Here is a 60,948-nt window from a genome sequence, read left to right as displayed (position 1 = left end):
CCTAGTATAACAAGGAATAAAACGTATTCAGTATGTGGCGGATCATTGCAATGTGTTGTTTCTGACCTCTTTTACAACTCCTTGCCCGCTGATTGATGGGTGTGGGCTCGAGGTAGGGAACTCTTTGTATTCTCCTTGTCCTGTTTGAAGGCACTTTGTCTTTGTCAGACCTCGTGCAGTGTCTCCTGGTGCCATTTGTGTGACATCGTTTAGCCGCCGATCGAGGGCTCGGGGCTCTCAGTGTTAAATCCCATCATTTTTCCCTTCTCCTGGCAGGAGGAGGGAGCAGAAGGCTGGCAGCTCTTTGGGAGGAAATACAGAAGGAGGAAGAAATTAGGGAGGACATCACGCTGGGGTGATGCTACCACTCTGATGCCATCTCCGTGTCTCTTCCCCCTCCCTCCACGGACCCGGCTTTGCGGCTGGCTCGGGCTCGCTGCCATCAGCGGTGGCCCCGCAGCGTTTTTCCGCGGGGTTTCACCACCGAAGTGCCCCCGTCCCCGCTCGCCTCGCAGCGCCCTGAGCTTTGGCTGCTCTTGTCGTTGTGCTTTCCACAGCGAGGAGGGTAGGAAAGGAAAAAAAAAAAAAAACAGCTGCAAATGCCGGGGGCTCGTTTTCTCAGATGTGAAAGCCTCTTTTCATTAGCGTTTCTATTTCTTTCGTGCGTGTGCTCTGGAAAAAAAAATCTGTGAAAGGGGGGCGATTTTTCCACCGGCTCTCGCATTTGTGAAACCTGCTGCTCAGATCTCTGAGCGCGACGGAGGTTTGCTGCCTGAAAATACTCTATTGGTGATCAGAGGCATCACCGGATTATTTTTTTTTTCATAGTTTCCATTGATAAAGTGCGCGAAGCTGCTTTTCGAAAGGAGGTGCAACCTCGGCTGCTGCTGTCCCCTCTGTCCTCATTGCACGCAGCTGAGGTGCAGCTTAGGGTGTTGTTTTTTTTTAATTTTATTTATTTATTTATTTATTTATTTTTTTTACCAGCTGTAAGGGAGCAGCAAAACCAAACTGGGGCACTCAGAAATTAAGCGAATTCCTCACTGCCTGTTACCGTTACTCACCCGTGGGCAGGGAGCCGAGAGGCGAACACCGATCCAAAACATTTATATTTGCCGGAATCAACCTTTGCACACGGACAGCTTCAAAGGGGTTTCCTTATAGTTATTGCCTAAGGATTGCATGTTGTAAAAAATCACCTGCCCAGCACACCAAGCACGCAGCCAGTGCCACGCATGTGCCCGGCGCATCAGCGGCACGGACGCTGCTGTACCCCAGCCACCGCAGCCACTGTGCCCCACGGATGTGGCACTGCCACTGCGGGCTGATTTTTCTCCTGGAAATGAAGATAAAAAGGGCTTTTCCTAAGCAGTGAGCTGCGGCGAGCATGGCAGAGCCATGTGCTCAGCACCCCCGGGTGCCCCAGGGGCTCAGCGTCCCCGCAGCCAGGGCAGGATCGTCCCTGGCCGTGCCGTTGGGCTCCTCCGCTTGTTATCAGCGGCTGTTTTGCCAGGTGCTCGGCCTTGGGACGTGGCTGTGTCTGCCTTCCTCTCCCCCTGCTGCCTGTTTGCAGGCTCCCGTGGGAGCCGAGCCCCCCCCCGGCCCTGCTCCCCCGGGGGCTCGGTGCGTGCTTTAACCCTTGCTCGCTCCCAGGCGCAGCCGGCGACTCCTTGCCGTGCCCACAGCCCCTTGCTGACCCCATCCTGCCCAAAGCGGGGCCAGGAGACGGCAGCCTGTGCAGCTGAGCAGTGCTTTTACCACTTCTACCAGCCGCTAACACCTTTACGAGGTGCGCAGTAACCTTCCCCCGCCGGCTGCTCCTGACGTTTTCCTCACCAAAGTCATCGACCAGCACTAGCAGGAGGAAGCCCAAAGCACAGAGGTGCTGTCCCGTGGGGGAGCACAGAGAGCCCAGGCGCTCCCAGAGCATCTTTCGAGCCTGGCTGCGTCCCTTTGGTGCCCCAGCCCTGGTGCAGGGGCTCGCCCCGCTCCTCTAAGGCTCCTTGAGACAGGCTCAGCACGTTGCAGGATCTGGCCCAGTCTAATTATCAGCTGCTGCGTCAGGGAAAAAGCTTAAAATCGCGGTCCGTCGCAGGACGGAAACGTACAGGTCCCACCACAAGTCCTCTCTTCAACATCCCTGCCAGGTCACATCCAGGCAGGGCTCAGCACCGGGCGGGGGCTGCTCCGTACCTTTTCCCAGCAGGATTTACTGCCTGTGGATGCGACGCCACAGCCTCCGCCGCAGCCCTGAGGAGAGACGAGGCCGGTCAGGGTCAGCGTGGGGTGCCCCCGACCCCCCATTTTTCTCCCCAAATTCCCTCTCCCGGGATGACCCCGGTGCTTACGGTAGAAGCGGCGGGCGGTGGGCACCACGCTCAGCAGGAGGATCAGGGCGCCGGCGGCCAGCGGGACCCAGACCAGGGGGCTGCAGGCACCTGGAAATAGGGGGGGGGGACGCGGTGTGGTGCTGCCCCTCCGGCTCAGCACGTGGGCACCGTCCTGCCCAGGTGATGGAGCGTGGGGTGGGCAGGGAGAAAAGCAGCTCAGGACCTCGGGGGGGGGGGTGGAGGACAGGATGGGGTGTCCCTTGGGGATGCGTTAAGCCGAAGGCATCGGGGGGAACATAGCCACGGAAACCTTTTTTGTGGCATCCTCGCTGGGGCAGGAATCCACCTGGTGCTGCACCCGGGGGGGGCTGCACACACAGAGGGCACCAGAGATAAATGGGAATCCGTCCTGGCCCTAAACCCCCCTGTAACCCAGGGCATCGCTCCCGAGGACAGCTCAGCCCAGAACCCTCCCCGAGGCGGCCGGAGACGACGCGTTTCTGTACCTCTGCTGCCCGCGGCTTTGCTTTTGGGTTTGCACCGTGAGGGTCTCCTGGTGAGCGGGGCCGGCGTGGACGTGGAAGGCAGAGGCAAAACATCAACTGGGAAAGAGGGAGAAGGGCGTCACTGTCGCACCGAGCACAGCAGCAGGTGGGGCTGGGAACTGTGGCTTTTGAAGCTAAATCCTTTGTGGAGTCACAGAACGGTTTGGGTTGGAAGGGACCCTAAAGCCCACCCGGCTCCAGCCCCCTGCCATGGGCAGGGACACCTCCCACCAGCCCGGGCTGCCCCCAGCCCCATCCAGCCTGGCCTTGGGCACCTCCAAGGCAGAGAAGAGGGAAATTTCCCCGGGCTTCACTTACTGCCAGGCCCAGCCCCACCAGCACGGCCCCGCAGCCAGAAATAAGCACCCATTATTTATTTTAAAGTTCTGCGTTGCTGCCCGTCGGGGGCTAACCCCGTGCTCTTTACCCGTGAGCACAGGGAATGGGATCTCAGCAGCATGGGACGTTTTAAAGGGTCCCTGAATCCTTACCATATTCACGTTGTTGCTCAGAACTGTGTTTATTTCCTAATAAAATTTGGACTTAAAGGGGCTTAAGGGTGATTTATTTTATTGTGGGTACTGAAGGGAAAAAAGAACGAGTCCAGCGGGGTCGGAGTCCTCCCCAGCCACCTGCTGGGGTTTAGTTTTACATCGGAGCGGCCTTGAGCATGCCGAATTTCAGGCATGTTTTTCATGCCTTGCTTTTGGGACATAGATAAGTGCATAGCTGATTAAAAAACAGCTCTCTGTTATCTGAAAGCAGCTTTCCTTCTAGCCAGCAAGGATCCAAAAGGGATTTCTGAGGCAGCTCAGTGAATGAGAGGTGCAGGGCATATGTGTAAAAAGGAGGAAAGGGAAGTTTTAGAGCCAGCAACCTCAGCTGCAGCTTGGTTAAATAAGTTATTTCTGTCCCTAAAAGCCCCCAAGGAAAGGGCTGGAGCCTGCTTTGAACACACGAGTGTTCCTGTGCCACCCCTGCTCCGTGCTGGGGGAAAACTGGGCTGAGGGGAGCTGCTGTGGGACCTGGGCTTTGCCTCAGGCGACCTGCAGACAGATGCTGGGTGGAACAAATCCCAAATAAATCCCTTGTGTGAAGGACAGGCTCGAAACCTGCCACCGGACCCAACCCCAGGGGCGATGTCCCCTGGCTTTGAGCTGCCCTTGTCACCTGCAGAAGGGTACGGAGAGCCAGAGCGTGGACGGACCTGGGAGATGAGCAGGGCACAAACCCAAGCTCTCACCTAAAGTACTGTGGGGGGGGTAGCAAGAAGCAGGGCATGCCAGCACTGGGGGCTGAATGGCTCCCCAGGGAAACCCTAAAACGCTCGGGCCAAGGCAGAGCTCACGGCACGACCACAGCAGTGGTGGCAGAAGGACTGCCCATGCCGCTGCCCTGCAGTGCAGCTGTTTGCTGTCATTTCTGCTTATCCCATTACACATCTCTTCATGAAAACCCCCACAGCCTGAACCTTGTATCCCAAACCTGTAAAAAACCATCTACCACCACACATCCCCTCGTCGCAGCCCACCGCCGGCACCTTTTGGCGCCCCGGGGGCGATGCTCACCCACGCCGAGCCTGGTGCCGCTGCCCAGGATGAGCTCGGAGGACTGGGAGATGGAGCAGTAGTACATGCCCGCGTCCGAGGCGTGCAGCCGGCCGATGTGCAGGCTGTAGGACTGGGAGCTCGTCCCGCGGACGCTGAACTTCTCCTGGCTGACATTGACGCCGTAGGTGCTTTTGCCCAGCGAGTTGGAGAACAGCAGGAACTCGAATTGCTGCCGCCCCTGGTTCCAGCGGTACCAGTACACCCCGGTGTGCTCCTTCTTCGTCTGGCAGAGGATGTCCGTGCTGTTGTTAGTTTGGGCTAAAATACGGTCTGGAGTCTGGGACAAACGTAGATTGGCACAGAAACCTACAGAAAGAGCCAGGAATAGATAGCTGTGTATTTTGTTTTTGTTAGAACTGTAGACTCACCTCGGTTGGAAAAGACCTCCAGGATCACCGAGTCCAACCATCAGCCCGACCTGCCGGGTCCCAGCACCAAACCACGTCCCTCGATGCCACATCCACACTTAAATATCTTGTAAATACCTCCCTCACTTCCCTTCCATGCTAAGAACTCCCTTTGGGGCTCAGTAACACCCGACCAGAGCACATTTGGCAGAAACACCAGTCCGTGCTCCTTCAGAAGCCTTTTTGGGTCCCCAGTTATTTTTTGGCAAAACCAAGATATTTTGGCAAAACCATATACGACTGCATTTTGCCCCATATCCGCTCCTCTAGAGACAGAGCTCAGCGGCAAAGGGAGGGATGGAGGGATGCTTTTAAGGGTGTGCTAGGGCCTGTATTGGTTGGCATTCTCTCATTTTTTGGAATCTACAGATCCTTTTGAGCTCCTTAACATATGTTAAGAAGGTGGTGGAGGTGTGGGATATGTCTCGGCCTCCTCCTAAAAAAAATGCATCTCTAGGAGTGGCAGGAAAACCTCTGGAAGGGATGGGAAAATTAATGTAAAGGTAAAGGCATTTCAAAGTGAGCCCATTTCATTTTCTATTTATTTTCATGAAGACGGCCTCTTGCTCACAGGAGTTTTGTGATCTGGGGAAGGAGAACGGCTCAAGGGTAGCGGAGGGCTTCAAAAGCTTCCATCTGGCATTGCACCGCCTTGTTTGGGCTGAGCAAGTTTTGGGGAACAACTATCTCGGCCGAGCTTTGCCCGGGCAGACGCGAGCGGTGTTTGTGTGTGAGAGAGGAGCGAGGCGGTGCGGCCTTGGGGAGCGACAAAGAAGCGGCGTGCAGCCCTTCGTGTTCAGCAAACATCCCACACAGCTGCAGAGACCGAGCGAAAAACACCCTCGGGAGATAAGGCTGCGCTCTCTTCCCCCGCCAGTTTCCCAGGCGTGCTTTACAGCCATGCAGAAAGAGCCCCCCTTTTCCCCCTTTTTGCCTTAAAATGTCCCCATTCCTTCAAAACCCCGTGGAGACACCTGCACGGAAATCGCTTTGCACCTGCAGCCCCATCCCGGTGCCGGCTCTGGCTGGGAGCAGGGGATGGGGCTGGGTTTGTTCCCCATGCGGGCACAGCTCAGAAACGGCCAAGTTTCCCTTTGCAGGTTGCCCATGCGGGGCACATTCTGATTTTTTGGGGGTTTTCTCTGCAGGGGAGACAGCCAACCTGGTCCGTAATGTGATGCTTTTCTCCCCCAAGTCACTATCTCGTTTTCTTGGTAGTTATTTAATCTTCACCACCCAGCTTCTTGCTGTGACCAACAGGCTCAGGAGGGTATGGGGGGACCCCACCACCGTATGGGGTCAACTGCGTATTCACTATATGTCTGGTACATGTATATATGCTATGCATACACACCGACTATAGCATATGCACATCAACTATAGCACATATACATCAATTATAGCACACACACATCAGCTACATTTTCGCTCCAGCCCCCTGCAATCCACCGGCAAGCACGTTTTTATGCCACCCGAGTTCTTGCGGAGGCCCCTTGGAAACACTCGGGAGGACATCTGCCTGGATGTTCATCACCCTGACACTACCCTGGGGGCTGCTTTACCCAGTTACAGGACATCCATTAGCAAAGTGGGACACCGGGGGGGTCGGCGCCTTCCCACTGAATGCCTGCACTGAGGGGGTGCAGTAAAACCAAGCCCTGCGGTGTCTACACCACTAAACATGGCATTATAAATCATTGAGTGGGGAGGCGATAACCTTCTGTAGCTCCATCCTAAGCCTGGATATTTAAGTTCCCCTAACCCAGAGGCATCTCTCTTACCTGGGAGCTGCAGGCAGAGCCAAAGCCAGAGCCACAGCCACACCATGGTGGCGATGCCCAACGGCCCCAGCGGCTGGGGGATCCTGGGGGACCCCACGCTCCGGGAGGGACCCTCTGGATCCCGCTCTCCTGGTGGGATGGAGGTGACGGTGGCGGCGTGGCTGGCTGTCCCCCGGCTGCGCGCAGATGCCACCGGTGACGTCTGGCGAGGAGCGGAGGCTTCTTCCGTGCCCAGCCCCAAAATCAGGTGTGCGTCAGGCCCCCTGCACCGCACGGGGCTGCCTTGCAGCGTCCTCGGGGAGAGAAAACCCCGAAGCCACTCCGGGCTGGCTTTTTCATTATTTCTTCGTATTTCCCCACGTGGCTTTTCCTTCTCTTTCCAAACCTAGCCCCTAGCAATTAAAGCGTAGCAAGCTAATTTGGAGGGCTTGGCATTAAAAACAAAAGAAGGAAGCAATGAGCTCGGGCTGGTTTCTCCTCTCTTAAAACCAAATAGCTTTCAAAAGGAGAAGACGCAATTTGAGGCGTGCGGCCCTTTTCTTCAGCAGAAGGCAGCAAAATCGGCGGCAGCCGCGGGCGCTGACAAGCAGCGGGTGAGAAGCCATCCTTCTGCAGGAGGCGTTTTGTCCCGGCCCTGGAAAATGCCGAGAGCACCCCTAGCTCTCCATGAAGCACACGCAAGAGGCATCGCAGAAAGCTTTGAAGCCGACAGCATGAAACCTCAAACAAAGGCTGTTTGTTGGCGGCTGACAAACCGCAAAAGTAAGGAAATTCTGCTCGGGCTCCCCACCTGGCCCCGAGCTTCGACACCGAGCGTCTCATACGCAGAAATATTTAAGTCATAAGTGAAATACCAGCGTTGCTTCGAAAGGCCCTGGGTACTGCGAGGTTTGAAGCACGCGGGGTTTGGGATCTGGACGGTGAAACACGTGGTGTGAAATTGCAGGGGAGAAGGGGTGGGTGGGTGGCACAAGCCTTCGATATTTCCATGTTCGGGAAAAAAACAACACGTGTCGTTTGGTGTAATTTTCTTCACTCTCTTCGCCGGGGTTCCCTTTCGGTTTCTGCCCCCTCGCACCCCCACTCGTGCTGCTTGCAGAGCCCCTGGGGTAGCTCCGGGGGTTCCCCTGCTCCCGGGGGTCTCACATAGGGGCACGGGGACCCCCCCAAGCGCTTTGAGCTGGCCGACGAACAGGAAAAAATGATTTTGCTCAGTGCAGTTTTGTCTTTGAATTTTTCACCAGATTTTTCTTCGCTGCTCTGACACTCTCCCCCCACCCCCTCCACCCCACCGCCGCTGTTCGATACGATTTCCTGCTCGGAGCGGGCTGCTCTAACCACCCCAAGGCTTGCGGCGAAGGGCTCAGCTGGTAAAATGTAGGGTTGGCTGAATCATCCCCTAACTCCTTCCCGGCAGGAGCAATCCGGAGGTCATTTCGGTGCTTTCAGGCTCGCTTCTGCGCTTTTAAGTGGTCGTTTTCGGTGCTGAGCCCTTGGCGCAGGGTGCTGCTGCCAGCAGGGCAGAGCTGTGCTTGCTGCAGCCCCTGCTCCAGCCACGGCTTCTGCTTGAAGGCATCGACCGGTGCCTTCACCTGGGTGGAGGTGGTGGGACAGCAAGGGGGGGCACCCGGAGGTTGGGGGAGGTTTTGGGGTGGCGGTAGCGGGTTTGGGGTGGCCCCGAGCTGAAGTGACCCCAGCTCAAAGCTGCAAATGAAGGGAAGGGAGAGCAAGGGGCTGGCGGGGAGAGGAGAGGGAGCTGCAGTGCGATAATTTAGATGAGGCAGAGAGATTTTTATTACATTTCCAGGGGGTGATGACGTGCAATATTCTCATTAAAGCTGCAGTGAAACCAAAGGGGTAGCCTCAGATGGGGCCGACTCCCCTCATCACTGCCTGCTCTGTTTTCCCCTTATTTCATATCACTCCCATAACTGGCTGTGGGGACTTCTTTTTACCAAGGGGCTTCCTTTAAGAAATGCCCCTGCGGGTGACATTTTCCCTCTAGCCCCACGGTAAAGCTGGTGAGCTGCTGTTTGGGGCTGCTGCAATAGCTACGTCCCCCCCATCTCACCATTCTCACTGCTGAAACCCGGACCAAAGTGCTCTCAGAGGTGGCTTTTGTCACCCGTACAGCCTTGGGCATGTGGCACGTCTCGCTGAGCAGCAAACGCTGCCACGAGGCTGGTGGCCCGGGCTTGCCTAAGCAGCTACTTGGTTTGGGAGGGTTCCCCAGGACATTAGGGCAGCTTTACAGACCCTTCCCCCTGCAGCGCTTTAACCTAGATGTCTCCAATGGAAAGAGAAAGGAATATTTGCAATGTGAAAGCTTAACGAATGTGTTGGAATAATATCTTTTTTTTTTTTTTTCCCCCAAAAAAATGCCGTTTAGCTATTTACAGACAGCCGAGCAGTTCTCAGGTCCGGGTGCTGCTCCTACACACAGGTGCTGGCAGTGGGATGCCCGTGTCTCCCAGTCCATCGCTAACAAACGCCCAAGCACTGTGGGAGCGCGCTGGTGGCCAGCTGCTGTTTGTCCCATCCCCACATTGTTTGGGGCTGCCGTCCTGGGAAGAAAATAGAGGAGGGAGAAAGTTTGTGATTTGAACTGGTCCGGTACCACAACAAGATGTGTCGGTGACCTTGCCAGGGTACAGCGGCTCCCGTGGGACCGCAGTCACGAGCGGTTGGCTCATGGCTGGGGCAAGATGGGGGGGGGGATTTTGAATTTTTGTGCATTTGTGTAATTTGGCTGTACAGTTCCTAGCGGGATTTAATTCTTAAGTTTCTGAAATGAAAGACATTCATCCCAGTCCTCTGCCCAGCCACCTCCCTGCCCTGTCTCGGCGCTCTCCCTTCAGACCTGCTCCTTGCCCATCCCCTCTGCTTCTTCTCAGAGCGCAGCCTCTGCACCTCACGCTGCCAGCACTAATTCCCTGCTCCTTTGCCAGCTGCGTTACATTTTTTTACTATTTCCCCCTACGATTTTTTTTTTCTTTCCAGCAAATCGTTTGCTTTTGAGGGGTAGGAGCAAAGCATCAAGAAAGAAGAAAGGGGTCTGCAGATGAGAAGCAGGACCCAGCAGGATTTCCAGCGCTGTTAAAACCCCATTTTGCAGCAGAGGCATGGGCCAGGCTGGGCTGTAAGGGATGAGAGGATCCAGCGCATGCTGCCTGCTGGGCTCAGTCTGCGGGGAGGGTTGGATCCAGGGGGCTGAGCTGTCCTGGAGCTCCTTAGTAGCCACAAATGCAAACCTTTGCCATACGGTAAAGAAAAAGACATACTCTCCCTTTATTCCAGCCTACAAAGGGTGGCTTTTGGGACTGGGGAGGGTTGCTCAGTCTTGGGCCTGGTCAAACACGGCTCTGAAAGTGAGAATGGAGTTACTGGAAATACAGGCTAGCAGGCTGGTGGGGCCCCCCGTGGAAACTCCCCAGGGCTCAGGTAGCAGCAGGTGAGCATTTTTTTTTTAATGAGTTTATTCCAGTGAAAGGTGCAGCTTCTGGAGTATGTCAGGAGGGGGATAAGCAGCGGTGACAATGACAGCGCCTTCGCTCCGGAGGACGAGCAATACCCTTCTCTGTGCAACGGCAGAAAATAAAACGAAGCGGGTCGAGTTTGCTGCACGGCTCCGAGCTGCGGTGTGGTTTGCGAGGCAGGGCTGGGGGTTTGCTCGCCTCTGCAGGTGCAGCCCTACAGCTGCCGCTCAGCCGCCGCGATGGCAGGGTTCAGCCTCCTGTCACGGTGTGGGGCACGGGCTGCGCCCCCCAGGTGCGTGCCGGTGTGCAGGAGGCCGGCTGGTGCTGTGGCAATGCTGCCTTTCGAGTCCAGAAGCCAAAACGGATGTGAAATGTGAGTCGGGTGAATTCTCCTACCGTCTCGCCTCCCTGTGCAAGCAGATTTGGGCTCGAGGAGGCTGTGGGGTCACTTTGTGTTACAGGTTCAGGTGTGAGCAGCGGGGAGGGGGGGGGCCCAGGTGTGAACCCCCGGCAGGTTCTGCCAGAAGCATGCAGAAAGCAAGCAGGCCCTGAGGGGAATTTTGGGGGTGCTGGTGCTCAGGCAGCAGTGAGCGCCTCTAGATCTCCCTCTTGAGGTCACTCGGTGCGAGCAGAAATTACCGTGAGCGTGCGGTGACTGATCCTGCCCCCCTCAAAAAAACAACGAGCAGAGCACGTGCTGCCCTGTGATTTCAGCCACCCTTATCGCTGCAGGGGAGGATAAGGGAAGGCAAAGAAAGCGTCCTTGGGAAGATAGCGCAGAGATGCAGCACCTGAGGGAGGGAGAGCCACCGAGGAAGTAAACAGAGGCGTTTTCAGCCCCAAACAACGACCTGCCATGCCTATAAAAAGCCACCGGGTCCGAGACCCCACAAACACCTTGACCTTAAAGGTGCTGAATCCACCGGAGCTCTGCGGCATCCGTCGTCTCCAGGTCCCCGGGACTCGCAGCGCGTCCAGCCGAGGATTGGTGAGATCTTATTATCGGGGTCCTACGCCTCTGCTCCGCTTCACCCGTCCCCCGGGAGCGGGTGGGTCGCGGCGGCCGCCCGCGAGGCCGCGGCTACCTGTCCCCGCTGTCCCCTTCCCTTGGCGTCCCCGGGCGAGCGGCGAGGGGCTTTTCGGAGGGGCGGCTCGCGGGGTCGGGTGGGACGCGGGTGCTGGTGTTATGGTAGCTTGGCTGTGAGACGGAGCCGTTTCTCAGCTCGCCCCCCCTTTCCCTTCTCGCTATGATGACCGATATCGTTAGCAACTGGAAGCTGGAGCAGTTTGTGCTCCAGAAGTGTCTCCCCCCAGTGTGGTCCCCGGGGGCCTTCCAGGGCCCGGAGGCGTACCAGCAGTTGTGTCAGCAGTGGGAGAGCTGGTCCGAGGAGACCAAAAAGCCCAAACCCACCAACAAGTGCAAGAAAAGAGCGGCCTTGCAGGGTTTGCTGATGGTGGGCAGGGAGTTGTCTAAGCTGCTTAAAGAGGCTCTTGAGAGCGTGCAGACGCTGGAGCAGGCCAAGGGCGAGCTCAAGATGCAGGTGGACAACCTGCGGGCGGAGGTGCAGGGCTTGTGCGGGGACTCGCTGAGGAGCGCGGTGGAGATAACCCGGCTGGAGAACAAGCTGGGCTACGAGAAGCTGAAGACGGAGGAGCTGGAGAAGGAGGTGGGCAAGTGGATCGGGGAGACGCACGACGCTCAAAGCGCGGTGCGGGCCGTCCTGCAGGACGTGCAGCGGGACCGGGGCACCGGCCCCGATCACAAGGTGTGCCACGCCAAGATCCAGGAGCTGCAGGCCGAGCTGGGGGTGTCGCGGGGCATTGTGGCCGCCATTCAGGGCAAGAGGAGCCGGTTCGGGAACGGGGAGGGGGACGACTCCCTGGACCCGCACCCCCCCCACTACGACTATGAGGATGACGTGTGGGGGGCTAACGGCCCCACCAGGCCATCCCCATACGCTCCCCTGCGGGAGGAGATGTGCCAGCTGCAGGGCTCTGAGGCTGAGGCTGCTAAAATTAAAAAGAGCCCCCCCGAGGAGCCGGCCAGCCATGGCCCGCTGCAGGCCATCGACACCAACAGGGCCGTGCTCTGGTTCACCCCCGAGCAGCTCAAGACGGTGGGGAAGATGTTGGGGCCGCTGACAAAGGAGACGGCTGTCAACTGGCTGTCGCGGGCCCAGAGGCTGCCCAGGTGCCAGAGCGGCAACGCCGTCAGTGACCTGATAGACGTGGTGAGAAAATGCATGAAACCCGACGATTTCGCGGCCCTGCCAGGGGACGTGCAGATGGGCAACGTCCAGGACATCGGGGATGTCCAGTCAGCCGTGCTGAAGGTGTTTTTCCCCGAGGTCAACCCCTTGGTGCTGTTCCACCAGGAGAAGCAGAACCCCGAGGAGCGGCCCGACGCCTACGTCAACCGTAAGAAGATGCTCTACCAGATGGCCGGCCTGCCCGGCTCGAAGGACTCCCCCCTCGATTTTGACAGGCCCGAATTCAAGGAGCCGCTGGTGGTGGGGCTGACCCCACCCCTGCGGGTGATCGCGGGTGGGGACGCGGCGAGGAAGCCGCTGTCGGAGCTAGAGCAGATCCTGACCCAGAATTTCGAGCTGCAAAAGCAGGCGTTCCCGGGGTACATGCTGGGGGGGAAGAAGGGAAAAACCTCAGCCATGTCCTTCCAAAACGCGGGGGTGAGGAAAATGCAAGGGGACAACAGGAAAGATCCTGATGGCAAGAATGGCTTGGGGAAGGAAAACCAGCAAGGGCCGAGGTTTCAGAAGTCCAACCCTTGGCGGGCTGAGCTGAGGAAGCGCTTGATCAAATACGAGAAGCAGGAGGACATTGACGGCTTGCCAGACGCCGAGCTTTTCCGAAAGCTGGCGCTGCACGAGGCCAAGAAGCACAGCAGCTCCAACCCCATCGACCCGGGGTCTAAGGCTCAGCAATAGGGCTGCCAGGCACCTGCATCGCCCCTTTTTTTGGCACCGATTAAGACCGATTTGTGGGGGCGCCTGATAGTTGATATAACTATTGGGGGAGGGGTGCTTGGACAAGTGATGTTAATTGATACTGGTGCCTCTTATTCAATTCTGAATATGACCCCTGGCGAAAGCGGGCTCTTCCAAACATGTGAAATTATTGAAATAACTGGGCCAAATGGCCAAAAATCCTCAGTGCCCTTCACAGGGCCAGTACCCTTTGAAATTGGAACTGCCAAGGGGTCTGAAAAATTTGGGAAAATGGAAATGAATGGAAAGCCAGGAATTTTGGCCATCTCCACACTTACAAAGATGGGGGTGGTGGTGGACCTGGCAAACCAAAAACTATTACACTGCCCCCAAAGCGATGCACCGGTCATCCCGGCGAGCCACAGGGTCATGTCGGTCAAAGCTCCCGAGCTCCTGATCCACCCCGAATGGGAGCCCCGAGTGAAACGGGTGACGGAGCAGTTCCCACAGGTCTGGGCAAAGAACAAGCTGGACTGTGGGCAGATCGACACCATAGTGGTGATAAAAGGGCCAGACCCCCCTCCTCAGCAGCAGCCCCAGTACCCGGCTGAGGCTGAGGAGGGCCTGTGGGACACGGTCAAAACCCTGCTAGAGCAGGGGGTGCTGGTGGAGCAGCAGAGCACCAGCAATGCCCCGGTGTGGCCCCTGAGGAAGGCTGACGGGAAAACCTGGAGGCTGACGGTCAACTACAGTGCCCTCAACCAGGTTACCCCTCTGAGGACGTCCGTGGTGGCCAAATACCCCGATGTCATGGCAGCCATCTCGCGGGGATCCGAGTGGTTCTCAGTGCTCAGCCTGACCAGTGCGTCCTTCGCTATCCCCTTGCACCCCGAGTCCTGGCACAAGTTTGCCTTCACCCTCCGGGGACGGCAGTTCACCTTTGCAAGAGTCCCCCCGGGGTTTCACAACACCCCCACCATTTGCCACATGCAAGTGACGAGGATGTGGGAGAAGCTCAGCCACAAGGAGAGCGTGCTGTCCTGTGCTGGCGACATCCTCATCCACACCCGGACCAAGGAGGAGAACCTGGAGGTCCTGGCAGAGGTGCTGGAGGCCATCCAGAAGACAGGGTTCAGGGTCAGCCCAACAAAGGCCCAGCTGTGCTGGAAGGAGGTGTCATATTTAGGGGTGACTCTGGGAGAGGAAGGGCGCTCGCTGGAGAAGCAGCGGGTTGAGTTGATACAGAAAGTGTCGGCACCGGCCGACATCGCCACCCTACGGTCCTTTTTGGCTCTTGTGAGGTTCTCCCGGGAGTTCGTTGAGGGCTATGCAGAGAAAGCTGCTCCGCTCTGCAAGCTCCTCAAGAAGGACACCCCGTGGGAGTGGGGTCCAGAGCAGGATGAGGCAGTTAAAATCTTAAAGGAGAGTGTGGCGCGAGCCCCCATGCTGGCACGGCCCCGTGGGGACAGACCCTACGTGCTGCAGCTGGCCAGCGTGGGGATGGGGCTGCGGGCCACCCTTGGCCAACACCATGGTGCCCACCTCCAGCCCATCGCCCATGCCTCGCGGCTCTTGACACCAGCTGAGCAGCAATTCACCGCATACGAGAGGGAGGTTTTGGCCTTGATCTGGGCCCTACAGCACTGGGAGTATCTGGTGGGGTCGGCCCCGGTGCTGCTGAGGACCTCTGGTGCCCCAGTGAGGTACCTCTTGTCAGGGAAGGAGGGGAACGGTCCCACGCGCTGCCCCAGGATGGCCAACTGGGTGCTGGCATTGCCCAACAAAGACACCCCCGGGGAGGCCCATGAGCCCTCAGCTGGCTCCTACGGGGTGGTCATCAGTGGTGACAAGGATGGGGAGGAGGTGGAGGAGCCGAAGCCACAGAGGGCACCCCTATTTGAGAGCAGCATCAGCCTGGCAGAGGCCAAGGACAGAGGCTATGCGGTGTGGTTCGTAGACGGGTCCAACTACCACGAGGAAGGGGTGCCCTACACCGGCTACGCCGCCGTCAACCGGGGCACCGGGGAGGTGGTCAAGGGGAAGTGCCTGCCGCACTCCATCCAGGCCGCCGAGCTGGTGGCCGTGACGGTCGCCCTCGAAAACACGCCGGCAGACCAGCCGCTGGCCATATTTTCTGACTCGGGCTGGGTGGTGAGGGCGGCCCTGGAGTGGTTGCCGCTCTGGAGGGAGAGGGACATGCAGTCTGCCGATGGCAAGCCCGTCACCTATGCCAAAAAGCTGCTGTACCTCGCCAAGCTGGCGGAGCAGAGAGCACACCCGGCCCAGATAATTAAGGTCAAGGCCCACAAGAAGGGGACGGAGGAGGCCAAGTGGAACAAGGAGGCGGATGCCAAAGCCAAACAAGGGGCTAAGGAAGGGCAGATGTGGAAGGCCAGCAAGATCTTGGAGAATGGCCCCTTGTTGGTGGCTGCAGGCAGGAACAGGGAGAGCGTGGACCTGCTGGGCTTGCAGGCGCAAGACCCGAGCGTCCGGGAGCTAGCACAGGGCAGGGAGTACAAAGGGTGCAAGGTCTGGAAGGACGTCTCAGGGCTGGTCCTGGCTCGGAGAGAGGGGGCAGACTTCCCGGTATGGGTGGTGCCTGAGCTTGTCCGGACAGAGCTGGTGGCCCTGGCTCATGAGCAGGGGCATTTGGGGACAGATAAGACCTTGGCGAGGCTGCAGGGTGCAGGGTGGTGGCCTGACATGAGAGAGGATGTGGAGAGGTACGTCAGCAACTGCCTCACCTGTGCGGCCAACAATCCCGATGCGAAAACAGCAAAAGCCCTGCTGGGCCACCAGAGGATTTCTGGGCCGTGGAGCAAGTTGCAGATGGAGTTTATCGGCCCTTTGCCCCAAACGGCCCAAGGGAACAAGTATTGCCTGGTGATCAGCGATAACTTCACCAAGTGGGTGGAAGCGTTTCCGGCTCGAAACAACACAGCCAGCGCGACTGCCAAGATCCTGGTAGAGCACGTCTTCTCACGATGGGGCGTCCCAAAGGAGATCGACTCAGACCACGGCCAACGCTTCGTCGGGGAAGTCTCGAAAGGGGTGTGCCAGGCCTTGGGCATTAAGCAAAAGCTTCACATCACGGGGCATTTCCAGAAGCCCGGCTCGATGGAGGGGCCCAACCAAACACTGAAGACTGCGCTGCGGAAGCTTGTAAACCAGCAAAGGAAGGACTGGGATCAGAAACTCCCCTTGGTCCTGATGGCGTTGCGGGGGCTGTGGCATCTCATGCGCCTTCTCCCCCAAAACTGCCTCTTGCAAGAGACCCGAAGCTGCTGGAGCACTGGTGGCAAAGAGGGGAGCCTCCAGACGAGCTGCAGCCCCGCGTGCTGACAGACAGGTGGGTTCAGGACATGCTGAGGACGGTGTCGGCTACGTACCACCAGCTCGCCTTGGTGCAGGAGGCCAACATCCACAAGATGGATAAGCAGCTGGGAGCGCTGCTGCGCCCCATGGAGTGGAACACTGGGGACCTGGTAACGTATCGGGGGGTTAGAGAGAAGAACCAGGTGCTGGGACCCCAGTGGATGGGGCCGGTTAGGGTTGTGAACAAGGCCAGCCCCTCCATGTACCAGGTAGAAATCAGAAAGGGGGCGAAAAGGCAGGAAAAATGGTTCCACTCTTCACAATTAAAAGCATGGAAGGGAAATTAACGGGGCTGGAGAGCCCGCTTTGCTTATGTTTTGCAGATGAAGGAAAATGGAAGGCGATTGTGACCAGCGGGAAGGGCGAACTTCGCGGCATCACCAGCCCTGTTTGTGCTGCGGGGAAAATGCTTTCAAATTTGTGGTTGCAGGATTTGCTTTGATTTCTGGTATGTTTATAGCGCTGAGCATGCAACACGCCCAACCAACACACCAGCACCTCCAAGAACAAGTCAGTCATTCCCACTTAGCAAGACACCCCGACAAATGGGCCGCAGTCCAGCACAGGGTTAGACGATACACAAAAATTGGCACGGATTGGCCCTGGTCTCAAGCTCACGTAAAATATACGGGAAGCATGGGATTAAATTCTAACAAAGGCTTAAATTTGTCAACAGTAGTTATGCACGGGGCTGAGGTGTATTTGGAAAATGAATGGAGCTGGGATAGCACAAGCAGGCTTCCGCAGCTGCTGGGGAAGGTGGGCCAAGAAATAAAAGTAGGGTGCAGGGTAGTTAATGGTTCCACTCATCAGCGGGTAACTCAAATCTCCGTAACTGAAGTAAAAACCAAGAAGAGTCAGAAAAAAAACTGTGCCATGGAAAAATTGGATTGTTGGTGCAACTTTACTCTAGTTCAGCCAGTATTTGTGGTCTGTCTCTGGGCCCAAAACAGCGTGGGACTGTCATTTAAATTTAAGATTAGCACTACGATGCATTCATTTGCTGCCCTTAAGGTCCTGAGGTGCCATTTTTTGGCCTGGCGTGCAGCCCAATACGCTGAAGTGGGGAACCAAGTAAAATTGGAAATTAGATATTCTCAAGCAAGTATAACTGACCCGAGGAAAATTAATGGCACCACTGTGACTATCTCTGCCCCTAATGGCCGTAAGTGGGCCGTGTTATTAAATTGCCCCCGTGAGAGCAAAATACTCAATAGATCTGAATTAAAGGCAGAGGCCTCGTGGTATAGCCAGGATTATGGATACTGCCCACACCCGCTCATAAACCTCCAGGTGTGGTGTCAAGGAAACCTGAGCGTAGAAATGTCTCCCGAGCTTGGAGGAAAGTGGTTGATAGGAGGCCCTGAAGGATTTCAGAAAGAGTTCCCCATCTTTGCTGTCCAGCGTCCCTTTGTTTCAAAAATAGGCCCGTACGTAGTCAAGCAAAATCACATCCAAGAGCTATTGACCAGCCCCGTCCGGTCATTGAAGAAGGTGGTGCTGTCCCTGTCTACGGTTAATATTTCTTCCGTCAGACCGCACTGCACCCCCTTCCTGTCCACCCTCTACACTGGCTGGCTCGCGTGGCTTCACAGCCGCTCCATCCAGGGGGCCCGGGCCAGGAGAGACCTTCTGGCCACGGCGCTGGGAGGAGGAGGCGCCGGGCTAGGAGTGCTCAACAGCATGAACGTTGAGGTCCTGGCCAACAAGCTGGAGGCCGTCACGTCAGGCGTGCAGGGCCTCCTCAGACCCCTGAACTCATCCCTGGCCAGCCTGGGGATGGGGCAGTGGCTTGTGTCGGAGGTGTTGCCCACTTGGGAAAAAATAAGTGAGAAAGACCACCAGGTGCTGTTGCAGGCGCTGGGAATCGAACAAAATAACGTCTCCCTTGCTCTGAGTTGCATCCAGGCCCAGACGTGGGTGCAGAGTGTCGTTGCAGGTATCCTGAGGGACGGCGACAACGGCGTCCTCCCCACCGAGGTCCGAAAGATCGTGTGGGACGCGGCCACGGACAAGGAGCGGCAGCTCCAAGCCTGGTGGAGGCTGGTGAACTTCACCCACGACCAAGTCCTCAATGCAGTCATCGCCTACGTCCTGACCGTGGCGGAGGCCCGCATCGAAAAGGTCTACCCCATCGTGGCCCTGGGGATTAACACTAACGGGTCCGTGGTCTACCCACTGGACCACCGCATGTGGGCGAGAGTGTCAGACAAAAAGTGGCAGTCAGTAGATTTGGAAGCCTGCATTTTGGAGCGGGGGCTGGGATTCATTTGCGAAGATGACGCCCTTAAGGCAAGCGATGTTTGCTTTGATACCAGCGAGGGGGTGTGCCACTTTGAGATCAACCCGCAGAGCAATAATAAAACCGTGTTAGTTTATGTAGGGAAAGGGTGCGTGTGTTTTAGAACGATGTGTAAATACGTGCAAATTAATGACATTTACAATCAGACCGTATTCAATGATTCAAATATGTGTGCTTGCAATGTAGCTATCATTAGAGGCTGTGATTTTGTGTATAAGCCGCCCGTGTTCACTAGCCAATTGCTAATCAGAAACTATACCCTGTATCGTAGTATAACCCCAACCCCGATCGGTATGGATTTGTCGCTAGTTAGAGAAATGTTAGAGCATGCAAATTTACAGCAGCTTTTAGAAAATGCTAAGGCAGAAGCTAAAAAAATCCTAATAACTGTACACCACGATGGCAATGTCATAAAGCAGGTAATAGAGCGGATTAAGAGGGTGGGAGAGCACCACTGGTGGGAAATATTCTTTGGCTGGTCCCCCACCGCCACCGGCATCTTCAACACGCTCCTGCATCCCGTTGTGATCATCCTGCTCATGCAAGCCTGCGTGTGCCTTGCCATGGTGGCCACTTGTTACTGGATAAGGCAGGTGAGGCTCTGCATTGACAGCCAGCTGAACCAACTGGGGCTGGCCAAGCGCCTCCTACCATAGTCAAGGGCAAGACTGGGTTGGCCTCTGTGTTTGCCACCAAGAAGAACCCTTAGCTCCGCTGTTGGCTGCAACCCAGTAGGCGTTGAGCGGTGGGGACACACGCCATACCAGACCTTGATGTGAGGGGTGGCCTCCTCTGTTATAAGAGGGCCTCCCAGGAGCGGCGGGCAGGCCAAGCTGCCTGCGGCTGGCTTGAATCACAGAATGGTTGAGGTTGGAAGGGACCTCTTGAGATGATCTGGTCCAACCCCCCTGCTCAAGCGGGGTCACCCAGAGCAGATCGCCTAGGACTGTGTCCAGTTGGGTTTTGACTATTTCTGTAGATGGAGCCTCCGCAACCTCTCTGGGCAACCTGTTCCAGTGCTTGATTACCCTCCCAGTAAAAAAGTAAGAGTTAGCTTAAGAAACTTATCTTTGAATGTCCCAGCTCCAAACGCTAATGAGAAGAAGCTGCTCTTGTGTGGTTTAAGACTCCTTAAGCAGAGAAGAAGAGGTTAGGGAAAGCCAAGGACAGTGTCTTTGGAAGGAAATGGAAGGAAATGTAATGCCTGAGTGCAGAAAAGCAGCCACGGAAGATGGCAGAAGTGTTACCAGCCTCAGAGACTTGGAAAAGTGATAAAAGCCGAGCAGAACAAAAGACCCTTGGACTCAAAGGAGCTGAATCCACACGGACCTTTGCAGCGACCAGCTCTGGATTCCCAAGACTCCCAGGACGTCTGGCCAACGGATTGGTGAGATTTTGTGTTTGGAGCCTGGACATCACCGCTTTGCTTTGCTTAGCTTAGTTTTGCTTTGCTTAGTAGTGCACGTACCCAATAAAATTGTTTGTTAGAGGACCAACTGTCTGTCCAGTCTCTGCTTGTTCACTACCCAGGTTTATAACTTTAGCTGCACCGGTAAAGAGAAATTCTGGTAAAAACAAAAGATGTGCTTTATTTTTCCACATTACCAGGCCAAAATGACTCCTTTGCTTTTTGTCTGCAGCATATTCACTGAAACACAAGAATTTTTTCCTTGAAGGGCACTGAGCTAGCATTACAGCTCACATCCACACAAGCACAGTGCCCCCTTCGTTCTGCCTCTCCTGGCCTGCAACCCCTGCCTCTGAATTAGAAAAAAGCCTTCAAATATATAGGGGGGAGGGGGCTCAGGTTACTTTAAAACACTGGGAATTCAAAAAACAAAAATACATCACCCACCTCATTTCCAGCCCGTGTGTCCAATGTCACCTCGGAGGTGCTGCTTTCCCTGAGGATGGGGTGCACTGTGCAGACAAAAAGCCCTTTGCAATCCAGACTGAAAGCAAAAGATTAAAAAACTGCCCTTTAAGCCAACAGGCAACTGCTGGGCTGGGCATGGTCACATACATCCCCTGCTGGTTTTGTCCCTGTGCTCTGGAGCAGAGGGGGATATATGTAGATCACACAGGTTCTGAAGGTCAGCAGAGACTTTCCAGCCTGCGTGCCTGCCCCGTGAAAACCAACCAAACAAAAACAACAACAAAAAACATTCAATAGATCTTGGAATTATTATTATTTTCCCTTCTGAAGCCCTGAGGACTGTCAGGGCTGATGAGGTTCATTTAGTAGCTCCTCGAGCAGGGCCAGGCAGAAGCTGGCAGATTTCTGTCCGTCTGCCAGAGCTGCTTTCCCAAGCCCACCAGCAGCATTTGGACCAGTGTCGCTCTCCTGCGCCAACTTTGCCTCTCAGACTCGTGGCTCAGCCACGGCTCTCCTTTTCCCACCCTTTCCTTTCTCTCACCCATCTTTTCCACCTGTACATTTTATCCTCTTCCTTCACCGTGTGCTTTCTACCTTCCCTAATGCCAGCCAGACACTAGCCCCCAATATTTTACAACCTATAAAGTTACTGCAGAGGTGACCCAGGGTAACAGAGCAGTAAGAAGGGAGGAGAAAGCCCCAGGGACAGAGCGACACAACCAGACAGCGATGTACCGCAGCGTGCTGCACCCTGGCTGGACACCATTTATCGGGTACTGGCAGTATTGCCTTCTTCTGTGGGCTTGATGGAAGAAATCAATTTTAGGAGGTGGAATAGTGGGAATCAGGATTCAGAGACTCAGTGAGGAGAGATGGTATGAGAGCCAAAACACTGGAACGTGGGGCAGGTTCTGGGTTGTGCTGATTTTTTTTTCTGCTTTGCAGCGTCCCAGAGAAATTCGGTGACGTGCCAGCACTCAGCGTGAAGGAAGATGCTCGATTTATTCCTCACAGCAGCCCCAAGAAGTGAGGCTATAAATCAGCCTGCCCAAGAAGGGACCATAAATAACCCCGTAGGGAGTTAGTTTACTCTTAGGAGTGGTGAAATGACTGAAGTTATACCCTGCAGAGGGAAATGCAGGAAATTCATGGGGGTTTGCACTTGAAAAATAAAACACGACGGAAACAATTTCCAGTTTTGAGAGAGATCTATCATTGGCATGACTTGAGTATGGCAAAATTAACACAAGGCTGTGCAATTAAGATGTAGGCCTTCTACAGCATGGGGCAATCAAGATGTCCTTGTCCCCCAGCCACTCTCAGCAGCTCAAGCAGTGGACGAGCACCACAGGTACCTGGAAAGAGAACAGAAACGCATGAGGTTACTTGGAACAGGGCAGCCTAGAAGAAAGAGGAAAAAAACCCAACCCTTAAACTTACAAATGTATTTCCTTTTCTTTCTAGCATCTCTAGAAGCTAAGGAAAGCTTTTTTCAACCGCAAAGCATGGGACTGTTGGAGAACACAGGGACTGTCCCCTGCATGTGTGTAGATGTTGCAGTGCTCTGTGCATGGTCTCCACCGCTGGAAGGATACAGGTCATAGCTGCAGCTCCGTGTCATGTGTGTGTCCCCCCTTCCATACCCCAAACAGGTAAAGCATCACCCAGCATGATTACAAGGGACCTGGCTGATGCCAGTACAGTGAGAAAGGAAGGAAAAAGAGGAATAAAAATTTCCTATCACTGGCCATACGCAGTCAGGACTTTAACATTTTTTGTTTAGCTTCCTCACGCAATTCCAGCAAATCATTCTAGTGTCATCCTTCCAAATGCATTCCAAGGATACGTACAGATTATTCTCTGTACTGAGTAGAGTATTTTCTGTAGGACAAAGATGTTTTGGCTCTGCATACAGGAGTGAAGCAACTATTTTCATAAACCCAGGTATGGTCGGGCATTACTGGGGACAGAGGAAAGCAGCAAAGGGCAGACACCTCCCCGTGTCACGCAGGAGGGTGAGGGACAAATCCCCATGGCGAGCACTCCCCAGGGGGAGGTGGGCACCGACCCTTGCAGATTCCCTGAGGACATAAACAAAGAGAACATGCCATCAGGTAGTTTAATGACTGCTGTGTTTCCACAGCCACCCTTAAAGTGATTAAAGGCCAGGAGTTTCAAACCTGGATGCCTAACGCAAGGCACCCAAAGCTCCTTTTAGACAACTCATTTGACTGTCTTTGATTTTCAGTGCCTGTAGTCAGAGGTGCCTAATACGGATACAGGTGTTTATTTATTAGCATTTTCAAGGCTGTTTGGATGGCACTGGCCTAGGCTTATATTTGCTGATCCCCCCTGAAGGCTCTTTTATTTGCCTTATCCACGTTGTTTCTGAAGCATAAATGCAACAAATCCATCACGCTGGGGGGCTCCCGTTGCTTTATCCTCGCCCTGCTAGCAAATATTGTGGTAATGCTACAAAGATGCCTGCTTGCTTATGTTTGCCTATCCAAACAGCACCAGAGTACCCTACAAACATTATCAAAACAGAAAAATAAATGGAAAAAAATAAACAAACAAGGACTTGTTTGCCTCCACAGCATACTCACTAATGAACAAGAAAAGATGGCCGCGACAGCGTTGCTGTGTCTGTCCTCGCTTCCTTCATGCTTAACACAGACCTGACTAATAATCTCAACCCAGCCGGTTTCTAGGGATAACGCACAGCCCTGAGTGGCCAAGTCACATTGAAAGGGGACACAGACACGAGGTGAGCACTGGAGGTGCGTGAGCCTGCACTGTGGAGGCTGGGGTGGACACCGGCTCTTGGGTACGGTCTCACCTTTCTCTTCTCCACTAACCAGTGCTTCTTTCTGTGTTGAGCGTGGAGTGGGAAGATGAAAGGCTGTGCCCTGGCGAGCCCCCTGCTCGCAGATGTGCTGCAGGCAGCCAGCGATGCTCAGCTCCGCCGCAGGCATGGGTGGCACGCTCCTAGACGAGCGTGGTCTGAGGTCTCCTTTTGCCAAGCTAGAAAAAAGAAGAAGAAAAAGCTGTGAACAAAGCAGAAGGCAGGCAGCTAAGCACCTGGCATGACCTCCTGTGTCAGGTTTGAGAGGTGTTTTTCTTAGAACAAAGCCCTTTCCACACAATCCTGTCATTGTGCGGGAGACTCTAAGTAAGCTTGCTCTGGGCTACGAGGGCAGACAGACTCACAGAGAGACACAAAAGGGCAGGGAAGGGACACTCATCCCGAGAGTCACAGATCGCAAGCACTGACATGAGTTATTTGGCCCAGGAACTTCAGGGTGCATGCAGGTGTTGCAGCCGAGGTGTTGTCTGAGGCAAAACCCACGTGCACTGAGGGCATACTGCGTGGTCCCTTGATCTGGACTTGCACGAAGCCGCAGCAACAACACCTCTGTTGATTTCTACAAGCCAGGTAAAAGAGCCAGATCTTCCATGGTGCTGAGAAGTCTGACATCTCAGCGGTCACCCAACACCTCGCCCAGGCGGCTCCGGCCTCCTGCACTGCAGCAACGTGGGGCAGCACAAAGCAAGAGGCTCGAGGCTGGGACCTCCAGGCCCCTGGACAGACCTACAGACAAACGCTGCAGTTCAGCATCACTTGGGAGCAGGGAAAGCACGCCGCGTTCGTGTCCTCTTTCCCTGCCCTCCTTCGCAACAACGCAGGGAAAAGCTGCGCTGTTTGTACTAGCTACTTGCTTATCCACAGACAACTTTATGAGAATGAATCAAATGTTATAATTTAGTTTGCACCTGAAGTCAAACAAACGTAAGGATGCAGACTTCACAGAATGGATTAACACTCTGAGGAAAGCACGTATACATACCAGGGTACTTCGGTGTGTTATTCACTGCTGACGTTACTAACACAAGGGAGTGCACACAAATAGAAGTCGTGATTTCTACTGACTTGTACGCTAAGGGAAGCTTTTGTCACTGCAGCTCAGAAAGAGCATCAAGAGACTGGTATAATGCAACTAGAGAAGAAACATTTCAAGGGAAAAAGTTTAGCTCTAAACAAGTATCATATTTAATATACTATTTCTCATATAGCACCCTACTAACAATAAATGTGCTTCCACTTGTAGAGCTAGAGTTTATAACGCGGACGGTTTGCAAGTGCCTAGCACTAAGTTTTGAGGAAAACAACTTTATTTAAACTATTTGTTACGCGCCAGAAGCGCAGCAGCACCCAGAACCCTGCTTTAACCGGTATCATTCTGAATTCTAAGAAATCCAACTTCCTTTTAAAGGTCTCCCTTGAATCACCCTTCCTGCCCACACATGGACTTTCAGTCTTCCCCACAGATCTTGGAGGGAAAAAAAACACAACGTACCACTTCTTTCCCCCTTTCTGCCCTTGATATTTTGGTTTTATTTCAAGCTTTCATGTCTTAAGTAGAGAAAGAGCTGGGACTTGAGCCTGTGGGTGCAAGAAAGAAAGGTCTGTAGCCTGAGGGTCTGTATTTCTGCCTGGTGGTGCTGTGTATCGACCCTACAGCAAAGCTGGGCTGTGATGCAAGTGGTACTCAGCACCCTGTGTGAAGTAGGCTCCTGCAGGGGTTCAGGACTTGGGAACCCACACTGTCAGTCACTTGTGGAAATTGAGACTTACGCCCGAACAGCAGGGATTGCCAACAAGCACCTAGTAGCTATCCTGGGCAGGCATTTTTCTGTAGCTCTAAGAAAACCGTTCGATAGGAGTTAATGCCTAAATCTTCATGAGAAATAACTGGTGGAATAGCACTTCATTGCTTTCAGCTGGAAATTGATCTCCCTGAAATAAAATACAGAATAGTGTTGCTCTTTTTTTTCCCCTCCCATAGCTTTCCTGCTGAAAGATTTATGGCACTGAACCTATTTTTTTTTTTGTGCCTCATTTTTGTGCTACCTGCATTCTGCGCCAGTTCAGCTGTACAGTCAGACCTGCTACAGCCGGTCTGGGTTAAAAAGGATCCTGTGCCCAGCTGCTTAGCACCTCACTCTCAAAATACCAGCAGGATAGGAAATGGGGACAGCTGGAAGGACATGAGCACATCTGGCAGGGCTGAACACCGCTCCCTCAGGTTGTTCCTGCTGGTGGATGAGAAGAGCAGCCAGCAGCTGTAAGATGCTAAGGCTAAAAAAGCTGCAGCGGGACGAGCTCATCTGGCACCAGCGGCTCAGCGAGTCGTTAAGCACACGAGAAGCTTGTAGAAAGGCTGGGAAGAGAAAACCCAAATCCCTCAGTCCCCAGCCCAGTGCTTTAACCTCGGTGCTCTGGCCGGTGAGCAGAGCCATTAGGCACACTGTCAGCTTCTGTAGCGGAGGATGGCAGTGCTGGCCAACAGCTCTGCTCTGAAAAAGCACACTTTAATTTAGTTAAACTGCTAATAGTCCTCCAGCTAGCTCAAACACCGGTTGCACGCCGCAATCTGATTCCGCAGAAACATGGTAAATTGGAGATGTGGCTAAAGGCACTGCACTCAAGTGATTTACCTGGTTTTCAACTGAAACGCTCTCAGTCTTTAGAAAAATACCCTTGGACAAGTTCGCAGCTGGGGGATGATGAGGGGATGCCTCAGAAGCCAAGGGTAGGGTTAACTTGGCAGGTGGCAGCGCTCTCTGTGCCTCGCTGAAACCACAGCCGGAGTTCAGGGCATGCAGGGCGAGTGCAGCGGTTCTCCCTTTTATTTATCTCAAGACTTGAAACAAGATCCTTCCCCGGTGAAACCAACTTCTTGCTCGCTTTACGGGACGCAGAAAGAGATGTCCTATTTCAGTTGTGGTCTTTTTCAAACGTACCTAGCACTAGGATCTCACTATGAACGTTTTCACATGTTGCTGCCAGTCACAGAAAAAACAAACTGTAAAAAAAAAAGTCATAAAAGGGAAACCAAACAATTAAAAAGTGACAGTATCTTGCAGAAAAGCATGTTCATACCGCTCATCATAGGACACTGAAGCTGACAGCTGCTTTCAGAGGTGAGCATTGAGGCTCCACGTGTTTCATTGAACAAGCGACTCGAACGGCTTCAGGCATTTCTTGTTAACTCTGCTCCAGCAGAAGGCTGCCTTGCCTCCCTCTGATGCTCACTGCCCTTGTCAGGGTTTAAGCTAAAGTTTGCTGTGAGTGAGAACAGCTGAGGGACAGCGAGGATCCCCAGGGATGGTGACCTTCAGGGGACAGGAGGGGAAATGAGCAGCAGCAGTCTGCTTTGGGAGCAGCGACATACAACAGGACAGAATAGCTCAGCTGGAGGGGACCCACAAAAATCATCGAGTCCAAGTGCCTGAGCACTTCAGGGCTAACCAAAAGTTAAAGCACATTACTGAGGGCATCGTACAAATGCCTCTTGAGCAGTGCCAGGCAGGGGCATCAGCCACCTCTCCAGGAACCTGTCCCAGTGTCTGAGCCCTCCTGCATAAAACAGCCCTGACTCCGAGGGGTCTCCAGACAGACCTGCAGGTCTGCCTGCTCAGACGTGACAGAAAGATCTGTGACTCCATTTGTTTCTCAAATCAGAACTGGGATGCTTTGGTAGCGTTAATGAGAAGAACAGATGAACAGAATTAGCTTTCTCTATTGACAGTGGGTATTCCTTTGCTACCAAGAAGTGGAAAAAAAAAAAAAAAGACATTTACAATAAAGGGTAAATAAAGCCATCAATTTCTTTGCTTAGTATTTTTAAATGCCTAGCATGTAGATAGATATCGGCACAAATGTGATAGGCTAGGAACAAAGCAATCAAGAAACACATGAACAATAATCATTATTTATGACTTCAGAAGATTGGATAACTTACCTAATATAGAGCTGTATGTCACTTGTGCTAGATGAGACAATCAGCTATCTCATTTGCAGCGTTTGCATCATAGATTAATCTTTGTTTCATCAAAATACGGCAAGAGCACTTCTTTCAGGATCTTATCTCATGTTTGATGCCAAGAAGCTTTGTTTAGAGCTATTCTACACAGCTTGTGCAACTACTTTCCAGTGGGTGGGGCAGGAAGGTATGGAGCTCAAATACAGATTTGGGAACGATCACCGAAAGAACAGAAGAAATTCCCAAATCATGCTTTTCCTGTATTTTCAGAGCTGTTGACCTCTAGCTCCTGACTTCCAAGACTGCAACTCTTATTTGAAAAGCAAGTAAACTGGCACTTATTTCTCTTCAACAAATCTGTTCCTTGTGTACATGCCGTGATGTGGTCATCATGGCCTTACCACCTGCTGGAGGTCTAATTGCTTCCTTAGACTGACTTCCTAACAAAAGAGTGCAGGACCATACAGTAAAAGGGTTTCCTACTAAGACACAGGCCATATTTGTACAGTCCCATCTGTCAGAGTAGCAGAAATATCAAAGATCTTGCAGTGCCCCAAAGCTGAAATGGGTGTCCTGGGAGAACAAGTCATTATTTGTCTTACATGGGAAGCAAGCTGCAGCACTGCTCAGGTTACTCCCAGAGCCATGTTATTCTCAGAGCCTATAAAGAGAGAGTGCTCAAAAACGTCCTCAGTTGCACTGCAGGCCAATGCAAGCAGCCTGCAGTTTGCAGTTTTCAACAGCTCACAGCTATTACCAACAGTTAACATAACTTACGATTGAACCTGCTCTCTTCCCAAATAAATAATGAGGAAAGCAGTTATTATCGTGTGACCTTCCTCATCAGAAGAGCAGGGGTTAAGGAAAGCCAAGAAAGAGTCCTTTGAAAGATACAGAAAGGCACACAATTACTGAGTGAAGAAAAAAATAGCCACCGAGCAAAGTAAAGGCATTATCAGCCTCAAAGCAGGTTAGAAATGCGGACCAGAGCAAGGACACTATACACATCTTAAAGCTGAAACCTCCTGGACCTCTGACACCAGGTTCCTGAGACTCCTAGGACAAACTTCTGACCAGTGAATTGTTATTGGCACCTTTGTGTTCCTGCTCAACTTTGTATGGTTGTGCATGAAGCTAGTTAAGCTTGACTGCTAGAAGATGGACCAAGTTACCTGACAGCTCAGACGCCAACTGCTCAGATTTATTACGTTAGCAAACAGCGATCCTAAATCCAGGACTGCAACCTGCAACTAAACAAATACTTCAGAAAAACACAGTACGTTATGCACAAGGCTTTTCAACCTACTTCTTCCTTCAAAACCAAAACAAACCAGCCAGAATTCAAGGCCTGAGGGCCCTGGTCTCTATGCCACCCCACACCACAACCACCCACAACAAGAAGATTCAGTTGGGCAAATACACTGAAAGCAGCAGCTCAGCACAGGTGCCCCTACAAACAGGGTACCCAGAGGTGCCACTTGACAACGTGGGACTTTCAGATCCCACTTCAAGGCTAAGAAAAAGCTTTCTTGCAACCTGAAGGCACTGAGAGAAACTAAATGGTGTCTTGTGACATTGCTTTTAAATACATAGCACAAACGCAGGACATCAGTTCACATGCCACAATAAGGCAAATCCGTATTACAAACGAAGGTCTGATGACACTATTTAAAACAAATAAAAAGCTGTTACTGATTCTTCAGAGTATTATTTGGGTCATAAATCTGGCTTCATTCTAACACTCCTCCTGTAAACTACTTTGAGCAAGTGAAGCGCAGAAGAGCCTCACGTTAGCTATTACTTTTCTGTATTGCACGTTTTCTGCCTCTTCTAAATTAAACTAAGAATCAGGATTACAATGAGAAAAACATATTAGACGTAAATCTGACAACCAGTTGCATGTTTAATAAACTTTTTTCACTCTCAGAAACGTGTGGAAAAAAAATAACAGTAGCAAGTAAGAACTGGAATCAAAAGCCTTTCACGTTCTTCTTTAAGAGTTGTCAGTGAAATGTTTCGGATGTAGCTGGGAACTCCGTAATGCCCTTACTTATCGTGCCGACCTTATGTACTTTCCTGGAAAAATAAATCTCTATTAGTATTAGGATAAAAAAGCTATACATTCTGGTGAATTTCCAAGAATATTCTGTAAGCTACTGACCCTTATCTAAGGAATATTCCAGAAGAGATTACAGACTTTCAAGCTCACATCACTGCAATGGCTGGTGTACATGTAACAATGAACAATTGATGCATACCTACTACCCAAAAGCCTGTCATAAAACTGGCTTTTCCTCTCTTCCAGATTGGAACAAAACCTTTGTTTTTAAACAGATAACAACAGCAAAACAGCCACAGCACAGCACAAAGTGCTTTAGAGAAACTATAACCAGAATCAGCTTCTTAAAGCTAAACAAAACCTTTATCAGTATCCAAAGACAGATTCATCCCAAAGCAGCTCTTCTTCTGTTTTGACATTTGTCTGCGGTTTCTGTTTATCCTTTCTGTGCTTTCTGCCCTCTTTCTCAGCAGGGTTTTCTTTAAGACTTTTGCCTTTATAAAGCTTTGATTTCTTCTCATTTACCAAGTCTACGCCAAATTTAATTCGCTTTTGCCTCTCATTTTCTTTTCCAAAATCTGCATCTTCACTATTTTCCTTCCTTTTTGGTGTTGTGGCTTCTTTCTTACACTTCAGCTCTTCACTAATGTATTTTTCCTCCTCATTATGTTTTATCTGAAGTTTCTGTTCTCTGTAGCAGCTAGTAAAAGTTTCATCAACCTCAAGTTTGCAGTAGTCTTTAGATTCTGCAACTGACAGTCTAAAGCTTTTATCTCTGATGGTGGCCACCTCAGATGCTTGCTCTTCTACACAGTGTCCCACGTTACAGTTACAATTAGGTGTCTTTTCCAGGGCATGCTCACAAGCTGATGGCCAACTGGGCGATCTCTTTTCCCCAGTATTTGTAGGTGACTGGGTTTCTGAGAAAACGTTGGTGTGCCAGCTTTGTTCACACTTAAAGGTTGAAGATACAACCTCACCAAGGTCAATTCTTCCTTCAGCATCTGTATTTTGAAACTCTTCCTCTTCTGCTGTTCTCAAATATGTTCTTTGCTCTGGACCTCTAGCTTCCGAAACTTGAATGCAATCTGTTAATTCATCTGGAAAGGAGTCATAAGTTTTCTCTGAATTCTCCACAAGATTGACAACCTTTGTTGCTCTGCATAAATTGGATAGAAAAATCAGTTATTAATATCGATCAATTTGCTTAGGATTTGTTGAGTTAAAAAAGAGTCAGGAGGACAGAAAGACATACACGATAAAACTATATTTCCAGTGTTACAAAAAGAACATATTCCAAGTGTATTGCTCCCTGTACCTACATGAAACCTCTTATACATGATCATATTTCCGCATCAGCTGAAATTACAGGGAACAGATTCAGTCTCACTATTATGGTTATATTATCATTGCACCTTCAATTAAAATGTCTTATCAGTATGTGTACATGAAAATAATTTTGATATTTGGCCTACTTGCACAGCAATCTCAAAAAAGGTACATCTTAAATCACCACAGTATCCATTCTGCAATTAACACAGACTACGGTGCCTTTTCTGGGTTAAAGGGAAAGTAAGAACTATCATCTATCCCATAAATCATCTTATGCCAAGTGTAAGATGTGTGCTGATGAACCTTTAAGGCCACACAGTCAATGGAGACCTGTCGCTTTTCAGGATTAAGGTCTATCTGCTCTGTCAACAGGAATCTTAAAATTCAGACCATTTCCTTCTAGGCTGACTAAGCACTGAGGGTGCTGTGCCAAAATCGGTGCTGCTGTCCCCAGATAAGCAAATATTTGGGGATAGTAAAATAAGTGGGAAAACCACAAGGTTCAGGACCTTTTTTGTGGGCTGCCATCGAAGATGCAGCTGTAGGAGCCCCAAGAGTGAACATCAGTCATAAGCATGATGTTTAATACAGACAGTGACCCTTAAAGACAATAAACCGAAACCCAATTAAAACAAAAACAATAACAAAACAAAAACAAAAAGCCCACAAGAACAACGAAACCAAAAAACCACAATAACTGGTCAAAGTCCCTTAACAGCAGACAGCTGGGCTACTGAAGAAAGCAAAGTCTTTAGTAGAAACTTGAAAGTAGAAGCTACAGAGGAAGAGTAACAAAAGACTTGCTGACTTACCTAATCCGGTGTTTCTTCCCTTGCACGTGGGACTGGTACGCTTCTATAGATGAAAGCATGATATTACAAACACGGCACGTGTAAGGACCACGCCAAACCACAGAGGATAAGGAATCTGTAGGTTAGAAAGACTTCAAATGAAAGGCAGAACTCATCACAATCCCCTCCATGCAAGAGTCCTAACATAATGTTCCCATAATCAGCTCCTACAGACAAAGTCTCTGCTGCAACATACCTCAATTTTACACTCTTACATTCTCTTCTCTTTCAAGCTGTGTTACTCATAAGTATATAAAAATAATAAAATAATTATAAGAACACCAAGTAACTGTTTTCCTCACGCAAACCCAAGAGCAAAATGCAGTGTTAATTCCAATGGGCTGTTGCTTTGCATCAAAATGCACAATTTTCTTTAAATTTTAGCATAACTTATTGAATGACAATAACAACAACTTGAAACAACGACTTCTGAGTATCAAGTAGGATTTTGAATTCTTTACTAAAGGAAAGATCAACAGTTCTGTTACACAAGACCCATTAAAATAAATGCAAGTTGCACTGGTACAACACCAGGGCCTTGGACACAGTGCTAGAGCTGGAGACTATCCTGATGGGAGGCTGGAGAATAATGACCATTTAGGAAACAAATTTCCTTATGTGGGAAGACTGAAGGAATTACAGCAATCAGTTTGGTGAACAGAAGATTAAGGGAAGACATTATAAGAATTAAAGTTGTCCGAGACAAAGAACTCCAGCGTTTCATTGACTAAACAGAAAGAAAGAAATTAATTTGTTCTGCAGCACAGGAGAAGACTATCATTTCCTTGCATGAATCAGAGCAGCCCCTTGCACAAATCAGAGCTAACTACTCAAGCTGTCCCCATTTGCTCACTTTCTGCTTACCATTTGTTCTGGATTCTGCAAGGAGCGCTTCGTCTCCCAGCTCCTCCATTATTTTTTTCCGTGCTATGTTTCTTCTGTGTTTCTTACCAACATAATGCTGCTGGGCCGAGAGCAGATTATCGAAGGGAGCACAGCAGAGCTGGCAGTACTTTGTATCATTTAACTCCAAACTTGTGTCAGAGGTTGATGCAAACTCTTCAGCTTTTGAAGGCAGCAAGGGCTTCTCAGCTGATGGCTTCTGTAAAGCTGGAGAGATGGAAGCAGAGGATAAACCTGCTGATGGCACAGCAAAGGAAGGGCTAAACCAATTCCATTGAGCAAAACAGGTAACTGCAGAACGATGGAGCTGGAAGGGAGAACAGCGTGCTGGGGGCTGAACTGCTTGCCAGAGCCTATAAAGTACCTTACAAAGCCCTTACAAAGATACAAGAGCATGGTGTGATAAGGAACACATGGAATATTCGGAAACCCCACCATAAGATACCAGTATTAATCAACTCTGTTTGACAGCTGCTCACTCTAAGGTCCTTAAACAGTCCAAGAAGAGACTTACCATGCAGAGGGTGAGTTCAGCAACTTGTACAGGACTAACACCAGTTCAGTGTTGCTTGAGGACTACTTTTTTTTTTTTAATTAAACATTAATTTATCAGAGTAACATCTTGTTTGGACTGCAGTGAATATTTTGAGCAACTGTAAGCATCTTAAAATGCTTAAAATCGATAAAAAAAATCAGAAATATTTGCCTTCAGCTAGAAAGAAAGAGTTTGAAAGAAAAGTTCCCCAGATTCAGAGTTGTGTCTTTGTTTATCCACCTAAGGAGTTACCACACCACAGCTCCATGACTTCGGCAGAACAGAAGGCACAGAGACATGCAGGTGTAGGAAGACACCTCTGTATTTGCTTCAGGGAGTAACAGGAAAGCACATGCAATGCAAATTATTTATTTCTTACCAGAAACAGGCTGCGTGCTCTGTGCTGCCATCAGGACTTTGTCTCTTGATACTTGCTTCAGGTTTTTAGCGTGGATCTTTCCCAAGTAGTGAGACAATGCAGTAATTGGGGAGGAAAAAATCATGTTGCAGAGACTGCAGTATGTGTTTTTATCTGCTTCACCACTCCCATCCACCTGAAAACAGGCAAGGGCAAGCTCAGTCATAAGCACTTACCGAAGGACAAGAAAACAGTTTAGTTAGCCACAAAGAGGAATAGTCACCTGAAAATTAATATAGTTTGTTTTCTTCTTTTCACCATTCTCCTGCCTCTCATCCTTCTCAGCGTGCGTTTGGGTGTAAAGACAAACTTCCCGAGCATGCTTTTTGCTCTGAGAAGAGATTGGAATTATTCCTGTTTCATTAACAAGGGGCCAAGCAGTGGTGTATCCAGCGACTGGGATTTCATTCATCCAAAATTGCCTTCAACACTTGCCAAACTGCATTTGCATAAAGCAGAGCCACAACCAGACAAAGGCCAGCTCATGTAGCAACACCGTTCTTTAATCAGTAATACAGTATTTAGCATTACTCGTAACATTTTGCCTCAGGCAGCCCTCAGAGTCACCTAGTCTCAGCTCACTGGGGGAACCAAAAATCCTTACACACCCTCCTACAAACATGGACACTAAAACAGGTATGGAAGGGAACGTGTCCATGCCACAGAGCAGGTCTGCTGTGCTCCTTTAAGACTAAACCTGGTGGGTTTGACATCAAGGCCACCATGAGTGGCGGCACAGAGGACTGACAGGCGGCATGACCTAATTTACCTTCTTAAAGAAGCCTGGTCTCCCTGTACAGTCTGTGGAGAGAAACAGGTTTCCCTGGAGAAGGTGACATAATCTCCAGCTTTGAGCAAGTCTGTGGAGATTTCGACTGTGGATTTATTAGTCCAGTAATCTAAAATCCCATATTATGTATATTTCCCTTGTCTGTGATTATTTTTTAATTCTTAGATGCTTTCTCAGTGCATGACCTTTGGACTCCGGCACTTATAACATACTTACCCACATGCCACGCTACACACTGGTTACACACAAAGTCAAACAAGTGGCTTGTCTTTTCTAATCCGATGCCTTCCAAGTGGCTGTTAAGGATTCTGAGGAGCTACACAGGATATCATATCAATATTATCACAGACAAAGAGGTCCTATCACACCTGGCTAGACAACACAAAGAGAACTGAGGAGAAAGAGTCAGTTACTTCCATCTCGATTCATTTTGCAATGGTGAAGTCAGGTAACTTTGCAATTGCATCTTTTATCCTCAATTGGATTTGACTCCGAGAAAGAGAAACTCAAACTGAGAGTCTGGACTCTGACAGTACAAGTGCTGCTTAACATAAATCAAAGCAAGGAAATACTACATCTTGCAAGACCTGAATCTTAATTAATAACACGAATAACAAGAAAGACCCCTGAGAGCAACTGACACTGTGAACTGACTCTGGCAAAAAGATAGAAGTGTCTGTGCCTGCAAACTGTCAATATCAAGTTTCAAAATAAAGCTCAGTTTCCTGCGTTAACAGGAATATCCCAAGGCACACACTTGTTGCAGGAAACTCCTTCAGCACGATTCATACAACCTGCCTCACGCAGACACCTGCGGACAGAGCAGCACGTGTGTCCCTCTGCGTGAAGGGTAATGAACTCCTCTCTAGTTAGCGTTGCCTCATGCTGTACGTATGTTCAGGGCTCATGCGGTGTAGATCTGCTTCGATCCCATACACAGCATTGCCCAAACCTGCTCAATTCCTTCTGTAGTTGTCCTGCAATACGCAGGTGACTGCCCTTCAGTAACACAACATTTAAACCTGGCTAATGGCTAAGCCTAGCATAAACTTTAAGAAAGACTATAAAAAGCCTTAAGTATCTTTTTATAACACCGTACAGAAACCCCGAAGAAACCAAAACCCCACTGCTTGCTGGGAGAAGTCCTCCCTTCCAGCCTACCTCACAGTGGGACATCGTTTGGGACTCAGACTGCAGCACCGCCCTGCAAACCTTACAGAAAGTGTCGGTGAACAGGTCCTTCCTCGTTGCCTCATCTAAAACGTCTTCTAAACAGAGAGCAAAAATCAAAAAACAACTGTCAGACAGGACAAGATACATTTGTACATCTTTGCTTACTCAAAATATCGACCACTTGAATATTCACGTGCAGCAGAAGACAAGGGAACCAGCGTTCATCCGCTCAATCACACCGTGCCTTGTTGTGGCTTCAGAGCAATGCTGCGGAGCCACCCAAACCTTCCTGCTTACCGAGGTATTGCTCTCACAGACTTAAATGTTACTGTAAGTGTACCTGGACTTTAGAAAGAAGGAAGACAGAGCCTCTTGATCGGGTTTTCAGTTCACTTCAGATAGGGCATAATGTCAGAAATAACTAGACTAATGGCCTAAGGTGATGTTTTTAGCTGGACTAGGTCACACAGTTACTTAAATATGGGAATGCTGTTTAAAGAAGAGATGTAAAGAAAATCTGGGAGCAGCTCAGTACATGAGAAAGGCCAGGAGGTATCAGAAGCTTCCGAAGGCTGTACCTGTGCAACATAAACCATTTATTTTCTTAAGTTATATGGGACAAAACTGCTCCAATTGTTTGTTTTGATTTTCTTGCCCTGTTCCCCCTTAACTCATGGCATGTACACACTTCAATTCCTACTAAGATTGGCCCAGACTTAACGGTAATCCTGAATAATTTTATGTGAAGCCACATTTGATCTGGGGGGACGCCCTCATCAGCACTTAAAAGCAGTGATCACGCCAATCAAGAGCATTAAAACACTCTTTAAACGAGCATAGCTGTGTAGGCAAAACCCTCGTGAAGATAAAGCTACAGCACCACCCCGTCCTTTCTCCTCTTGATGAAGTTTTAATTCATCAGGGGCACCGGCTTAACTCATATTGCTTCCAACAGTTCCCTGGCAGGGGCAGGCTGTGCTCTCAGGGAGTGAGCTTACCCTTGCTGCTATACGGCCAAATCTTTCTCAGTGCTGCCAGCCTCCAAGGCTACCTGTTCCTTTCTCATCCCCAGCGGGTTGCACTTTAAATATAATGATGCTGGAATTTCACTTGTTGGCGTGTCCTGCCCTTAAAAATAAGCCAAAATTAAACCACTTTAAAGCAAATGTAAAGGAAGCCGCACAACTAGACCATGCTCTTTAAGTGAAATAGAGGTTATGGGACCATGGCGGGTTGGCCTTGGCTCCTTCCCATGGGGTAAGCTCTTCAAGAACTGCTCCCACACGGCTCCGTACCATGGGGTCCATCCCCCAGGAGCAAACTGCTCCAGCACGGGGCCCCCACGGGCGGCAGCTCCCCCCAGACCCCCTGCTCCTGCGTGGGCTCCTCTCCACGGGCTGCAGCTCCGGCCCGGGGCCTGCTCCTGCGGGGGCTCTCCATGGGCCGCAGCCTCCTCCAGGCCACATCCACCTGCTCCACCGGGGGCTCCTCCACGGGCTGCAGCGTGGAGATCTGCTCCGTGTGGGACCCGTGGGCTGCAGGGGGACAGCCTGCTCCACCAGGGGCCTCTCCACGGGCCGCAGGGGAACTGCTGCTGCGTGCCTGGAGCCCCTCCTGCCCTCCTGCTGCACTGACCCTGGGGGCTGCAGGGCTGCTCCTTTCACATTTTCTCCCCCAGCTGCTTGCCTTTTAAAATCCTTTCTTAAATGTGTTATTGCAGAGGTACCACTGATGGGCTTGGCTCTGGCCAGCAGCAGGTCCCTTTTGGAGCTGCTGGAGCCAGCTCTGCTCTGACATGGGGCAGCTGCTGCACTCTGCTCACAGACACCCCTACACCCCCAAACCCTTGCCAATACAGAGGGAAAACATTGTGGAAAGTACCACGATGTCCTAACTGAGCTTTACCTCTCCAAGTTTGTCCAGCGGACGATACCGTCTTCATCCTGCAAACCACACGTGGAGCACTTTGCTTTCTGTGCTTTGCACAAAGCCTGGACAGACTGGGGGACAGGAAAGCAATGCTCCCTGTAGTCTCAAGGCTCAGAGCTGAAAGGCATCTAGGAACCCATAAAGACGTTCAGACTTCACCATTATTTTTAAATATCGTTCTTTTGGCCACTTGCTATGGTCCAAGGGAATACGGAAAAGCAGTGTGTCCTGTAGCTAGCTAGCGACGGCAAGCTGTGGGATGATCTGTTCGCAGAGCATCCTGATCCACCAGGAGGAGACAGCAGCTGCTCGCAAGGCCAGCTTCAAGCACAGCTACCTGGCACCTCTGATCCACTTTTAAAAACCACGACCTGGTGATTTCGGACTCAAACCACATGAAAACCGTACGAACGTACCCCTTTCCTTATTATTTTCCGTAGAGTTAGCTGACTTTTGGGTAAATATATTCGCCCTGCATCATGTATTTCTTCGCAGTCTTATAATGAATGGCACGGAGGCAAAGTCAGGAATAAATCAGCGTGCCTCCCGCTGAAACCCCAACCAGGTTGCAAGACGAAAATGGTCTGCAGCCTCACCTGGGCAACCGCAGTCCCCTCCCCAAGGGGGACCTCGCACATCAGCGGCCCTCTTGGCTAAACGAGGCTCCTCTGCTCCCTTCCAGGGAAGGGTCAGGAACAAACCTGCCCTTTCTGCTTCTCACGGTGCCTCAGGACCATTTGTGACACTCAAAAATGACAAAGCACGGGGAGATTTGTGCTACCGCTGCCTGCGAGCAACTGGATCTAGGAACAGTAAGTTGGACTCGTGAGAAACCACGTTGTGTTTTTGCAGCAGAGAACTAATTTTCTGTATTCCAAGGTAGCTGTGCAGCCATAACAAGGAGAAATGCTCAGTAGATAAGTGGAGAGTAGAAGGCCTCACTGTTCCAAAATAAGGCAGAAGCTTGAGAAAAACAGGATGAGCAGTGTGGGAACAGTAAAACAAAGATCACAGGTTCTCGAAACATAAGAAAAGGGGGAAAAAAAAGGGAAAAGGGAGAAATTAAAGGGTTGAAAAAAAAGAAAGATTGTACATATATGGTACAGAGGAGCATCGAGCAGCTTGTGAACCTGTAGTACTCAGCCATGAGGAAACGGGAGGTGATCAACCTAGATGACTCTGTGATCAGGTGTCGGGTAATAGAGAATAAAAGGTTATGATTTGTTTCCTATAGTGTGCTCCTAATTGGCAGGACGCCCGCCATTGCAGTCGCAAATAAAACAGCTTCACAGAAGATCCTGACTGAAGGAAATTATTTGAGATTTTTCTCACAAACTCGAGGTCTTCAGCCTTCAGATTCACAAGACGTCTTTCCTGGCAATGAAGAGATACTTAAAAACCAGCTCACCTTACAGTTCGCAACCACGCTATCGGAAACTTTTCAGAGATTTAATCAAAAGCAGCAGCCTTGCAGGGCTGCTGTTTGACCTCTTCATTTCGGTGCCCCCAAAACGTTTAAATAAAGCTACTGGCATCGCAAATTCAGAGTAATTGTTTGAACAAGCTTTTGGCCATTAAAAAAAGACGGTTCTGCTGCAAAGCAGACCAACTGCTGTTTGTCACAAAGGGACTGCTCCTTAATAAAAGGATATGGAAAAATGTTTTAGAAATATATGACTTTTTAAAAATGCAAGATATAAACCATCATGCCACATGATAAAGACAACCAGCAGTAATAATGTAGCTTCTAGGGTATTTTTTTTTCCTCTTATTTGCATTTTAATGGCATTATCGGTTCATGTCATTCTTTGTAGGTCTCACGACCTGTCCTTGCCCCAGTTTTCTCAGCTCTGGCATGAGATCTATGGGACACACTCCTGCCACAGACGTGCCGTGAGACTTCCAGCTTTGTGAAGTTCACTGGCATCTCAGAAAAGACGTGCTACAACAACAGCAAACGTGAACAGCAGCTGGTGTAGCTGAAAGGATGCACAACACGAAGTTTCACGTACAGGAGTTTCTGGCAGTCAAAGGATAAATCTGATCCCACTGAAATACCCAGAAGAGCTTTGCAAGGGGCTCTAACACAACCAAATAACCTCATATGCTTGCCAGCTCCCAGTAATGCGAGCACAAAGATCCCCCCAAACCCTCACAGATGTAACGCCGTGCTCCTGCAAAGCGTGGAGCACTCCACAGGGCTGAAAACCAGAGTGCAGTTCTCGATTTGCAGGCATCTAGGAAGGATTAGACCCCATTTTAGTCCATATTGCCACAGAATATAGGGACCCCAAGCATGCAATAACACAAGTACAATTTAATACGGGTCAGACAGAAGCTTTGTTAACTATGACCAGAGCAAGAAAACATTCAGATGGGGATTTCTCCCACCTGATCACATGGATCTGACTTATATCCTGTTTCAGAGCAAAGAAAAAAAAGTGAGAAATAACAAAGGCAGATATCCATGTCTGGGGATGGACTCCTTCAGCAGCCTGTTAGCTGCCACAGCTGAGGATACAGAGAGATGGCTCGGGGAGGAGCGGCACACCCAGTGTTACTTTAGCTCAGAAGTGGGGGTAGAAGTGGGAGCTGGAAAAAAAATCACGGCCTGCCAGCTTTAAGTCGAAAGGAATGTTCTTTTAGTTAGCATAACCTTCTTAGCCAGACCTCTCAAATCTTAAACGTTAATAATTTTAGCACCACAGCAGGAATCCCAGCCTGTTTCAGGTCTAGGTTCTTTTCCAGGCACCCTGCAGGTTACCTTAGGTATGTGGTACCTCCACAAAATATCCAAACCATTCCCCTCCTGGGCTCCCAAATGCCTGCAGTGCTACGTGCTCCTGATCCCAGAGGAGCACAAGAAAGCTGCCTTCTTCGATAACCCATAAAACAAGTATATGATCACTGGATTTGCAATGTCGTGCAGCTCTGACCTAAACACCACCACGTACCAAATGAATACTAAGGCTGCTTCTTATCCCACTGCTATCTCCCCATGCACCCAAATCGCTCTGTTAACAGCATGGATTTAAAAACGCATACAGGTATTGACACTTCTGGATGACTGTCTGAAACCACGCTGCACGACTGCAGCGCACACAGTTCATTTGAGACCTAAGGATGAGATCAAGAAAGTGAACATCAGATCTGGTTATCTGCAGAAAGGAGGACTCAGCTGTTAATTGGCATTCGGAGATCTCCAGAGATCTATTTCACGCTGGTTTTTAAATGCAGAGAATAAACCCAGCCTGTATCTGTAGGGAACGAAGAACGCATTCCTAAAACACGCTCAACAGGACTGTTTTAGCATTCAAATACTGAAACACTGGCACTGAGAAGGCAATGGGAGGGCAGGTGCTCAATATCGATTCAAATAAATAAATAGAGGTGGCTTTTGGAAGTCTGGCACCAAACAAGCTGCCTAATAATAAGAAATCAGACTGAACCCCTGCCTGAACTGAAAGCCAGATACTCGCTTACCACTTCTCAATTCCCATTTACCACCTGAGAAGCACATCCAGCATATATTTTTTTTTTAAGTTTTATTTTTTAATCTTGTTGAATTGTTGTGCCACTGAAGAAACGTATTCAATCCCTGATGTGAGAAGGCTTGGGGGCATTTTTAACATGATTGCACTTGTCTATTTTTACTACTTGTAAGAAGTTCCAGGATGTTTGTCTTTTTCTAACTTTAAACCTTTGCTATCTGTTTTCTTACTCTTGTTAGGTAAATTTTAGAGGAGTTTTTGTGGTGTACCATGTAGGAAAGGCAGGGGAAATAATGTCATCCCTCTGGGCAATATAAAGTTGGTAATACTAAAACTAATTAAAATGTCAGAAGCCAGGCAATTTAACAGATAGCCTGTTCAACCTAAGATTTTCCACTTGATTAAAAAGGAAACACACCCAGCCTCCGTGTAACATTAATTTTTCTTTCTCAGTTCTTGAGGGTAGAGAATACAGAAGGAAAAATAATGTAGTAAGGAAAAAGTACAAGCTAGACAAATCCCTAAAGGCAAAAGGCACCAAGTTTCAATTTCAAGGTTTTCAACGTGGAAAATGACATAGCCAAGTTCTGCCCCCAAATGCCAACAGCAAAGATAGCATCTTAATGAGAAATAAATAGATATACACGAATCAAGTTCAACAGTAGCAAGTCCTCAAGAGAGAAATATTGACTGGCGTTGTTTTCTCATTTTACGAGCCCTTTCACAGGGCTGTCTCCAAGGCATGCTCTGCGCTGGCACAAGCAATGGGGCGAGCTCATCTTACCAAGCTGCCACCCATCAGCATCAGCAGAGTAACTGACTGGGCATGCCGGATCCTTCCCGGCTGCAAAGTAAACCTGGCTGGTTTAAATCACACACACTGCACTGCCTTGCTTTGCTCCACAAGCAGGAGCAGCAGGAGCCTGTGTGCAGCCTGTTACGGCATCGCAGCTGACCAGCAGCACCTTCATACGATGTGCAAACTCTGCTGCTTGTTTTTAGGTGATCGTATTCCTCCTAAGTAACAGGATAAAAGATGAACAAAACCTTGACTACTGGGAGCAGCAGCTGTCCAGGACTGCAGGCAGACAGCATCGCTGACATCCAGCCGCTTTTGGTCATGGTGCAGCAGGCGGACGTAGCCGCTACACGGTGGGAATCAGAAAGCAATCTTAGAAATTACCCGGAACAGATATCCATAGACACCCAGCTCGGAAAGGGCAGGCAAAGATAACGGACTTTAAAACCGTTAACAAATACACTCAGGCGTGGCATTACAGAACTGGATTCCTGGATGAGAAGGGGAGGGTGAACCAAACTGATTTCTGTTTCTGCAGCTAGGTAAAGGCATTTCTCCGAGGAAGCAATGCTGTAGTACTACATGTTAATTTTCTCAAGTGAGTTTAGTCCCTGAATATCTTTCTGTACGATTTTTTCCCCTTTCAAAGCTCAGGTGATTGTAAAACAAAGAAATACCAGACTGGATTCTGCTGTTTGAAAATGAATGCTGTAGAACTGAACTTCCACCACATTTCATAAACTAGATTCATCACCCAAACTGCAAGACTGACTTTTTATTTCCACAGAATACCATAACAAGACAACCTCCAAACATTTACACACGTCTTCAAAGGTCTTATTGCAGATTTCTATATTTCATATCTACATGCTATCACAGATTTGCCTAAGACTGCACACAAGCACAGGCCTTTGGAGCATACACCACCACCAAAACAGAGGTTAGAGTTAGCATTGCCCAAACTTTCTGAAACTAAATCAGAACAGTGCTAAAAGCCTTTTATGGCCAGATGGATCCACGATCTGCCCTGACACACAACAGAAGGAGCTTACAATTGATGGGAAACACAGTGCTCACCCTTTTGCCCAGGGTAAATGGTAACAAGACGCTTTGTCAGCTCTCGAAAGCAGTGCTCTGAAGGAAACAGAACATGTTTTACAGCATTAAGATGGAAATACAATATATCAATCGCTACTAATAAAGTGGAGGTGTCCACTTCTTGCAACATAGCTCCTTGCTTCTCTTCATTTTTCTCCCTCTTGGCCCACTTCCATCCACTACCCTGTCTCTGACCTCTGCTCCCCGCCTCCTATCACACCCAGGGGAGGCAGATCAGCATCTCACAGCTGAAGCATGTTGAAATCAGCTATTCTGCTTTTAACACAAAAAAAAGTTGCCCCCTTTTTTTAAAAGTTGCCCCCCCCCCCCTTTTTTTTTTTTTTAAGTATCAACTGACTTGTACTACAATAAGTTGCTCAGGATTTCAGAAAGTATATCTTTGATTTATTTTATTTTTAAGTCTCTATGGACATATTTAAATCCAGCTGTACTTTTTGAGAGACGGTCAAAACATTAATAGGGTTCAACAGAAAGCTCATTAAAGTCTATGGGGGGAGGCTGGTTCCTTTTAAAAGCAGACTTAATGCATTAGACTTCTTAAATACTGCAGGATAAGATGCTAGTTTCCTTGCCAGTCATTGACTTATTTCCTTATAATAACAGAACCATTTCCCTATCCACTCCTTGGGTCTTAAGGACACATAAAAAAAATACAGCCCTGACTCCCCACTTTGTAAATGCTCTGAGGCAGGTTTAGACAAGTTACCTACCCTTCAGCCAGGTTCTCTTCTGACAAATAAATGCTCCCATGAGATTGTATAAGAGGTAGCAGTTTGTGTAATGTTATTTCTCAGCCTAGTCCCAGTGTTATTTAAGAGGAATTGTGGAATGCTGGGTGAGAAACATGAGATGTGAATCGGTACCCAACTCGTTTTATTTCTCCTCTGGTAGGTGGAGGATGGAGATGTGCAAAATAAAAAAGGAGGGAGATGGGAAAATTAGTAATTTAGAACACAAGCACGTGCCGCATACTGAGTCTTGAAAAAGGAAATGTGTTTGTAAACTACAGATTAACTACACTCTTACAGGTACGAAGTGTTATTATCTGGTTGCTACTGAGCCAAAGCAAACCCCTTAAGATAAAACAAACCACCAAACCAAAACTACATATTAAAAGATGTGTGTATGTGAGGAAATCACCAAGAACTGCTGCCTCAGAAAGTTTATTTCTGTGTTTTATTTAAATACAGAAATAAACTTTATTTAAAAGTTATTGCTAATTTTGTATTTAAGAAAAGGATACCTACCCTGCCTCCCTCAACAAGCTATCAAACCAGAAATTATCAGTGACATCCACTTACATTGCTCTCCTTAGCCCAGACATGAACTGACCATATAACCAGCAATCCCTGCTGTGTCTGGCTAACAACAAGCCTTGGGCCTTTTGTGTACTAAAAGTCAGGGTGTGAGCTGCCTCTAACCAGTGAGGAGCTAAGAAACGCTATCCTCAGGACCCTTGAAATCCCTTGAAATTCCCTGAAAATGGAATTCAAACCTGAACATAACACAAGTGTATTCATAACTTGCCCCAAGTATATTCCTTTGAGGAGCATATGTAATTACGTCGCTTTTTTCTCCCCAAGAAAGGTGACTGCTTAAAATAGTTGTCAGTTTCTCTAAACAGCCAAACAGCTACGAGTGATTAATTCCTCCGGAGTTATTTCTGTTTAACAGAGTACTACTAAATTTAACTGACAATGGGGAAATCCGCTGTTAGTAGATGTTTTACATATTTAACAAAAGACCATGTTTATGCATTGCTAAGTTTGTAGCTAGCTAGCTTTTTTAAAAAAATACAAAAACAAAGAAATACCAACTAAACAAAAACCCATAAAACACACCAATCGATGACTATAAAAACATGAACCAAAGCCTTTCAACATATGAATATTTTATACCCATTATGAATGGTTTGGCATTCCTGGAAGTTCAACCCTGTTTTTAGCCACTTGCTAGCTTTTTAGCAGGATGATATCTCACAGGACAGATTATATCTGGGAAGGAGAAGACATGGAAAGTTCCTATCCCTCCTCAGCCACAACAGTAAGATTGATTTTCAGAGCTCTGTGTCACAGGTCTGGTACATAAAAGTAATCCGTTTGACATCTTACTATCCCAGAAGTATGACATTAGTTTATGAAGCAAAGAGGAAAGCCTCTTTGCACCAAAGAATTAGATGTATGGCTACCTTTCAAGAGCTCAGAATCAAAGAGTTTAGACCTATATTAGATATCCTACCTGCTCCTCACACATGTAGGACACCACCTCTCATTGCATTTTGCTCCTTATTAATTTCTGCCTTTGGTTTCAGATTCCTATTACTTTTCAATACTGGCACCACACCAACACTCTTCATTTCACAGAGGGAACAGCACAGCCGTGTTCCTGCCACTTCCACCACCACAGTAGTGTAAACGTACTACAAACCATCCAACTATCTCAGTTCAAACGTATTACAAACCCTCCTCCTCCCTCTCCCTCGCCCTGGGGCTGCTCACCTCCACGGCCGCGCTGGGGCTGTGGGGCCGCGTCCCGGTCCCGTTCCCGGCCCCCCTCAGCCGCCATGTCCCCTCAGAGCCCCTTAACGGCCACGGCTCCGCCGGCAGGGCCGCCTTGACCGAGCCCTGAGGGCCGGGACACCGCAGCGGGCTCCTCCTTTGGCCCACCCCGGCTTCATCCTCGCCCCCCGCGGGGCCCGGCCCAGCCTGCCCCGGCCTCCGCCTCCCCTCAGGGCCCGCAGCCTCCGAACGGCTACCGCAGGCTTCGTCCTGGGGTCTTGTTCCCACACCTGTACCCAAAACACCCCCCAAAACATCCCCAAACGCAGCCCACCCTCTCTTTGTCTTAAATCACCCCCAAAACCACCGGTCCTTCCCTTCAGGGCTTAAATCCCCTGCGTTTAGTCAGCCTGCCTCGCTGGTGCATGTCCCCAGAGGAAAGGAAAAGCACGTTTCCCCCAAATATTCCTTGCTTTTGCCCCAAAAAGGGGTTTGTTTCGTGGGGACAGCAGTGTGGGTACTGCAAGGCCACCACCACCCTGCGGAGGTGAGATCACATAACGTGAGATCACATTAACGTTAAAGCAGAATTATAATTGCAGCCCAGCAATTAGCTGGACAGGACCAGTGCAAGCAGCACCAGCCTAGGACAGTATTATTATTGTTGTTGTTATTGTTTTCTCTTTTTCTTTCTAATTCACAGCTTGTCTGAGGACTGCGTTCAGCTCTGCACTGAGCAGAGGCTGCAAGGAAGAAGATTCAGCAGGGACTACATTTGATAACGTTTTAATTTTGGATAAATGTTTAGAGGGCAGTAGATGGTGCTGTTTGTTCTCCCGGTAGGAGGACAGGCCGCCCATCCCTCCCCCCCCCCGCACCAGCCAGGGATATCTCCAAAAGAGAGAATAATCCGTTGTTTAAGGGTCTGTCTTTCTCAGTACTCCAAAATCGGCATGGCTTTCCAGCTGGCTTCGAAATGCCATGTTTCCAAGGGGTTGAAAGCAGAGCCACCCCTCCAAATAGATGTTTAAGCGGGACACCCCATTTCACAGCTTCTCTCGGCCCTCTCCAGCTTTCTCAGTGATTTTTCTTTGCACGGACGGTTTTACCGCTGTATTTTAGCACACAGTTGTGCATGAAACTGTGGCCTAGTGGTATTTCGATGCTCATCCCAGGCAGATGTGATGTGCAGCTGGGTGGCCGATCTCTCCTGCGACCCAGCTGAGGACGCGCCACCATGGCAGTCACTGGGCTGCAAGGAGAGAAATGAGATTTTTGCTCAATTATGTATTTTTTTGGCAGTGGGAAGGAGTGAGGGGTACATCGCACCGAATGCAATGGTGGCTGTCTGTGCAGAGACCCGCTCTGTTGTAATTCTGGCCTAGAAGGAATTTGGTCTTCTGTTTTTAGTTTACTTCTTTGTAAAGATATAATATATATATATATATTTGTTTTCTGGAATTCAGAAGCAGTGAATGTTTAGTGTGCTTAATGACTGGCTTCAGTATAGCCACATTCCAAATCAATTTTGCACCTAATTTTGAGGTGCTAAAGCACTGCTGATGAATATATGTATCTAAAAGGCACTTAACACCCAGGGGAATTAAACGTGGGTAACAGGTGAGGCCAGCACATCCTGCCGTCACATAATGTGTTACACCAGAAGATGATTGCCATTAAAATTCTAATTGCTTTTAGTGGCTGATTGCCGCTAGTGACTTTTCTGTGCTGCGCAGCGTAAATGCTAAGAGGTTTGCGCTGACAGCTCTACGACAGCTCTGGCCATCCTCAATAGGAGTGGAGCAGTCTGGTTGTTTGGGAAATATTGCTAATAATCACATGAACACCCAGATCACCCTGACTTTATGGAGTTCTGGATTGATATCGTTTGCGCTTGGCACGCTCAGGCAAACTGTAACAGAGGATATTTGAGCTGAAGCGTGATCCCATACTTCATTTGCAGGAAAGGAAAATTGCCAGAAGCTTTCAGCAGAAGATGCTGAGCAGTTCTGAGACTGTCTTGAAGAGGACAGTATTTCCTACTGCCTTGGTTAGGTAAAGCAAGGCCTCTGCAGTCTAGGGATGCACAGGAACTATCCTCCTTATGTCTCTGCACCTTACTTTCTGTATCTATTAATCAGATATTTTTTTTCTGGGCAGCAAGGAGGTGTGGGAAAAGGTTTGCAAACAGTGATGTCTGTGTGGTGCTTAGAGATCCATGAGGAAACAGAATCGGCTTTCTTAGCAGTGGGAGGCTGAGATGGTAGAGAACCAGCCACACAAAATGCTGTTAAAGGATAAAAAAAAAATGCTGAATGACAGTCTAGGCTGGGCTGAATTTCCATAGCAAGGCTCACCGTTATACACGGAGGCCTTCCTTTGCATCACCTTGAACATGCTCTAGCTGCTGTAGACAGAGGGCAAAAAAAGGGAGTGGGTTCTCGTGGGCTTGATCTCTCTGGTTGTCTCTTCACCCTCCTTTACCCTGTGGTGGGTCAAATTCTGCCTTCTCTTCTCAAGGCTGAGAACTGGAGGTGGGGAGAGTCCTCAAATGTGCTGACGTTTCTGAGTTTAGTGCATCCCAAATTGTGCAAATATCTAAGATGTTCTGCTCGCTTCTGCAGCCCGTGCCAAACCGCTGCTGCCCTTCCAGCTCCTTCCACGCTGCTCTGTGTGCTCACCGCCGGCATTTGGGAAGCGACGGCCCTTTTCCAGGCCTCAGTGGTCATGGAGGAGGCAGAGAATTTCAGGGCGCAAGTTCCTCTGCTCTCCCTGCCTCTAAATACGCCGTCCATCTCCTGGAGGGTAAAAATAACGCAGCATTGTTTAATTTCTGGAAAAAGCCAGATGACAGTGGAAGGGGTCAGAAATATGCATACCAGCCCTCCCCGTCCCACTGTCTCAGCTGTTGCTTCCTGAGAGACAGAAACATGTGGTTGCTAAAAATACCCCTGCAAAGAGAATACATTCCCTCTCCAATGGGAGCGTATAAATTAATCCGAGTCCTAACATATACAACCGCTCGTGGCTGGGAGCAACAATTCCAAACGTGGGTTTTGGAGAGGGGTTTCCTAATGCAGCAGAAGACCCAGCCCTGCACCTTCTTCCCTGCGTAGGCTGCCAATATTGCACGGGAGATCTTCTCCTTCTGCCTTTCCTGCTCCCACCCCCTCGCCCTCCTATGGGAAACGGTGTGGCCGGGGGTGGGGGTAGGCCAGCCCTTTTATAAGCGTGGTCCTGTGGCAGGACGAAGTTGACAGGAGTGACGGGAGGTTTGGCTCGCTCTGAGATACCCTGGGGGTCCCGGGGATGACTAAAGGGGGAATGGAGTCAGTCGAAGTGTTCACGTCTGAAGGCAAAGGCAGGGGCTTGAAAGCGCAGAAGGAATTCCTGCCCGGGGATGTCATCTTTGCGGAGCCAGCCTACGCTGCCGTGGTTTTTGATAGGTAAGAGAAAAGTGCTCATAAAACTGAGATCGAAAGTAGTCTTGATGCAAAATGTCATCTGGCTGGGCGGGTGAGAGCTTGAAAGCGTCTGGATAGCATCAGAGAGGGGCGTGAAGGGAAGTCAGAAGCACTTCTGTAAAGTCAAATCCTAGCTTACAGCGAGTATCCTTCCCGGGGCTCAGACCTGCTTTTTTACTTTAAATATGGCACGATCTTCTTCCAGGGTGTGACCTTGCGAGGTGCTCGGTGCTGTCAGCTTTTACCAAAGGCAGTGAAAGCTGCATGTGCTCGGTGCCTCACAAAACTGGACCCATGTTACGCTGCACTGAGCTGCCAGGAGTGCGTGTAACTCAGTTACTGCAGCCTCAGACATGCTTTGCTGGAGCCTCCAACGTGAAATGTGTGATAAAAGTGAGTTGCACTGTGCTGTGCTCGTGTGTATCATCCCCCCCCCCCATACAAATTCATAGCCAACTATCTTCAAACTAGAGGCTCCTGGGGATCTGCAAGTGGTATTGTTTCTCTTCATTAATTTTATATTTCTAACTAGCTAAGTTAACTGGAGACAGGTTTCTACTTTCACTCTTGTGCGAGAGTAGTTTTAAGCTTTTTGTTCATGCTGATACAGCTAGAAGCTAAATTTTGGTGCAGGTGCATTTTTCTTTTCTGCTGCTTATTTTAAGGATGAACAGCATTCGGTCAACCTGCACTGCTGGAGTGGCAGTGGCTGGTCGGTGCCCACTTCTGCCCTTCAAATCAATGGAAAATTCACTTAATTAGCCTGAAAGCTAAACGACACGAAGAGACAATTTCTATGTTAATCTCCTTTGGAATGAATTTAGTCTAGAGCCTCCGACATGAATGGAATTTGTTCAGCCTTATAATGCAGTAACCGAGAACAGAATTTGTCCCTTTTTTTTAAAGTTTTTATTTTTTATTTATTTTTTGCCCAAAGTGCCAGTGCCTTTAGCAAATGTTCTGCACACTAACTAGGGCAGTGGGTGATCCTGCCTAGCTGGGCTTTCCGTGATTGAATCAGTTCTGCTAATGGAGTCTGCAATTCAAGCAGAGCTCCTACTTTTGTTTTAACGCTGGTCATCTTGGAGCCTTTAAGTTAAGTGCTGTAGCTACAGCTGGTATGTGCTACTGTGTGATCTGACAATAGCAGAGAATTAGGGGTCAAACAGTAGGAAATAATTTATTTTTTGTCTTTCATTCACTTTTTCCTTGCCCTTTTACGGTCAGTGGATGAACATATTTGTGAATCTATACCATAGCAACAATGATACTATTTTTAATTTTTATTTTAATGTGTCTTCACAAGAGCTCACAATTAAAAATCTTTTTGTTTGTTTGTTTATTTTAAAATGTTAATTTATTGACTTCTTAACCCCAAGTTCAATTACAGTAGTTAGTGACAAAAACCTCTGTCCTTGACGTGTCCTTCTAGCTCTCATACTTTCCTTTCATTGTGTCACTAGTTGGGATCTTGCTGTGATACTGTGTTTGCCTCGGAAGTTCCTATGGACGATGACTTCTCCCATATGCCTTATTAAATATACTAATTAAATCACTGAAAACATTTTGCCTTTTGATTGCTGGTTGACAATTTCTGTCCTTCTACCTGAAATGTTGTGAGCATTGATGCACATAGGAGAGCAGCCCAGGCTGCAGTAGGCTTAGATTTCCAACAGAAAACATCAGAAGGGGAGAGATGTGCCTCCCTCTTTAGCCAGGCTGTGGTTGTTTAACTACCAGAGCAGCAAAGAGGTAAACACATCTCTCCACTGTGACTGCAGAGAATGGGGATGGTTTCAGTCATTCTTATCTTTGCTGCTTCTTCATGCTGCCGTGCAGTAGCAGTGGGCTCTCACCCTCCTGGGGCATGTTTCATCCCGCAGCACTTTGTATGTGTCAGTGGTGAAATCCATTCCCAAAATCCCTGAAGCAGGCATTGCCTGCTGAATACTTGTCAGTTAGCACTCAGCAGGGGATATCCTGGGCCTGAGTTATAAAATGAACATGCAATTTTCTCGTGAAAACTGTTCTGATGTTTGTCACATGCACACAGGGCTTTGGTTTTGAAGGTACCTTGCACCACTGTCCCAGGGTGTTCAGTTGCATATAGCTCCAACTGAATTGACTGAAATAAAAGGGTAGCCTGGGTCCTTGTAGGACCAGCAAGAATAAATCCACACTAGCCATGGTGGTTTTGCCCTGAGAGAACTGCTGTTACCTTTGCGTCGGTGAAGGGTCCAATGAAGAGGCATGTGTTTTTCCATGTTTTTTTTCCAGGTCCTAAATTGGTATTGACCCTACACTGTTAAAAAGGTGCTCAACCTGCACAGGGACACCCAAAGTCAGTCCATCATCCTAATTACCATCGGCATCTTAGTCTCTTGCTGAAAGCAGTGTGTTTGTGAGTTATGGAAAGGGAATTCAAATATGAGTGACTGGTAGGTTCAATTTTTTGGCTGAGGTCCTACCAAATAGGAGGCTATATTTTCCACAGAGCTCAGCTCTCTTCTGCGTATAAGGGAAGCACAAGACTGAAGAGCACTTTGAAAACTTGGTCTGTACTTTGCAGCTATTTTAGGAGCTCAGTTCTATGGGAAGTCTGGTCACAGGGTGGATGTTGAGCCCCTGTTTATGCTGGTGAAAACCAAGTTCTGTCTGTTATTTATATTGATGGCCATAATACTATAATGACCACACTGCAACCTTCTGTGTGACTGCATGCAGTGTGGCAACACAGCAAGTGAAGTGAAGGCATCTTTTCTGGATTAGTGGGAGCAGCTCTTCAGAGGTACAGCATTGTTTTCTTGGTGTGGCCATACTACAGAAAATGATTCCACTAACATGGTCAAAGGGCTGGAGCAGCTCTCCTATGAAGACAGGCTCACCTACCTTGGTGAGCCAAATGGCTTTCCGCACCCCACTGAGTGTTTTGACTGGATCTCTGCTTAGCTAGGGCACAGATGCAGTGTCTAAACGTGCGGACTGCATCTCACCCTGGAAACCCCTGAAGGTCCCAGGGACCTAAGTCACTGAGGCTGTTGGGCGCATGTCCTCTTTAATCCAGTGACAGTCATCTGAGCAGCAGTGCCTGAGACTTCTGGTCCAAAAGTACAGCAAGCTCACAGTGAAGCTAAAGAAGGTTCCTACAGACATTGGCCAGCTCATCTCAAGGCTAACATTTTGCTTAACACCATAGTTATGTGGTGTTGACTCCTGCATCAAGCCCATTACTTCTACCTGAACTAGAGCAGACTGGAGAGATGGTGAATGCTGGCTGAAAGGGGGTGCAGGTCTCAGTGTGATCTCCTGCATTTTGCTGTTCGGATAAAGTGCGGACAAACTCTCCGATCTGTGTTTGAATCAGCCTTGAAATAGCACTCGGAAAACAGCAGTCAGTGGCAGGCCCTCTTTGCCCTAAAGTAGATTTGGAAGGTTGAAAATATATCTTTGGTATTCTACCCTACTCTACCCAACCCTACTCTACCCAACCCTATTCTTCCCAGCCCTACCCTAATCTACCCTACCCTACTCTGCCCTACTCTACTCTACCCTACTCTACTCTGTTCTGTTCTGTTCTGGAATTCTTTGCCTTTGCGGGGTCCTTTTTTGATTTGCAAAGCCACCGTGCATGCCTGGTTGGCCATTACCTTCAACTGAAGTTTGTACTCGTGCTCTGCTTATGTGCTGAGGTTTAATCCTTCCCTCCCTCTTCCCTCTTTCTTTGAAAGGTCTCCTTTCCTCACAGCTCCCTTCAGGATGATGACATTCCCATTGCCTGGCCTCAATGTACAGTATGTGACCTTCTCCTCTAGCATGCACGTTGGCTCTCAAACCTGTAAGAGTTTACATTTCCTACAGGCATGGGTAGGCCCGATATATTTCTGTCAACCTTCTCTTGAGGGGTTTGCTTTTTACCAGCGGGATTTGAGAGAGAGTAGTCAAGGTAAACAGTGTCACGTGGTAGAAAGCCAAGACCACTTGAAGATCTGCTTGATGAGTGATGTATGAAGCAGACATTTTCCAAGGGAAATGCGGGGAGCTCCGTTGTTGTAGCTGGGATGACCTAGGGATATAAGGAATGCAAAATTTTCCATAATAATATGACTCTGAAAGTATTATGGAAACAATTTTTTTGAGTTGACACCAGTAAAAACTGAGAGGTAATGTGATCATATTCCTTTTTTTTTTTTTTTTTCCTGGGCTTTGAATTTTTATTCTTAGTTCAAAAGCTTAAGTAAAACTGGGGAGAAAACCCAGCTTTTTGAAAGGAAACCACAGCCACACCTCTTTAAAATGAGGCTGAGAAAGCTTGTAATGAAAGACTAAAAATAAGAAAGTCTAAAACAGGTCTAAAATAAATCATTCACTCAACTCAGATAAACTACAATGTGTCATCCATGGCATTTTGAAGATAAAAGTACTGAGCTCCAACCCCCCGCTTTTAAAGGAGCAAAACTCTTCTTGCACTGATAATTCACCATTATAAGTATCTCCAGGAGAAGCCGAGTATTGAATACCTCCCTTCTTCTTTCCCTGCTGAAGGGGTAGGTGGATTTCCTTAGACTGCTGGGTTTAATGTGTTAAGACCTTGCCTTGAAAGCCAAGTGGACTTTGCCTACACCTCAGGCTATTCTTCTGCTGTCCTCTGCAAGCTGTTGAGGGGAGGGATGCTTAGCCAGCCAATAATAAATACGAAGCAGGTGGACTTAGGTGTAATTTATGTCGTCTGTGTGTGTCATCTGTCGTGTACAGAATAGAATAAACTCATCTGAATAGTTCGTGAGCTTCTCAGCACGACCAGCAGCTATTCTGTGAGCTCCTCCTCTGTCCCTTTGCACGGCAGCCATCTCACTTTGCCTTTTCACATCAGCGAATGAGATGCTCTGGGGGCTGGGTGCGAAACGGCTGGCAGGTATTTGGCTTGGGCATGTTCCAAAGACGAGGTGAATATATTTCCTACGGCAGTGCTCAGAACTTTGACCCGGCAGGTCTGACGGATCTGAATGCATCTGAATCCAATCCAAGCAGTTGCTAGAGCTGGTTGCTGCTTCTGCTCTCACTGAGAGCCATGCCTGCGGGAGCCATGGTTTAGCTACCAGCGCTCTGTCACCTCTTGCATTAGCTGGCTGGCTTATTGAATCGCTGCTTTTGTGACAGTAGTAGCTGTGTGTCTCATCCACGTAACACCAGAGCTCACGAGCCCCTCAGAGTTCAGCTCTGCTGACTCTTGGATGAGAGGCCAAGGAAACGTGAGGCTCCCCAGAAAGTCATTTGGTGAGTCAGCCAGTGGCATCTGCCCTCCAAGTCCATCCTAAATCCCTGACCTGGCAAGACCGGGGTGAGCTGAAGAAATCACTGTGCTATTGAAGATCCTGCTTTTGGCCAGGATAAAATAAAGATGTTCTCACTATCTGCAGTACATGAGCACATGGAGGCAGGGAATGAATGGCCGAAGGTCACCCTAGAGGCCACGGCATACACTGGCACAGCAAAAAGCAGTCTCATTGTACCCGTGTTAAAGCAAAGGAGCAGAGCACTCAGTCTTTAAGGGTTCAGACCTCCACAGTGCCTGGGCAGGTGCCACACATCTCTTCCGAAACCTTCAGAGCTGCCTGGCCATGAAGCATCCTGACCATGCAGGAACGGGCTGCTGTCCCTACAGGGAGAGGAAGCTCTGTCTGGAACCACAGAGCCACAGAATGGCTTTGTGTGGAGAGGACCTTAAAGATCATCCAGCTCCAGCCCCCTGCCATGGGCAGGGACACCTCCCACCAGCCCAGGCTGCCCAAAGCCCCATCCAGCCTGGCCTTGGGCACCTCCAGGGATGGGGCATGCACAGCTGCTCTGGGCAGCCTGTTCAGTGCCTCACCACCCTCAGAGTAAAGAATTTCTTCCTAATATCTAATCTAAATCTACCCTCTTTTAATTTAAAGCCATTCCCCCTTGTCCTATCACTCCACCCCCTGACAAAGAGTCCCTCTCCTGCTTTCTCGAAGGCCCCCTTTAGATACGTGAAGGCTGCTATAACCCCACGTTTGGTTGTGTTAAACACTTCCGAAGCCAGCCAGAAAAGCTTTAATAGACCAAGGAGATTGGGTTTAGGACCAAGAGATTGGGTTTAACCTCAATTAAGATACCCCATGTCCTTGGGGTACCCTAACTATTGCAGAGGGGATGACGGAGGAAGATTGCGGACCACAGCAAGCCTTTGGTGTTGTCTGCCTCCAGGACGGATGGCATCAGAACCTGTCATAAGGTCAAGCCTTGGGACCAAAGGAGAGTCCCATTTTGCCGTCCTCCTTCAGGGCATTTTTCTCTGAGCACCTCTGGCACGGCAGGGGATTGCAGGACTCAACCTGGGTGATTTAGGTGCTTACAGGGATCAGGCAGTGATTGAGCAACATTTGTTGAAGATTTAGGCAAGGGGGCTCAAATACCTGTGTCTCCTGGTTATTATTATTTATTTTTTTTTTACAGCACCAAGAGTAGGCCCCAGTAGGCCTGGGACGTTATCAATACATCCATTCTTTTTTAAAACCATTTCTGAAAGCTGAGGATCTCATGAGAGTTTTGTGAGAAATGTGGTATTTTTTATACCTGCCAGCCTACTCAGATTACTATGAATAATCGTATCTGCAGTTTCGCTGCCATATGAACTGTTCTTTTGCTTCCTCAGGAAGTCTTGTATAATGTGTTGGGTTTTTTTTTGGGTGCATTTCTGCATCTCCTCAGAAACGAGAGCTTTCTAGGGCTGGCAGTAAGCTCCCCCAGTTAGGTAAGCTTTGGAAATGTTGGACACCCTATACAATAAATAGCAAAATGCAGAGCCAATATTTTGGCACTTTTTCATTCTGGGAGAGGGGACTGGGGAGAGACAAGCCCCTATTTGTGGACAAGAGTTCTGCAGCACCATGTTCTCCTCCAGCCCCTCACTGCTCTGTGCAGGGAGACTCCTTTAGCTGCCTGCTCACTTGCAGACTGCCCCCAAAACACTGAGTGGCAGGAGGGAGCCCCGCTCCCCGCAGGAGATATCTCCCCGTGCTTCCCGGCGCAGCTCAACCCTGCGGGTTTTATCAGCTCCCTGCCTCTCCTTTGCCTTACAAGGAGCGTGATCTCTCTTGCACCTCTCTGCCCCCCTGACTTGACAGCTGACAGAGCCCAGCCTTGCATTTTTCACCACCTCCCAGCTCTTTCATTTGACTTAACGGAGCAGGCTGCGTCCCCCTCCCTGGACACGCGCTCCCCCCATGCCCCGTGCCGACGGCTTGCCTTGCATCGGGCTCTCTCCGTGCACCGGCACTGCTCCTGGCATCTCCCAAACCTCATTTTTACACGTGGTGCTGCCTGCTGCAGGCCATCCTGCTTTAAATCGATGGCCCTCTTCATCTTGCAAGAGCCAGTGCAGCGGGTGGGTTGCGTCAGCAGCTCGTGCAATAGTGCCAGAGGAATGAAAATGCATTTTAAGCGTGCTGGGATAGATATAAACATGCATACGTATGTTTATACATATATACGTAGACTGGATAGGCAGGACAGTCTTGTGACTGGGACTCTGGGGCTATGGGGCTGATTCCCCCTTGTGGCAGTCTTCCCGTGTGATTGTCAACACAGTTTTTGTTTCCTCGTGCCTCAGTTTCCCTGCGGTGGGCGATAATGTTCCCCTGGCAATGAAGCCTCAGTGGTCAGTGGGCTTTCTGCAGTGAGGAGAGCTTTCCTTCCGGGGCTGGCAGTGTCTAAGCAATAGGAATTTGAATCCTCCCCTACTGTCGAGCCTGGCTGGAGGCAGAAGTGAAGCGTGCAGTTGCTGGAGGAGCTGATTTTGGGGGGCAGCAGATCAGGGAGGGAAAAGCCTGCTGTAGCAGCAAGGGGAAAGTCCCAAGGGGTCTCCTCCTCCTTCCCAATAAAGCAAATGCCAAGAGCAAGCAGCTGGGCATGTGACATGGAGCACACAGGGGAGGTTTCCCCTTGATCCAGGACCCTGGGCACTCTTGGAGGGAGGATGTTGGGTTAGTTTTCATCCGTGCCCTCTGATATATTCCTCCCCCTTGGTTATGGTTACATATATACAATTGTAGGGTGCTTCTTGGAAATCCAGTTTTGACACCCCCAAAGAGGAAACCCGCTCCTTTTGAAAGCTGTTTTCCAGCTGCCCCATGGCCATCTAGCTCACAGTAAACCACAGGAGCCGGAGTAGCCAGAGAGCAGCACTTGCTGCTGGCACCAGAGAAAGACACTTCAAGCTTTGGGATTTGAAGGAGAAATCTGCATCGCCAGACCATCTGCAGGACAGCTTGAAGTGGCCTGAAGAGCACAGTGCTAAAACTAACACCAGACTAAACAGGGAGTTCATGCCCTGAGAGCAGAGCACATCCTCACAGGCTCTGTGCTTGTCACTTTGCTGTTTATGGGTGGCGTATCCTGGGCCACCGACCAGCACTAAATCACTGATGTTCTCAGCTCAGCACCACACTAGCCTTGTGAAGCTGAAAGATCTGTGATCCCTTGGATGTATTAATAAAATCTTATGGTGGTCATAAATGCAAGTACGGCTCCTTAAACTCGGTATTTCAGTCCGCCCCAGGTCCTACCCCAGCCAGTGCTCCTGTGAGCCCTTGAGAACTCATCTTTCCCTGTCTTCAGCTCTTTGGTGCTGCCTGTCCATCCTGGGGCAGCTAAAAATCCACTTGACCCTTGACAGTCATGCCTAGGGGCTGCTGAACAGCCAGGAGCCTGCCTGGGATCCGCAGACCCATGCCAAGCATCTTTCTGGAGTCACCGGGGCCAGGAGAGCCCCAAACCCACCCAGCCTGGAGCTGTGCGCTGCCGTGCCCTGCTGTTGGGCAGCCACGAGACGTGCTGTGCTTGCAGGAAGGAGGAGGAGATGTAAAACGCCTTGGGATGAGGAGGTGGACCAGGAAGGAGGCTGTTTTCTTGGCGTCCTTTTGTCACTTCCAACACAATGTCAAGTGCGATGCTGCCCGTATAGCTACAGCTCTGGTCCAGTGGCGAAAAGGAGTGACAAGCAAAGCTGCTCTGCAAGCCATGAAAAACCATCTTGGTTTCAAGCAGGGTTTCTCTGTGCAACCACCTCAATCTATCGTTGCTCTTTATCGTGATACCCCTGTGGCTGCTCACTGCCAGAGCATTTCGGATGCGTATTTGTATCCCCACAGCACGCCTGTGCCTCGGGAAAGCTTAGGATAGCAGTCAGGACAGCTCAGAGCCACAATCCTCCCTCTCACCCAATGCTTTCCTAAATCCCTCGGACCCGGTGGTGGTTGCTGCTCTGTTTTGAGCCACGACCCATGCAGGATGGGGGATGCAGGGCCTGGGATGGGTTCCAGCTCAGCCAAATCCGGAGGCTTTGCAGGCAGATGAAGCTCTCAGGCTGGCTCGCTGCCTTCACATTGTTCTTCGCGTTTGCCTGAGCAAGAGATTCATTAGGCATCTGCTTTCTGCCCAGCATATGGGTGGCTGAGACTTCAGCACGGGCCAGACAGAGAAGAAGAGCAGGCCGAAAACCCTATTCACGGCAGCAGTGCTGAGGAGGAGCAGACGAGCTGCAGACAAAAGGGCTGAGAGCCGGGGAATGCTTTATTGCCTTCCTCCTTTAAACAAAATGTTTGCCTCTTTGGCATAGCCAAGCAGCAAAGCAACCTCACTGCGCAAGCGGACGAGGATTAAACCAGGTGGGATGTTTCTGTGTCCTCCCAAAATGTCTGGGGGTCTATCCTGGGTGGGTGGGAGGAACCCATGGGCAGGACCCTTGCGTGGTGGAGCTGCCCCGTCACCAAGACATGAGCCCGTGTGTCCTTCTGTCCTTCCAGCCTGACACACGTCATCTGCCACACCTGCTTCAAACGCCAGGAGAGGCTCCACCGCTGCGGCCAGTGCAAGTTCGCCTACTACTGTGACCGCACCTGCCAGAGGGCCGCCTGGCTGAACCACAAAAATGAGTGCTCCGCCATCAAGAGGCACGGCAAGGCACCCACCGAAAACATCAGGTGGGAGCTGGCCCCCAGGGCTGGGGCTCACCAACAGGCCTGGGGGTGGTGGGAGAGGATGGGTCGTCCCTTGGGAGAATCACAGAGTCACAGAATCACAGGGTTGTAGGGGTTGGAAGGGACCTCAAGAGACCATCGGGTCCAACCCCCCTGCCAAAGCAGGTTCCCTAGAGCAGGCTGCCCAGGTAGGCGTCCAGACGGGCCTTGAATATCTCCAGAGAAGGAGACCCCACAACCTCCCTGGGCAGCCTGTCCCAGTGCTCCGTCACCCTCACCGTGAAGAAGTTCTTTCGCATGGTGCGGAACTTCCTGGGCTCCATTTTGTGGCCATTGCCCCTTGCCCTGTCCCCACAAACCACTGAAAAGAGGTTGGCCAAATCCCTCTGTCTCCCACACTTAAGGTATTTGTAAACATTGATAAGAGGGTGGCGAGGAAGAGCTGGGTGTCCTGCCTCGGGTGGGCTGGAGGCAGGAACTGCTTTGGGGAAGGCCAGAAGCGTCCCTGAGCTCACAGGCTGGGGATCTGGAGGATGATCTGTGGTGTGACAGGGTTGTGCTCCCACTTTCTTTTGGTGCAGGGCCCCAAAAACTCTACTGCAGATTAATGTGGTGAGGAGAACCCGCCTCGGGAAGTTTAGGAGGTGGGGAAAATCTGGGAGAGGCTGAGAGGAGTTGGGCTGGTCCCCAGCTTGCCTCCTGGGTACATTGATTTAGATTCACGTCCTGGCTCTGTGGTAGGAAAATGACAGGAATCCTCAGGGAAACAGGGTCTGTAACACTTCTCCAGATGAGAACACAGACGCCACGGGAAAATCCCACACCTTCCTTTCCTTCAAAACTCCTGGATGGGGCCAGCCATCAGCCAGGCAATGCAGGACCTGTCCTGTTCCCACCCCTAAAATAAATTTCGGTGTCCCTCCGGTCCCTGTCCTTGTGCTGGGCGGAGGAGCACGTGGCTGGCTCTGCTGGTGCATGGTGCTCGGGGCTCTCTCCTGGCCAGGCTGGCGGCTCGCATCATGTGGAAGATGGAGAGGGAAGGCAGCGGGCTGTCGGAGGGCTGCCTGGTCTCCATCGACGACCTGCAGAACCACGTGGAAAACTTCGGTGAGGAGGAGAAGAAAGACCTTCGTGTCGACGTGGAGAGCTTCCTGGAGTTTTGGCCGCCCCAGAGCCAGCAGTTCGGCATGCAGTACATCTCCCACATATTCGGAGTGGTACGTCCGAGGGCTGGGAGGGCAAAGGGGGGCTGCTTTTAGTGCCATGGGCTGTGCCAGGTGCCCAGAGGAAGTCTCATACCAAGCCTTGATAACTCTTGACTTAACTCCTATCTTGCCCTTATGAAGCCACAGCAGTTGGACAGGCAGTAGCTGCAGGCAGCTTGAATACTGTCACGTTCCCCATCTGCACTCACGTGGCGAAACTGAGGCCCAGCAAGGTCAAGGTCTGGATTTTTTATCTGTCAAAACATGCAGACAAGTGTCTGTCTCAAACTCAGGTGCTGCACCGGCATCACAGTTCCCAGTAGGCATCTCTCTGCGCCTAAAAGAGCTAAGAAAATCTATTTAAATATATATTTTTAATATGTATACTTAAATAGTATATAGCAGATCTATTTTAGTGTATGCATTAGTCTATTATATATCGTATACATTACATTTTTGCATATATATATATATAAATAGGTAAAATATACAAAATATACTTCATAATGTCCTTTCCTAACACGTTAACTACACATTTTGTCCTCAGTGTAGCAGAGGGAAATTCCCTGAGGCCAGTTCAGGCTGAGCAGCTCTGCCCCCAGCCCTGGCACAGGCTGGTGCATCCTCGTCCATGCTAACCCCATGGGACATCGGTTTCCCCTGGGGGGACACAGAGCATCCTTTGGTACTCACCCCGCAGAGCAAATCCAGCCCACTGGGCACAGGGAGAGCCACGTGCTAGCAACCAGCACGGCTTGCCCACGTAGCAGTAAGGCACTTTGGATGAAGCACAGCGTTAGATAAGAGAGGAAATAAAACTATTAAGGGATTAAAGCAATTAGCAGCTGAGTTAATGATTTCCTTTGGTATATCCTATCGTACTTGTTTTTTGCAAATTCTTTGCTTG

At 49.8% G+C, this 60,948-nt stretch overlaps 4 protein-coding genes and 1 long non-coding RNA gene across 19 annotated transcripts in view; 2 read left to right on the top strand and 3 right to left on the bottom strand.

The window, feature by feature from the left end:
- Window positions 1-349: 349 nt before the first annotated feature.
- On the bottom strand, window positions 350-7,051 carry CD8B (CD8 subunit beta). Its single transcript, XM_048081118.2, has 5 exons — window positions 6,674-7,051; window positions 4,444-4,791; window positions 2,837-2,932; window positions 2,349-2,438; window positions 350-2,250 (listed from the first exon to the last, which is right to left on the bottom strand). The coding sequence occupies exons 1-5, from the start codon at window positions 6,717-6,719 to the stop codon at window positions 2,210-2,212; spliced, it is 621 nt and encodes a 206-aa protein (XP_047937075.2). The 5' UTR covers window positions 6,720-7,051; the 3' UTR covers window positions 350-2,209.
- Window positions 7,052-10,960: 3,909 nt separating this feature from the next.
- On the top strand, window positions 10,961-20,263 carry LOC125185016 (uncharacterized). Its single transcript, XM_048080979.2, has 2 exons — window positions 10,961-11,137; window positions 16,793-20,263. Exon 2 carries the CDS (start codon window positions 16,803-16,805, stop codon window positions 19,425-19,427), a length of 2,625 nt encoding a protein of 874 aa, XP_047936936.2. The 5' UTR covers window positions 10,961-11,137; window positions 16,793-16,802; the 3' UTR covers window positions 19,428-20,263.
- A 1,573-nt stretch (window positions 20,264-21,836) lies between these two features.
- Window positions 21,837-29,054, bottom strand: LOC136790627 (uncharacterized). 2 transcript variants are annotated; one of them, XR_010830918.1, is made up of 3 exons: window positions 25,284-29,054; window positions 23,487-23,671; window positions 21,837-22,002 (listed from the first exon to the last, which is right to left on the bottom strand). It is a non-coding gene; the product is annotated as an uncharacterized lncRNA (long non-coding RNA). The 2 variants fall into 2 exon arrangements; XR_010830919.1 differs by lacking the exon at window positions 21,837-22,002 and having other exon boundaries at window positions 22,298-23,671; window positions 25,284-26,491; window positions 26,592-29,054.
- Window positions 29,055-29,357: 303 nt separating this feature from the next.
- Window positions 29,358-45,656, bottom strand: KRCC1 (lysine rich coiled-coil 1). Of its 13 annotated transcripts, none has more exons than XM_048081032.2 (9): window positions 45,372-45,654; window positions 42,832-42,888; window positions 35,524-35,630; window positions 33,796-33,903; window positions 33,534-33,708; window positions 32,581-32,826; window positions 31,678-31,792; window positions 30,059-30,692; window positions 29,358-29,550 (listed from the first exon to the last, which is right to left on the bottom strand). In XM_048081032.2, exons 1-9 carry the CDS (start codon window positions 45,436-45,438, stop codon window positions 29,539-29,541), a joined length of 1,521 nt encoding a protein of 506 aa, XP_047936989.2. In that variant the 5' UTR covers window positions 45,439-45,654; the 3' UTR covers window positions 29,358-29,538. The 13 variants fall into 13 exon arrangements, with proteins under 13 accessions (XP_047936989.2, XP_047936956.2, XP_066851651.1 ...); XM_048080999.2 differs by having other exon boundaries at window positions 29,895-30,692; window positions 45,372-45,653; XM_066995550.1 differs by having other exon boundaries at window positions 29,358-30,692; window positions 45,372-45,651.
- Window positions 45,657-48,385: 2,729 nt separating this feature from the next.
- Window positions 48,386-60,948, top strand: part of SMYD1 (SET and MYND domain containing 1) — a 23,847-nt gene continuing 11,284 nt past the window's right edge. For both annotated transcript variants that reach the window (XM_066995552.1, XM_066995551.1), the window contains exons 1-3: window positions 48,386-48,817; window positions 58,663-58,839; window positions 59,840-60,053. In XM_066995552.1, coding sequence (XP_066851653.1) covers window positions 48,681-48,817; window positions 58,663-58,839; window positions 59,840-60,053 — 528 coding nt within the window. In that variant the 5' untranslated portion in view covers window positions 48,386-48,680. The remainder of the gene's footprint in view (window positions 48,818-58,662; window positions 58,840-59,839; window positions 60,054-60,948) is intronic.

This window comes from Anser cygnoides, chromosome 4 (assembly GCF_040182565.1).
Source record: "Anser cygnoides isolate HZ-2024a breed goose chromosome 4, Taihu_goose_T2T_genome, whole genome shotgun sequence".
In the NCBI taxonomy this organism is placed as follows: domain Eukaryota; kingdom Metazoa; phylum Chordata; class Aves; order Anseriformes; family Anatidae; genus Anser; species Anser cygnoides.
The sequence above is the reverse complement of the archived record's forward strand: the minus strand, read 5'-3'. Positions and strand labels throughout refer to the sequence as shown.

What these genes read in the sequence shown, in the direction of transcription:
- LOC125185016 (XM_048080979.2), top strand. Translation starts at nt 16,803, where the DNA reads ATGGAAGGCGATTGTGACCAGCGGGAAGGGCGAACTTCGCGGCATCAC.
- KRCC1 (XM_048080999.2), bottom strand. Translation starts at nt 45,438, where the DNA reads ATGGCGGCTGAGGGGGGCCGGGAACGGGACCGGGACGCGGCCCCACAG. An exon ending in GCCCCAGCGCGGCCGTGGAG is followed by an intron (nt 42,889 to 45,371) that starts GTGAGCAGCCCC and finishes TGTTTCCTTCAG; the next exon opens with AGCACTGCTTTCGAGAGCTG. An exon ending in GAGCACGCAGCCTGTTTCTG is followed by an intron (nt 32,827 to 33,533) that starts GTAAGAAATAAA and finishes CCATCTCTCCAG; the next exon opens with CTTTACAGAAGCCATCAGCT.
- CD8B (XM_048081118.2), bottom strand. Translation starts at nt 6,719, where the DNA reads ATGGTGTGGCTGTGGCTCTGGCTTTGGCTCTGCCTGCAGCTCCCAG. An exon ending in CGGCACCAGGCTCGGCGTGG is followed by an intron (nt 2,933 to 4,443) that starts GTGAGCATCGCC and finishes CCTCTTTCCCAG; the next exon opens with TTGATGTTTTGCCTCTGCCT. An exon ending in CAAAGCCGCGGGCAGCAGAG is followed by an intron (nt 2,439 to 2,836) that starts GTACAGAAACGC and finishes CCCTATTTCCAG; the next exon opens with GTGCCTGCAGCCCCCTGGTC.